Genomic DNA, 72,089 nt, shown 5'->3' with positions numbered 1-72,089 from the left:
TATGTTCTTGGATGGAGTTTCTCTATCCAAGAACACAGGGAGTCCTGTGTTCTTGGATATAGAAACTCTATCCAGGAACACACACTACAGGGCTGCAGCAACGATCCTTATTGCTGTTGCTACACTGTACTAGTAGTATGTGAGTCTATGAGTCTCTCTATCCAAGAACACAGGGCACTAGATGTTATGAATGGGTAAACTTGTCCCCATTCAACCTGTGTCATGAGACCGTGGGGACTGAACTGCAGATGAACTCTGCAGTTCTACTACGATCCTCAGGGCACTACAGGTTTTTTAACCTGTAGTGCCCTGGGGATCGCACACTCTTCTCAATGATTGCAGACTGTGCTGCAATCATTGAGAAGATTCCGGCCCAAGTATCTGTTACTCTGTAACATGCACAGTAATATGATACATTTGTTACATTTTTCTCACAGTGGGTAAAATAAAAATGTAACAAATGTATCATAATATTTCTGTGCTGCAAAGTGTGTTAAAGAGTAAGAGATTTCATGTTATTGTAGGATAACCTGTAAAAAAAAAAAATAAATAAACACAAACACTCAATAAATTAATTTAACACTTTTTTTTTAACACATTTCTTTACCTTTTTTTCATCCGAATTTTTACTGTCAAATTTCGTTTTTTTTGGGTCAGGTCTACCCGAATTTCAACAGTCATTTTCGGGTTGAATACTTTTGACACCTGTGTATTACCTATTAGGATTTAAAGTGTTCTCCTGTTATATTAGGATATGGTATACACGTAGATATGGTATTCCAGCAATATGGGCTTGTTTATACATGTAATAATATTCATTCTTGAATTTGGTCTGTTGATAACCATATTGAGCTACTTCTAAGTTGTGCGCTGTTGTTGGACGTCATTCCATTTATCATGTGTCCCCTTCCTAAAAGAGTGCTCAAACCCCATCTTTTCAAGCTTGCCTTGTCTTTTTCTGTCTCCTAAACCCTTCCTAAGTACCCACCATTCCATATCCCCCACTTATTGTGTGTTACTTCCCCCACCTCTTAGATTGTAAGCTGTTCTGGGCAGGGTCGTCCCCTCCTCCTGTGTCATTGTTTGCATCTGTCTGTCATTTACAACCTCCATTTAATGTACAGTGCTGCGTAATATGTTGGTGCTATATATATACGGTTTATTATTATTATTATTAATATTACTAATAATAATATTGTTATAATAATAATTATTAATAATAATAATAATAATAATAATGATAATAATAAAAAAATGTGCTTTGGTAATCACTAATTGATTATACTATTTGAATTTGTTTAAATTCTTTCTATTGGTACTCTGTGTTTGACAATGAGCTTTGTAAAGCTTGAAAGCTTTGATACACTGCATTTGGAAACACGTGCAAAAAAGAGATATATATTTTTTATACCTGAATTTAGAAGTTTTTTGGATATCTATAGGATATATATTTGGATATCTATAGGTTACCAAAACATATATTCTTTCTTGTCACCAAACTACCTGCCTCAGTCCACACAACATTTTTTGGGTTAATCTGGTTTGTCCTTTGATAGCATCTGGGAACTGCCACAAGAGGCACATATTAACACAAAAAAATTGAAAATACCGTTTGGTGTGATAGGGTCTTTTATAGGGATTTTTGGGCAACATAAATATAAAAACAGAAAATCCATAAAAATAAATTACATATAAATTGCAATGCCTCCTGTAAAAGTCAAGCTTGACCCTGCTCCTTCCCATTTACTTAGCCGCCCTTTTGGTTAGTGATAGTGCCTATAATTTTAAAGAGATTCAGGAAAATTAAAGGGTGTGGGACCAGCTAATTTGTGTCATAGATATTTGCAAATAACAACAGCTGGTTATATCTGTAGTTATCCAGTTTTGTAATAATTTCTCAGTTTAAACATCCCACATTTGTGACTGGTTTACTTCTGCAATTACTTGTATAAACCTACTTTAGACACACATCAACAGCAACCAAAACAGACAAATTACTTATTTAAATATGTTTACACATGTGACTTATAAATACACTCACAGCACTGGCAGCTACATTGCAAAGCCTATAGTTATTTACCATCCTTAAAGGTTCGTCTTTTTATAAAATACATTGAGAATGGCTGACAGTGATTGCTCAGTGTCTTATGAATTCTGTTTGCCATAAGCTTTATTTTTGTGTACTTCATAACACTGCTCCCTGCAGAGGGAGGCTATTATTAAATGCCTAAAGTTAAAATCTCTCACTTTACAAAATTTGCTGTCCCTAAGTTGTTTCTAATAAAATCGTGATTTATTTCTGTTGAATCACAAAAGCATCTGAAAAAAGTAGGATTCCATAAACTTTTTAGATGCATTCTACGAGGAACCATAATGTTTCCTAAATCTGTGCTACTGTGCAAGTACCCCATCATACAAACGGACAGCAGTCAAGTGGCCTTTTGGGAGTACAGGTGAAGCCTTGTGTTGTCCTAGGTGTTGTCTATTTTTTATTCCTCTAGAGCAGTGTTTCTCGACAATTTTTAACATGGGCTAACCCAATTTTCAAGTCTTTAGCAAACCTGTGCTGTAATTGTTATATGCACAGCTCACATTATATTAGTGTGGTAGTCAGTAGGAAGAATGCCTTTTACATTGTTGGCTAGTGGGAAGAATGTCACCCTTACACCCAACAAAATCATTGGTATATATTAAACTAACCTAAGAGTCACAAGCCGCTCATTGCTCAAGGAACTCTCAGCAACCTCTGGAGAAAACAAGCAAAAAAGACAAACAGAACATCAAACTGGAGTAGTTATCCCCAGATAATGGCCACAAATCTGGTGGAAATCTTATGAAAGGTGTCATCCTGATAGGACTTTTCAATCTAGTAGACTATGTGCCTGACTAAATAAAGCTCTCCAAGGCTGAAGAGGATACATTTTATTCAGTAAAGCTGGGTGATCCAGCAAACCTGAAATGGATCTGGTCCAGGATTCAAAACATTTGCTAGCAATAGCAAATGACTTTGAAGAAATCAATTCCAGGTGTGCTGGATCACCCAGCTTCACTGATAAAAGTGTATTCTCTCCAGCTTCAATAAATCAGGCCCTATAAATCACAGATGCTGTGTTTATGAGGGTAATAATTAGCATACAAACCATATAGCTTTTACCAAGCTATTTTCCACCTAGATTGTAAGTTCTTCGGAGCAGGGTCCTCTCCTCCTGTGTCACTGTCTGTATTCGTGTGTCATTTGTGACCCCTATTTAATGTACAGCGCTGCGTAATATGATGGCGCTATATAAATCCTATTTATTATTATTATTATTATTATTATTATTATTATTATTAATAATAATAATAATAATATAATAATAATAATATTAATAATATTTTCAAATGGAAGAAGTTCACTTTACCATTATGTAAAACTGGTAAAAACAAACCAAAGAAACAGGCAGTAACAAGGGTAGGTAGCTAGTAGCAATACTAGACAGTTTGTAGCAAAGGAGAGACTACTTAATAGCAATTATAAATTTCTCCTTATAGATGGCTGGATTATTAAAACTATTTTTACTATGTGTACTATATACAAATACAATGTACATTATGTATATATGTATATGAAGGCATTTTTGACTAAATAAGATAGAAGTAGAGAAGGGTTATACTAAGCCTGTTTTTTTAAATAATATTTGTGTTTCTTCTGGGGAGATTCACCTGCTTTGTTTGTCCTGCTGACCATTGTCACTAAAACAGAAAGTTAGGGGAAAGTAAACATGTTGACCAATAGGAGAGGACAAAATCTTTCATTGTGGTCACTTGTTCTGGAACCAACTTGATGGCGGTTTTAATTCTTTCCTACACTAAACAAAAATGTGGCTAAATATTTAAACTAGTTAAAAAAATTAAACCAGTTAAAACTAGCTATGGAATTCAAAGCGTTAACTATTTTGTCTTACAGAAAAACAAATGTTGAAGCAATGCTTAGCTTTAAATAAATCTTTTAGAGTAAAACTACTGCAAGAATACAAATATGGATGTCACAGAACAGCTCAGCCATATTTTTTGTAGCATTTACCAGCTCACACAGTGTGCTAGGAGGAAAGCTTGTAAGTGTTGTACTTACAGTAACCTTCCCACTGAGAATAGAGGAATCTAAGATTGAGACCTTTTGCAGCCCATCATCTATGATCAGTTCAGAAAACATTATTTTTGTTTATTGTTTAACTGTGTGTGTTATTTAACTGGTACTGTGTAAAGAAACGTAGATCATATATAAGAACTTGAGATAAGGAGTGACCCTCTCTGATATTTCTGACATCAGAACCTTACGTTCGCAGATCAAGAGTCCTAACAATGATATCAAAAGTGGGGTTGCGTTGGTTCTAATTGGAACCAAGCAAAAGGATGTAACTCTAATAATGACTGAATAAATACATGATAATATGTGTAGGTTTTGTTCAAAGGGCAAGGTTCATATTCTGCTGTAAAATAGTAAGGTGATGCTTCAAAAGCTTCATATTGGGAATTTAATGTGTAGACATTTTTCTAAGCCTATAGCATTTTACATGGGGGACATCACAAAGTCATAAACTCTATGTTTGGGAGTTAGGTGTGTATAAGCCAAACTCATAAAAAGTTTAAATAACCATGTCTTCATATAAGGAAACTAGGCCTGCAGCTATAAGCTGAATGATATAGGTGACTGAGAGATCAATGTTAAACTTGTTATAATTGTATAAATGTATTTTTATAATATGAAATGTTTGGAATAACAGAGCCACCTTGTATGGATGACACGCAAATTTGTGAAGCGTTACATATTTTTAAACATCACTACTTCCCACCACTACATATCTCTCATCCTATTGTGTGTAAATTCCCCCACCTACTAGATTGTAAGCTCTTCGGGGCAGGGTCCTGTCCTCCTATATCACTGTCTGTATTCGTCTGTCATTTGCAAACCCTATTTAATGTACAGCGCTGTTGTTGGCTCTATATAAATCCTGTTTATTATAAATAGTATTAATAATAATAAAAAAGATGTGGCTGTAAATCAACATTTTAGCTACATAATTGATAGTGTGTGTGTATATATATAGTTAGGAGTAACAGATTACATAGAAATAGACAGTAGTAGGTTAATTCCTGGGAATTTCAAGAAAAGAAACTAGGAATTTGAAATTCTAATGAGAATCTAATTCATTATTGGTAATCAAAACAGCAGTGGTAGGATCAACTAAATACGTTTGGGGACATTTATAGTCTGCAGTTGGTGATTTGAGTGATTGATAAAGATGACATGTGAGAATAATGTGAAAACAATGGTATAGTTAAAGAGAAATCTGTCAACCATGGGTGAATGTGATTGTAATAAAGTGTGTTTAAAGGGACGCTACCTGATATTCTACTAAAATGTGTCTTTCTGTTATTAGAGCTTGGAGAGATGAAAACCTTTCCCCATGATACCTGTCAGAGAATTCAGATGTCATGTATCACTATTTGTCATCAAATGACAAAAAATAAACATCTCTATGTAGGTGTCATTCCTAACATTGGACTTTAAATAATACTCACTGTGATATATGTTTAACTGACTAATATTATATAAGGAGTTCATTTGAATAGATATTGATTATTGTGAATTGCTCACAATAATAGACAACAATGCTAAGCCATCACTATTTGCTGTCTATTTAAGTATTGTTATTGAAAAAAGAAGGGGTTTAAATCCTAAAGAGATCTTGCAATTGTTGCTTTAAAGGATTTACCAAGCACTAATTAGAATACTATGTACAAATAGAAACGTAAATCGAAAGAGGTCAAAATGTTATTGTGGCTTGTTTTTTCAGCAATTGAGAGAGTTGTACAACTTCAGTAAGGTGATTAAAAAGAAGAGCTGCTTAAAGGTTTTAGAGTGGCATATTGCATTTTTATAGTATGGGACAATGGTAGTTAGTATATGGAACTGTACTTCAGAGGAGATGGTATTACAATGAAATATATTTAATAATGTATTAAAAAACCTTTGGAAGTGTCATGTAAAGTATAGTGTGCTGTATATACCACGATATTGAAAGGGTTATTGTTTCTACCACTGTACTGTGAAAAAAGAGCATGTGCAAAGAAATATTAGGTTTTATAGGATACTGTACCACTTATAAATACATGAAGTAGTCCTTTTTCAAATTAAGAGATATAAATAAACAAACAAAATAGCACTTTGGCATACATACTGCATAGGGGACTGCATAAACGATTGTGACTCATGAAGAATGGTGGTGATGTCCACCCTCCCGTTTGGAGTGAATTGTGTTCAGCTGTTCAATGCCACATATACTGGAGGACCACGAGAATGCACTGCCAGAGATCCATATGGGCCTGCCGGTATCAAGGTTATCCTTATACATTTTGCTTGCTTTTCTTCAAAACATTCTTAGCCACAAATCCAATTATAAAAGCAAATAGGCTTTTCATTGACTGGTCCTGGATTCTGTTATCTGTGTCAACTTACCTTGCAAGGTAGCTGGATGAATGTTACATTACTAACTGAAGCTGTTTCTTGTGTATTGGCTTAACAAAGACATGACTATTGACTTTGTAAAGCGTGTGTAAAATGCTCTATATAAATACTGGTTAATAATCATTAACAATAATACAAGATCTCTTTATACACAATTTCCTCAGGGCTCATTCTTGGGACATCTATAGGGTCTACCCATTCATTTATGCATTTTTCTCTGAGTTATAAACACATATTTAATAAAGCTCTCCAAGGCTGAAGAGGATACACTTTCATTAGTGAAGCTGGGTGACACAGCAAACCTGGAATGTATCTGGTCCAGGACTGATAACATTTTCTAACAAAGAAATCCAATCCCGGTTTCCTGGATCACCCAGCTTCCTCACTGACAGTGTATACTCTCCAGTCTTGGAAAGCTTTAATAAATCAGGCCCAATGTTTACTTATAACTTTGGAACAGGACCTTTGCATATGTTTGAGTGATACAACATCCAATGGAGCTTGACAATTTTTTGCATTAAGGTTGTATGGTGTTACCTACAGAAAGTTTGGTGTTTCAATGGTTGAAGTATTGTGGCTGCATTATATTCATCCTTGGTGGGGAGTTATAATTTATAGTGAAAAAATTCATAAAAGCACCTGGGAACAGAGTAAAACTTAGTTGAATACAGGAGTGGACATTACACCTAAATATTTTACTATAGGACATTTTGAAAACGCACCAACTATTACAAAATGATTTTTTTTACATTCTTTGAGAGTCCATTTGACATCCAAATGGTTGTTGTTTAATGAACATTTTGTTCTGAGAAGGTATACATCGATGATGCATGAGACCCCTTTCTTGTTAAACCTTTTAATTGTATAATTTCTATATGGAGTAGATGCACCACATGAAGTATGGTGACACACTAAACATCGTATATAAATTCCTGTTTTGAAAGGCCTACATAGCCAAGTCTCCAAGTTATATACCACGTCACACACGGAGGGACAGGACCACTGGGGGTACGGCGTGCACAGAAGTAGTGTGAGCCCTGAGAAGAGCCGAGGCGCAGAATCTAAGCAGTAACCAGGTCTTCTACAGAGCCTCTGATGGAGAGGATGTTGCGCTGCTGGTTACGGCCAGGTTGCGGTCCTTGGGCACACCAAAGTGGGCAAAACACAGTACCAAATCACAAAGCAAAAGGATAGTCGAGGAAAGCCGGGGTTGAGAAAGGCAGCAAGCAAGAGAGGTCAGGTCACATGTCAGGGGTCAATTGCCAGGGATCAAGGAGACAGACACCAGTGACACAGGGGCCATTGTGGACACAGGGAACACAGGAGACACTGGAAGGAACAGAAGGCACAGGTGATGCAGGGATAGCCACAGACAGACAGGAACAGCTCAGGGAAGTTGGCTGGGAACCAACAGACTGGATAACGTGGGGTTAACACAGGAGCTGGAAAGAGGAAACACTGAATTAGCCAACAGGTGTACAGGATCTAGCACACAGAACTAGGGGCTAGCACAATGGAGACACGTTGCGCGTGGAGTATCTTTTAAATTAAATGCTGCTATGCACCAAAAAAACCCCAAGATACTGCATAAATACTTTCCTAACTACCGGTTGATATTTTTATCCCTGACACACACACATAACCAAAAGCATCTATACATTCAAACAAAAGACATACATATATTCTTTACTAATTGCATTTATATTTCTAAACTATTTCCCTTTTGTAAATAGATATATATCTGCATGTATTGTACTCATATCCCATCAGTAAGAAAAGTTTAATGGTCTACCCCTGTATGACGTTATTTAATTAAATATTACTTGTGCAGATATCTCTGGGTAGTTGTAAAATGGTTGTAAAAAATCAAAATAATATTCAAACATGCTCAAGCCATTTATTATTTAAATGAAGATTTTCACTAGGAGAATGTAAATCACAATTTAAACTGCAATAAGAAGTATATTAATTGGGTTTAAACGTGAACACAGGCTTTGGAATGTTTATAAGACCAATAGTTTTATGGAAGATCAAAGTGTCTAATAATCTTCTTGTGACTTTTATGTTCTTTTCAAAGTCAAAACATTTTAAAGCTTCTCTACTGTCTAGTCTTGCCTGTCAAGATAGAAATGTGCACAATTTAAAAAAAAGTGTGTGATTAGAAAGTATTTAAAAGTATAATGAGTGAGGATTTTCTTTTTTAAAACTTGACTTTTAAGATATAAATATATATTATTTTCATTATTAATGTCTGTCAAAAGTGGTTCTCCTGGCTTCTGATTCTTTATTTTAGCTTAAAGGCTGTGCCGTTTTTACCGTAAAGTAGTACATGGTTAACATACAATGCACAGAAATGGCTATATAAAGAAAACCTAACATACATACCTTGTGAAATAATGTATTACCATACTGGAATTCCAAGCAGGAAGATTTGGGGAAAAAAGAATAATGAACAAACTAATCCATTCCAGGTTTGCTGGATCTCCCATGTTCTCTTATGATAGTCTATCTTTTGCATTCTTGGAGAGCTTTATTAAATCAGGCCCTTTGTATTCATGACCCGGTAAGTGAAACAGTTAGGCTTTCAATAACATTAGGCAAACTAACATTAGTACAAACAACAAATTAGATACAACACAAATGAGAATAGCTTCTATCTACAGATATTCTATATTCTATCTATGCCTTCTAAAGATCATTAGCACAGAGTAGGTTGGAGAAAAAATATTGGAAGAATTATAGAAGAACTGACCATGTAACATAAGTGCAATGCAATTTTAGAAAAAAACAATACCTGCTTTTATGAAAAAAAAATATTGGTAGTTACAGAATTCAACAAATTAGGGAGTGTCTGACAACTTTTTTTTTCAGCTGGGAGTGCTGGGATAAGTGAGGAAGATACACAACTATCCCCATCTCTCAGTGATTAGGATGGCCATGGTCAATAAAGTAATTTGTAGATAAGATACTTGTTTAATTGTTAAGTAAAGTTAGGGTAAACCAATTAAAAATTGGATGTGAATTATTTGGTTTGTTACGATTCAATTATTACATGATCGGTACCTTTCCTCATGTCATGCCATCAACACGCATTAGGTTCACAAACAAAGGGCTTGTGTGGTAATTTGCGATAGTATGGAGGCAACTAAAATGGCTCTTTGGTAGGAAGACATTTTCCAAAACTCTAAATGTGTTTTGACTTGTTGACCAGGGCAACAGTAGGTCAAATGCACCTGATGCAAATGATTTAGATGATTTTAGAAGCATCTCTTTCATACATTTCTATCAACATCATCAATGTGTTGATATCAAATTGATGCCATCAACCCAAGCCAAAATCAACAGGGGACTATTTCATGGTTGGCAGTTTAGAAAATTTCCCAAACTCTTTGCAAAAAGTCAAATAGAGTAGTAGCTATCTGTCATTATGCATTTGTTGATTATCTTGCTTGTGAAGTTAATGCCAAGCTATTTGAACAACATTTTAATATATAGCTGCCCTGTGACATTGAGATATTGACCTTGGGAAACTGAGGTGCTATTTCTAGTGGGTTGTTTTTTTTGCCACACCAAGTAAATGGTCCCCTGAAAATGCATATTAATTTTATAGTTGCTACATTAGATCCAGTGACCCAAGAACCAGTAGTGTACAGATGCTCAATGATTTCATTTTATCTTTGTCAATGCTTTAAAAGTAATGTCCCCTGTTACTGTGAAATTGAAATAGGAAAGACTATATAAACTTCCAGGGTATGTAGACAGTTTAATAGGCTATTGTTTCCCTATTGCTCAAACGATTGTTGAAGACATTTAGAAAGGGCATGATTTCCGACTGGCTTTGAACATAAAGTGATATGCTGCACTAATAACTAAAACATTTAGCCTTGTTCAACTATAATAGAGGGATACATTTTAAGAACAAAAGCCCTACATTATGGTGTCAGATAACTAGTTTATACAAGTACACAGTCAAGCAAATGCTGTGACTGAAGGATAATTTTACACCCAAAAGATTTCATGAATTAAGCAGGTGGCAGCTAACTGCCTACTCGTTTCTTCCCATACTTGAATGTATACCTGTTAAGATTTCACTCCCTCACAGGTGACACAGAATTACAGGAGGTGCAAAATCAGTAACATGTAGTCTTTACCAGAGCAGACAAGTAACCCTAGAGCTTATCAGACTACATTGCTGCAGGATGCCACCAGGTTCCAACCTCCATATTTTCCCCACCAGAGTCGAACAGGATCAGGTTATTCCAGTGCAGCAACGGCAGACAGTGCAAGTTCGGGCTATGGTCAGGACAAGAGACAGATGTGGTCAGAGACAAGCTAAGGTCAGGGCAGGCGGAAGACATAGTCGGGGACAATCTGATGTCGGAGCAGGTGGCAGACAAGAAGCAAGCATGGAAAATCAGGCAAAGAATGCTGGACAAAATGGCGCATAAAACACGTTGAGGATCCAGCAGTGTCTGCCAGGACTGAGGAGACTTTAATAAAGCCCTGCTCGTGAACATAGGCACATGCTTGGTGTGCACATGTTTGCATGTTCATAGCATCCTGTGTGCAAAATGTCAAGCACATAGTCATATGCACACACTTGCACATCCAAAAGAGCACTGGAAACTGCGGCAGATGGGCATGCAATAGGCATATAATCCATAGGGAAATATTACCTCTACTATGCTCCCACACTGCTATGTTCATCCATTAAAGCTATGGGTCCCAACCTTGTGCTCTCCATTCATCCATATAGGCTAGGGAACTTAGTGCACATCAGGATGATGTTAGGATTACTTCCTCAAACCCTTTATGTGTCATTGTTTGAACTGCACCATTGGCCAGTTGGGCATGAGCCCCATACTGAAGAAAGTGAAGAGGTCACATAGGCCCGCATATTTAAAAGCACTGAGTGTTTCCCAAGGGCTTTGATAGAGAAACATAAACTGGAAGAAGCCTGTTTCTGTTTTTTAACTGCTTAATTCACCTGGAACAGGTATCCTAAAATATTTTCATGCTTGTTTAAGGTCACCAACCAGTGAGTGATAAATGTCTTTGACCCTGCACCTTCAAAAGCAAGTCAGCAGTACAGTTCCCATATTCTTCTCCTGACAAGTCCATTCCAACACAAATCAATTGTTTTTTAACCATGTCTCAGTCTTTTTCTTCATGCTAATATAATTGTATGTGCTGTGTCTTATATTTTTAATATTACCTGAATTTGAGAAGTACTTCAAATATATTTATAAAACATCTTCCTGAGCAGAAAATCATTGCTTTTATTTACTGTTGATAAGCTGAATTGGCAAAACACCATAGAAATGCATGTTCATATTCTGCGTTGTGAGCCGTTCCAAAGCAGTATCAGCCAAGCTCTTTAGTGTAATACAACAAATGTGTTTTGTGTTAATATGAAGCTTTTATTTGGTGCTGTATTGCAGCTTCTAGCAAGGGATACTGATATAACACCCTCCTGTGCCATGTCTTCCTTTGCCTTGCGTGCAGAACAAAGGCTGTTTCATTCGCTACAGCCATCTCCAGTAGTTTAGTGCATTGTGGATCTGTACACCCTGTTACTAAATGTGAGCTTATCCCTAACAAGTTTTTACCTCCTCCGCATGACCACTCCACAAATTGCACAATGCCATCCGCAGAACAAAAGGCACTTTAAAATGTTATACTGTCACAAACCGTGCTGTACACTGCTGTGATTACTGGACAAAATGCTATAGCTCTTTATTAAAGAGTGGGAAGACATACCGAACAAAATGAATATGTGTGATGAAACAGAAGTGAGGTGCAACCATGGCATACTATTATTCTTCTTCAAACTTCACAACAGACATTAAACAAATGATGAAACACTGGCAAGGAACATAGATATAGGTGGGATTTGGCCCTGTTCTGTGCTGTCTCTAAACAGCTGAGCTTTAAAGATCCAACAAAGCTTCACCTATTTCAACATACATTTTTATTGCCTGTATTCATCAGAAATAAGGCTAGTGTGTAGCCAATAATATATGAATTTAAACCAAAATGTTTTGTATGGCTTGAAAGTAGAAATAGCATGAAACCTGCATAGACGTTTTGAAGATTTACAAAAGAGATACATGGTAGGGTTAAAGCAAAGCTCCAAAACCCAAACTGTCATTTTAGTTTGTGCTAAAAGCCTAAACCTTTGCAGGTTTCTACTAAAATCTCTTAACAGTGCCCGAGAAGGGGCATAGTACAAACTATCTTGTTTCTATAAGTGTTGATCACGAGCCAGCAATGGTGCCCCTTATCTCCACCTTTATTTAGGGCATTGGGTACATTTTGGTGTTATAAAAATTGTGTGTTAATCAATGCTGGGTCATACAATCGAGCCTACTTCACAATGTGGGGGATTTTGGCGACCAGTAAAGGACACCCTTATGCCATCTTTTGTTTTATAGCAGTACCTCCAATAAATGCTTTGAAATACATTTTATACTGAGTTTAAAAACATCTTTTTAGTATTGAAGAAATAGAACTCCGTTTTAAGTTTACATTGATGTCTGTATTTCCATTAAGTAGCATCAACCTCTTTATTTCACCTGTTGGCCATTTATGCCAAGAAAGAAATTAATAGGAAATCAAACATTTTGAGCCATCACCTGAACATAAAAATAAAAGAAATATTGAACACTTGTCCCTGTAACAGCTGTCTAGGAGGCAATATCACACAACTCAAAATGTAATCTGTATAATTTAATTTCCTGCGTTCCAATATTATTAAAAAAAATGTATTTTACTTACAGGATGAACAGGATTCAGACAGACAATTTTTCATATCCTTATAGATTATAAGTAGAGTAATAAATCCATATTCTGCTAATTTGTAAAATAAGGCAAGATAATGACCTCTAGCTGTAGCATGATAAAATATTGGCCTCGTGCTTTAACTTAGCACCTTAATCACCCTAACTGAAATTGAAGCAATATAATGTTTTTGTATGCCATATGTTTACAATAAGTCATTCTTCATTAGTGAACTTTATATATACTTTATAAAAACATATATTATCCTTCAACATAATGCATTTTGAACAGGTCTCTCATTTTGATTTGTCTTTATTGATGGGTCCATACTAAAATTGTCATGCACGACACAGGACCACTGGTGAGCGCTACGGCTTGCACAGAGGTGGTGTGAGCCCTGAGAAGGGCCAAGGCCCAGACTCTAAGCAGTAACCGGGTCTTCTCCAGAGCTTCTGATGGTGAGGATGTTGCGCCGCTGGTTACTGCCAGGTTGCGGTTTTTGGGCACACCAAGGTGGACAAAATATGGTACCAAATCACAAAGCAGAAGGATGGTTGAGGCAGGTCACATGCCAGGGGTCAATTGTCAGGGATCCAGGAGACAGACACCAGTGACACAGGGCACAGGGGCCACTGCGGGCACAGGGAATACAGGAGACACTGAAAGAACTGAACACTGAATCAGCGAACAGGTGTACATGAACTAGTTCAACAGAACTAGGGTTTCGCCACACTGGAGACATGTTGCATGAACACAGAGTGCAGTGTGTGAGCTAGCTAAATAACCAGGTTGTCACAGATCAGCATCACTGCTGATCTGGTTCTTGTTGTCCTCCTGATAGTGTCTGATTTGCAGCAGCTGTTCCCACCTTGCTCTAGCTGCTCTGTACTTAGGGGCGTTGAGGAGCCATTTCTACCATTTGATTCTCACCTGTCCTCCTAGTCCCCGCCCAGCTAACCTGTCATTCTTCCTATATATGCTGGGCTCAGTCAGACACCTATTGCCTCAGCAATAGGTATTACTACTTGAGGTTCCTGCGAGTATTCAGTTTCTAGTCCTGGTTTCCGGTTCCTGACCTTGGCTTGTCCTGACCGTGCTTGTTCTCTGCCTGCCCTCTGACCAGGTCCTGTTTTCGGTTTTTGAATTTGCCTGTCGACTTTGTACTGCGCCTTGGTTATCTTCAACTGTCAGCTGCTACCTGCACGGGTGAGTCTGAGGGCCGCAACCTGGGTGCCGTTCGCAGCAAAGCCCAACATCCCTTGCGGGGTGCTCTGTTGAACACTGGGCGGTGCCTTAGACTCTGCGCCTCTGATATCACCTCGGCTAACGTGCTGGTAGCACAGAGGGTCCACCTCCTGTCTAGTGTCTTGTTCGTGACACAGGGCTGGTCAAGAGGCTTTATTTCTGATTGGACAGAGTTGGAAAGGCTTGGAGGCATGCCCAGCGTCAGAACTGCCCGCATGCACAGGAGAGAGGCGCCTGCGTTTTAGTGAGGGAGGGGTAAGTGTGACAAAAATAAATGTATTTTTTCAAGGAATTAATTGCTCACAACTATGGACATGCCAAAATAAGAAAAAAAAGTGCAATATTTTTTAAGAACTAATTTTTTTTTGTATAAATTGTAATTGCTTCTTTTCACAGGGAAACAGAATTCTGAAAATTAAAATAGAACTACAGGAAAGGAATCATATGCTTAACAGTAAAAAAGAAACTGACAAAAAGTCAGAAGGTAAATCTGAATTTTTAATGTCATTGCATTGGAAGTCAGTAGGCTACCCATCCCGTAAAGGGGGTAACAGCCTAATTTGATGACACCAATGATGCCAAATGGTAGCACCAAAACTGACATATGTTCTGTCACCCCCTTCTGTACAAATCTTTGGAATCTTAATTTACATGTAATCCCATTTACACTACATTAGATAGTAGTAGGTTGAATATTTTATACTGATTCACTCAGCACAACCATCCATATTCACACAAGGCTTGAAAAGGTAGTAGGCATGGAAGCACCACTACAGGGGACAATGCAACACTGATAAGAAGGAGTTCATTGTTATGCTAAATTATTCTATTTAAACAAATGAATATGTCCTTTTAGAATTTGCAGTAGTATGTAGCATTGTGAATTGTCAATCAAGACCATATTCCCTTATTGGGGATCATAAAACAAATGTTTTACTATAAGAACAAATTTAGACTAAGCTAATATAAGGTGTTTTTGCCTTCCTCTGTATCAACTACATCCAGAAACTCAGCATTTTTCTTTAATTTTTCACTAGCAACTGTATAAAATTAACATTAATATAATAGTAAAGATAGAGAGGATGTAAAAAGTGAATAAGCAGCTTTCATCTAAGAGAGGTATGAAGAAGGAGAAGATGGATCACTGATATATTTTTCTTTTCCATTCAGCAGAACTTTTATTAAATGCATTGCTTTCTGTAATTTTTCGAAATGCAAGCATACATTTAGGTGTTTTATAGATGCACCAATAAAGGGCAGGAAGATTACTAAATCTATTGGCTTTGCGGGTCATTTCTTCAAGGTTTATTAGTGTTTTGTCTCTATTTTTTATTAGGATAATTATATTGTTGTTGTGCTGGATGATTTTTTAGCTATAGCATATATACTACAGAACATAGCAATTAAGACACTTTTACTGTGTTTTTTATTCTACCATAATGAAATTACAAAATTAAAGTCCTAAGCATAATAAAAAAATTATAGTTTAACTCATTTTATTGGTAGTGTTGTACACCTGTTTTTTGTCAATTGTTAGATAAAGATTAATGCTTGATAAATAAGGTTTCCAAGCTTGACAAATGTAAAAGTTTTCACTCAACCTATGTTTTTTGCTCAGTTAATTGTGTGTGTGTGTGTTTTTTTATAGTTGTGCAATCTATTATTTCTGAAAGAGCTTTTATATACTTAACTTTTATATACACTTATTGGCCACTTTATTATGTACACATATTCAACTACTTGTTAATATTTAATCAGCCAATCACATCAAAGCAACCTAATGCATTTAGGCATGTAGACATTGTAAAGGGAATCTGCTAAAGTTCAAACCCAGCATTAGAATGGGGAGGGAAGATAATTTAACATAAGTGGAAATAGTTGTTGGTTCCAGGTGGACTGGTCTAAGACTGCATTCCTACCAGCTAGAACAGGCACCTAAGGCTTTAGTTCACCAACAACCATCTCTAGGGTTTACATAAAATAGTCCAAAAAAGAGAAAATACCCAGGGAGTGGACGTTCTCTGGGTGAAAATGTCTTTTTGATGCCAATGGTCAGAGGAGCATGGGCAGACTGGTTTGAAATGATAGAAAGGTAACAATAACTCAAATAACTTGTTGTTACAACTAAGGTATTCAGAAGACCATCTCTGAACCTACAACATGTTGAATATTGAAGCAGATGGGCTACAACAGCAGGAGACCACACTGTGTGTCAACTAAAACAGGCACCTGAGGCTACAATTTTTACAGGCTCACTGATATTGGAAAGAGAAGAATGGAAAAATGTTGCCTGGTTTCATGAGTCTTGATTTCTACTATGTAACATGGATAATAGGGTCAGAATTTATCATCAACAACATGAAAGCATAGATCCATCCTACCTTTTGTAGGTTGTTGTTGGTGCTGTATTGGTGTTGGGGATATTTTCCTGGCACACATAGGGACCTTTAGTACCAAATAGGTATTGTTTAAATGCCACATCCTACCTTAGTATTAGTTGCTGACCATGATGGGTACACCAGAGTGTGTAGACTTCAAAAAGCTCAAATCATCTCAGTTGGTCTCTTAAATATGACAATGAGTTTACTGTACTTAGATGGTCTCCATTCACTAAATGTCATTCCAAAAGAGCATCCATGGAATGGGAGATTCACATGGATGTACAGATAAAAAATGTTCAGCAACTGTGCAATGCTATCATGTTAATATGGACCATAATTTCTGCGGAAAGTTTCCAACAAATCTAAAGATAGAAAAATAAGGTCATGCATGTATTTAATTTTAGCACTGCATACATAGAACTTATTATTTAATCAATCATACAATAGAAGACAAAAATGTTGTATTTGTGTACAGAACAATCTGTGTGTAATAATTTTGTTCTCTTTTTTGCTCATTTATTTTATATATTTATTTTACAGGTCAAACGAATAACAATGATTATCTTGTTAAAATGCACTATGATGACACAAGTCAGTTTCTTAAAGTGATGTGATAAAATAAATAAAAGTAGGCAAGCATAAAGATCCTGTAAGGCACTTACCTGTCCAGTGAGCCCGCGGCATCCTTGGGGATCACTGCTTTGCTCCCAGCGTGTCTCTCCCTGCCGATGGAGGGATCTGTTCTGGCCGAATTACGATTCGGCCAGGCGGCATCCCTATGGACGTGTACAGAGATGTTCTTGCTCTCAGCACTCCTTCGGACGTGCAAAGTAGGGCACGTCCCAGGGGTGCTGTGGAAAGAGGTGCGCGCGCTACCACGCGTGCCTCTTCTCCCCCCTGGGGGCGAGGTACTCGACTACCTCGACGCGGGGCGGGACATAGTTAGTTTGAATTCCCTGCAGCTGATTGGCCCCCCAATGTCATTCAGTCATCTTCCAATCAAGTGGCGCAAGGTCATTGGGCACTCTAGCCATTTAAGGAGAACCTGTATGAGAACCTGAACACCATTGCCTGCAATAAGCCTCTGTATGTACAGTGTGCTTGGGTGCGTTCTCTGTGTGTTGGTTCATATTAACCTGTTGTGTCATTACCAATAGCGACCCGGTCTGATATCTGATTCTGCCTGAACTCCACCTGCCCTGACCTTGGATTGTTTCTGACTATTCTTGCTTGCTGCCTGCCCTGACCTCGGATTGTCCCTGACCTGCCTTTGCCTTATTCATATGTACCACACTTATCGGACCGATCTTCTGTGAATAACCTTTGCCTTGTTTTATGACGACACAATAAAGCTTGATAAAAGGATTCTTGGAGTCTGCTTTGGTTTGTGTGCCCAGGCGCATTACAGATACAGGTTACTTTGACATGGGACAATTTGATGGCTAGATGAATAGGTCAGGATGTCTCCAATTTTGGGTCTGTGAACATGAATATGCATTTGTTAGTACCTAATAAAAGAGTTTCACAGAACAGTTGGTAAACTGCTATCATGGTCACTGGAGACCTAAACTAATTGATATGGATGGGACAAGAAGGCTAGAACACCTCATTCCACAGAAGAACTACTACAGAAAAAAATAACAATCTTAAGATGAGAGAAAGTGTCAGAATAGACAATTCATTGCAGCTTGCTGTGTAGTCAAAGAGAAGTTAGAATGCTCATGTGTAACCCCTGTCCACCTACCTATAGTAACGGAAGTAAACAATATTAGACAGGTGGTTTTATTGTTTGACTGGTCATTGTGTAACTTGACTTGGTTCAAGGCATTGATTGCTTTTAATTACCTGTTGTTGATCTTGTTTGCATATAACTATGGCTGCTCTCTCTACTAAGAATTCTCAGTAGCCAGTGACTTTGTGCTCCTCATTGCTAAACTTTTGCTTCCAACCAGCCAACATTTTACTTTTCTGTAAGTTCCAAATCTTTTCCAGCTGTGGACTTTTTTTGCAACTCCCCCCATCCTGTCCTCTGTATTGGCACCATGCTATGTCATCTACTGTGTACAATTTGTGTCGTAAACACCAAAAAATGCCTATGGCCTGTCTATCATCCCCATCACTTCAACCTGACAGCCAGCTATGTGACTATATCTATAACCAAATCACATATCAGCCCTGATGGTGTTTTTTAAGGACACCAGAAATATTTCCTGTAATTTAGTACCAAAACTCACAGAGGCTGTCCTCCTTTATGAAAAGTTGCTCCTTACCAGAATGTTGTACTTTCCATTTAACTACTTGCAGAACCCTTCTAAATCTCCAGAGCTGCCATGTATATACATTTATCTGCATAGGCCTCATATGTATTATTAATGTAGCATCTCTTTGATTACTGATCTGCTACAGTCACCGACTCTGCTGGCTTAATTATACAAATTCCAGTGTGATCATTCCTTGCTGATTTCTAATAAAGATACTCACACAATTAATACTAAGCACAACAGGTATTACAAACAAATCAATTAGATCCTAAAATAACTAGCATTTCACATTTGCATAATCTTCTTATAGTTATATTTGAATTCCCTTTATGAATAGTCACAGTATGATGTTTTCCTGTGAACTTGTTACTATATTATGGAAAGAATTACTAATACTCTGTTGCTGCTTCACAAATGACTGTGTTTTTCAGGTTTGCGTACTGAATTCTGTATGGTGTAACAATAAGAAAACAATTTAAAAAATAATTTCCTTCTTCCTTGCAGTTCAATTATTTCCTCTTAAATTAGTAATACAAAAAATATTTCTAAGAATAAGAAACACAGCAGGCAAGTTCCCACTAACAGTTGATAGACACAGTGTAAAAGCAAATCTATAAAATCATATGAAAGAACAAAATCAAGTAAACAAATGTCAACAAAAAAAGAAAAATATTGTATTGTCTTTCTTTTTTGTACAAGAATAATAGTTTTACAGTGCTTAATTAATGAAAAAAAAATTAGAGAATATTTAGAGAATATTCTATTTGCTATATGATAGTAAATGTCTAGCAAGAATTATTATTTCTAGTTCCTCTTCAGTTCATATATTATTTAATAACTCACCAGCCCAGGTATTCTGCCATAGCTTCAACTTTCAAAAGTCATGTGTTGCATTTTCAATAAATGCAAATAAACATCAGAACATTTATTGCTATACCATGTTGTTCAGGTGTTGTGAGTAAAGAGGGAAGGTGGCTACCTCCTGAAGGAACTGGGAAGCTTGACTCTATAAGTCACTCTAATAATTTTTTCCGATATTGGGAACGGACAGATAAACTTGGATCCTAACTTGGCTGAGGGGTTGGCGGAGGGGAATATTGTGGGTAGAAACCCAAACCAGATTGCTGGGTTGGAACTGGGACTCTCTAATCTGCAAACCTCTTTCTGCTGGGCTACTGCCTCTCCAAGATTACTTTGGACCTGGTTCGGGAACGTTCTACCTAATCGTTAAGGATGGGAAGATCAGAGGGTGGAATCAGCTGTGGAGATCACATATTATCCAAAAGAATGCTGTCTGTCATCACGGATATGTAGACGCTGTCATTTCTGACTTAGCTCCAAGGAGCTCACAATAATCTTTACTTCACAATTTCGGGAGACACGGATTGGGGTCAAGCACGTATGTTTGAGGTGTCCCAACATCTAATACAGATGTGTTTGTTCTAAATGTAATAGATGTCTACAAATTGAGGGAAAAATATAGTTTTTGTCACACCAGTGATACTTGATCACTAAGGGATATGTTTATAAAGCAAAACATTATGACATGCACCCAACATTCTCTGATGGAGAGTCAATACCTACCAAAGAAAACACATTGACTTGGAAGATTCCTAATCAGAAAATATTGTCTGAATGTCAAATTCCTTTTTTTTTATAAAGAGACCAATAGGTCAAACTAAAAAAACAACTCTCCAGAATAATTTAGAGGTACCAAAGCAAACAAAAAGCCACCCTTGTTTCATAAAGCTCAGATCTGTGTATCAGCAAATTAATTGAAACACACAACAAGCATAATAAGCCTAATGAACTTCTGTTCATATAGGTTAATGTAAAGGGTGGTAGACATAATAAACTCTATGAAGTCAATAGGGTCATAGACATTAGCAAGAAAATTTTAGTATTTATGCACTAAAAAGCACCATTTTCAGTGTGCCTCATTAATGAATGTGGTAATTGTCACATTGCCCATATTTATATTTTATAAAGAGTTGATTGGCCTAATTGCTACTATATATTTTTAGATTGCGGAAGTAGAGTTTCTTACAAACACTATAATTGCCACTTTGGAAGTAACCACTTCTTTTAAAATTGGAGATTAGCAACTGCAACATATGTATATGGGCTTCTTATTATTTTTTTTAAGTGGTCATCATGGGTAGAAAAAAGTGGCAAATAAGTTCCTCCATTCAGGTGGAAATAGCTTTTCCTCTCCAATTTATAGATACAATATTAACGCATCAATTGCCACCATATAAAGTCTGAGTGTCTTTTTTTATAAATATGACATTTCGTAAGAAGCAATCAAATTTGCAGATATGAAGAGCATAAAAAGTGGCAATCTTTCATATGACTGCTGCTTATGTATATATAGCTCATAACACCTCCCTTTGTTTGCAAGCACCTGACAATGTGTATTAACACAAAAAGTAAGGAACAACATTTTTTATATCTTGTGTGTCCAGATAACTTGAGTTTGAATGCAGAAGATGACTTGAATGGATCTGTTCTAACATTTCTGACTTCAAGTGGCTTAAATAGGGAACTGATCAATTTTGCCAGCAGTTTATTGTCACTTGATAATTGACCATAGAATTACAAATGTACCTGATTATCACTTTAAAGTGGTAAAAATCACCTTGAAGTATGTATAATTATCAATTTAAAGTATGTTAAAACATAAATAATGGGGAGTAGGCAGGTTATTTACTGCATAAAATATAGGTGATGTCCCTTCTGCAATGAAAGAGTCGTACCTGCCTTTTTTGCAATGTTTTCTTTGCATGTGCAAAGTTTGATGCAAGTGTCATCTGTCTACCAGAAAATGTCATTCCTGTCTTGCCAGTCGAAATGTCTGTAGATCCTGAACACAAAATAGGACCGGGTGAAGATGGTGGTGCCTAAGAGAGAGCTAGAATAGGTAAGTGTATTTTAATAAATGTGATCAGGCATGTAAGTGTATTTTAAAGGACCTGTCTTGTGGCAATTTTTTTTTTTTTAATTGCCTTTAGTTTTGCTTTAAAGAATAGTGATAACTTGCAAATATGTCAAAAGTGTTTGAAACAAACACCCTTGATCCCAATTTACGTTAGGGTGATGTAATTTGATAACTAGTCGCCTCATATCACAATCTAGTTGTCATAGATCAGGGCCATCATGTTATAAGAGGAATCAAGTTAAAATACAATATATTTACTGTTTTTAAAACGATCAAAGGATTAGTAAACTGATTTTATAATTACACACTTTTCTGCACTGCATGACTAGGCAGGTGTCATGCATAGTTTGTAATTAAACAATCCATCTTCCCAGTATAGCAGCTCAGCATCCTATGCCACCTCTCCACCTCAGTGGTCAGTGATTCACCTTCATTACCTCATTCATACCTTTATTCCAAAAAACAAGAATTATAGCCACAAAGCACTGATCTTTATTAGTATAGGTGTGTATGACAAGTATGACTGGCCAAACATTAAAAATAAATTGCCAGGTAAAAACACTATATTATATATTTCACATCTTTAGCAATGCATTTAACTGTTTGCTTACAATCTCCACTTTCAAATGCACCTGTGTGTTGTCCCTTTATATCTGTGGCTCTGTAAAGCCTCAGTGCCTATACACAGTATATGAAGCAAGGTTATGTGCACAGTCATTCTCCTTACCTGTCTAATACAAACAGGTGTCAGCAATACAGAAACTATGCAAAGATAAAGGGCAACGGAAAACGAAGGTAAATGCTGGATTTACTTTTCCTAAATGTATTTGCTTCATGCGATGTTTCTTTTCAATTTGGATACATTTAAATAATATTTGTTCCTTATGTAAAGTCTTGTAAAAATTAGATTCCAAAATCACATGTATTGCATTACAGGGTCAAGCTGTCTAGCTGCATAATAGTGATCCGTCTTGAATATGTTTATAATGACTCTGCCTTTTTTTGCATGTGTTTACCCACTTACAAATATTCATCCCAATTCAGCTAGTGGTGAGGAACAGCATTAAATGCATCTGCACAATAAAATATTTGACAGACTTTTTAAAAATGCATTTGCAAAATCCAAATGTACCACATCAACAGCATTTGCAACATTCAGAATTGACCTCCCTAATGACCGTTAGTAAAGAAAAAACATCCCACATTAAAGGGGTTGTAATGAAAGGAGATATGATGAACTGTCAATAACTAAAATCCTTGCTCACCTGAATTTTTTTCAGGTGTAGGTAAGTTTAGCAGTGTCAGTTATATATGCTGGCCTATACCAAACCCCCAAAAATATATACAATATATATGTGCCCATACTGGCACATACTATGTGAATATCTGCAATTCAACATCTGCACTTCTAGTTTTCCCTTCCAGTCCCCCCTGCAAAAATTCCACAGATACCTGCTGAGCCTGCCAGTGAAGTTTCTTGTGATGGTGTGGTAACAATGCTGCAGTGCTCCTAAGTTCAGAACAGAGTTGCCACTCTGATGTAGGATAGTGGTGATCAAGTAAGTTTGATCTAGGCTTTTAGCTAGATTACCTTGGACCAGAAATTTGAGCAATCCAATTGGATATTGTACTTGTGGAAATCTTGCCTGGAATCATCCAGTAAGGGCTACCACAATGAAACAACAGAAAATAGATTCAGACTCCCTTCATACCACCTGGGGTACCAAAAACTGGCTATGCTAACCACTACTTGTCATTTTAAATATTGATTTGAACCGCTTTTGTGAATCTGAATGCTTACGCAGAATTCCCAAATCTAGTTGGATTTTTTAACTGATCGGACACATTTTAGCAGGGGACTCTGGGACCTGAAAATTATTTGAGGCTGGGACCACCTATATTAGATTTAACCTGAGAAGGCGCTCATCTCACATACTTATCCTGAACCTGATTTGCACTAAATACAACTATGTAATTTACTTTAGTAAAAGTGAAATTGACCCTTTACTATTTGACTTCTCTGTCTGAAGAAACTGTACCATTCCTTGATGATCAAATCCATCTATAAAGCAGTTCACCACATCCTAAAAAGAGGATGCTGGGTAAATAATTTTCACTCTAATCCCAGGCCACAAAATGATAGAGATACAAGATTCAGAATTCCAAAAAAAAGGATCACCAGTAGCATTTTAAAACTGGCAGGTTGTCTCAATTATTCCTTTACCAATTCAGTAACTAGTAGATTAATTGGGCAGGCGGATAACAAAATATCCAAACTCCACCTTTTCAGAATGTGCCTGGTAAAATATAAATTGTGGTTTAGTTGGAAAAGTTTTGTGATGTCTTTTTGCCAAGAGGATGTCCAAATCATATCTTCCAAATAAAAAGTTAAAGCAACTAAACGGAAACATTTCTATGCTGAAAAATAACAATACATTTTACCATATACACCAAATACCAAACAGGCCAAATCATCACCTAAATTGAGTTAAAAGTTGTAAGTAAGTTTGGTTTCGTTATTGCTGTGATGAGGACAGACAAGTATTATTGTTCTCTGGAATCAATGACAGGTCTCCTTATCTATGGCCAATATAAAACCGCTTTTGTATATGTCTCAAAAAATACACCATTTGCAATCTTACACAGAAATACATTCTTCATGTACATCTGATCACTTTTTCCACTCTTACTAAGGGTGAGTTGTTTTAAGACTGTCAGGTAAAAGAAAAATAATGTGAATACTTTTTTCCTGCCTGTTTCCATTTTTGAAGGTCAATTACACAGCATGTAGACACACTAAATACCCTGATGTAAATCAGCTTTAAGAGTGGTTGAATAGATCCTTAGGACATTCAGAAACGACAGGAAGGAAATGTGGCTTATGGCAATTATTCCAAGAAAAGGCAAAATTACAAAGAAGGTACAAGTGGCTGCAGCCTTTTTTTATGATGTACATGAGCCATGAAGTTGAAGCAAAAGGCATACACTAATACAAATACCTTATATATGTGCATACTATTAAAATTAACCCTTTATCAAGATTTACTTTGTTTATGCCTTCATGATATTTTCTGTAATGGGTTTCTGGGGTATTGCATATAGGGCTTTGTGTACTGCTTACATAGTACTGTAATTTTATTCCATCTCAGGAATATTACCGGCTTATTTATTAGCTCGTACCAAAAGTACAGAAGTGCAATAACCCCTATTTATTATTATCTTGCCATGTCCTTTTACTATTCTTTATTTCAACATAGAAAAAGAAAATACAATAAGAAATACAATTAGCCAATACAAAGATATCATCATATTATAAAAGAAAAACAAATAAAACAGCAACAAAATGCAAAAAGACAGTGGAACAAATAACTGGTAAGGGTATGAAACCTAAGAAAAAAACTTAATATTCTTTCAGAATGATGGCATGCATGGGGTGGGCCCAGTTTCTCTTCCTCTTTAGACTGCCTGAGAAGTGCTCAGGATCCTCTTAGCTTCTCAGGTAGCTTCTTAAATCTGGTGAATCCATAAAATGACGCCATGTGGAACAAGTCCTATAGAGTTCCGTGCCTATACATTAGCATACCTTAGTATACTAGATATACGTTCCTCCATGTGCATCTCATTATTGTGGCACAACCACAGATGAACCTTGGGGGGGTGATGGGATCAGCTGTCTCCAAAATTGAGAAATGCACAATCTGGTTGCCATGACCAGGTGTCTAACAGACTTTAGGGAGTCTTGTCAACTTCTAATTGCTGAATTTTGGTTGGTGTGTTACTGTCTTAAATGTATCTTAGCAGAAAATTTTAAACCACTATATGCAAAGCACTTCTGTAAAATTCCCAGTGTAATAATTCACAGGCTAGAACCAACATTCATGTTTCCTTAACAGTTCTCTGTTTGCAGAGAAAAAGAAAGAGAAAAAGAAAATACAACTTGTACAATAACACTGGACCTTTTTTAAATTAGCTCCCAAGAAATTCTAACCAATAGTGTAAAATTCATGACAACTTGATTAATTAATTCTCTCATCGCTTTTATTAGTGGGAAAGCATAGTAGGATCTTTTTTGTGTATTAGATTTAATCAAAGAAAGTTTCCTATTGCTTCAGGTGGGAAAAGGCTGCGTAGTAAATCTAATATTATAGTTTTATTTCCACAAAGATTAAAGCTTGGAAACTTTCACTGTTTATCCCAAAATCAGACAGTATGAAAAATTTGTGACAGTTAGAAGATGAATTAATATGATTAAATAATGATATTCTGCTCAGTGATACAAAGGACTCAGTAATATACCGACAGAAGCAAGGATTACAAAATAGATTCAAATAGATGGGTGTTTAATATATTTTGGTGTGCATAGCCCAAAAAATGAAGGTTTTTACCTACAGAAAGCTGATTATTAATAAATGATATCTGACTATCAACAGTATATTTAACCAACAAAACCTACATATTGTCATTATGATATAATAATTGAACTCCTATGTCTGATTAACAGATACTACTTTATCATCAATAGCTTTAGGCAAACATTTTGGGATACATTTATAAAGTGAATTTGACATCACCAACCAGCCACTGCAGGTCATTATTCATATTTAGTGAATGCTAAGATGTAGTATTTGCAATCAAGCAGTTTGTATATCGCAGAACAGACAGACCGGTTTCCTTCTGCAGTAAAGCATACCTGCCTGTTTGATACCTTTTTTAAAAAACACTGCATATGTGAGCTCAGTGGATGATGCTGGGATATGCATACCCCAGGGTTGCCAAATTCTAATGAACTACCACATGCATGCTTGGGAGTTACATTATCCTGGCCCGGCCAAAAGATCAGGAACCTGGTGAGTGTATTTAAAAAATTGCAATGAGGCAAGTAGGGTTTTTTTTATTGCAGAAAGCCTGCCTGATTGTAGTTTTTTATTGTTAGGGTTTATGTGGAATTTTTAATGAAAAGTTTACTTTCAAAGAGAAGGTAAGAAGGAAAGAGTTTCACAATGGTATTTTGTGCATTGGATGTACCTTCAGATCCCAGATTAGATCATTACCCTTACCTCTCCCTGATGTAAAAAATCTTTTTATTTCAGAGTTCTCCTTTAATATTGGATTAGAATTAGGTTTAGTCTGAGGCTATGCAGAACAGAGCCACCTCCCCTTCCCTAAGCTAATAACATTAGAAGTCAACTATGCCTACATTTTTTTTTGTATCCACCGATTTTTCTTCCAGCATATTGGAAAATGCATGGCAACAATTTATATATTGACAGAACTATTGGTTTTAATAAGACAAGCCTGAACTGAACATGGAGGTAAAATTCACGTTATAATTGAGTAAAACCATATAAAATGTATTAAGCTACAACTTGCATTACTTCTAAAACATAAAATTCAGCTTGCAACAACTCAGTATCACTTAATGTCACACAGATCAAAACAATGTCACTTTAGTAACTTTATGAACAGATGCTTTCAGATTTGTGTGAAGACACAAAATTATTCAGTAGGCTGCAATACTTAAAAAACAGAAATATGATTTTGCAGCAACTGTCAGCTAATGTTTCATAATAACACCCACTGTGTCTCTTTATGTTGATTTACTAAAAGAGTATAATGTTCATTTAGAGCAATGAACATATGTCCCCTTAAAATAGCCAGTCATGTACAGAGGATTCATTTTAACAGGCTTAGTCTTGTATATGGTGTTGAAAGCAAAATCAATTTTACAGGGTAACCATTCTGCTTTACAGTAAATTAGGCCATAACCATAACATGAAAACAATTTAAATGGAACCAGACAATAATTTTACTTCATATCTGTTAAAATTAAACTTTTAAATCTTTTAAACTGTTGCGTGATAAAAGATCACAACCATGTAGTTCCAATTTGTTACAAGCTACCACTTTGTGGGTAGCTCCATAAGTCTCTAAGTGGGCAGACTTTTGGCAGAGACACAGATGATGAAATGTGCATCATCCAAAAGCACGCTTATATTAATAAATAGGAAAATACATAATAAACAGTGAGATGTGATCTACTAGAATATCATTTATTCAGCTAAACAATAAATACGAATAATGGTGTTTTCTGTGTTGTTTTAGCAGCGAGCACTCTGGAAAGCAGGAACTTCTGTACAGTAAACTCATGATTTATATGGCTGTAGGGTGAATTTCATAGTAACTTTATGGGCTTTCCTCTGTTCATGAATTAAACAATTTTGTATCTGTGGGGAAGAATAAAGAACATAGATATAACATTTATGCCACTCTTTTCCTGTACATGACTTTATCTATCAATATATAAGCTTAGTGCTATCACATTGGAGAGGATTCCCGTCCGGTAAGATAAACACACTCCATGTGATTTGCAATGCTGTTATCCACCAGTGTAAAGTATTGCAGCAATAGCATACAACCATATTTTCAATGATTCTCTTTTCATTTTGGAGTAAAGTAAAAGAAGAAACACAAAATGAAAAATCTTTACTAATGACAAGGAAAATACAGACCAGACACACATAACATCAAAATCAGAAAGTTTATTTTATTGCTTCAATTGTCTTAATTAAATGTGAAATCTGATTGGCTAATGTAGGTTACTGGACATGCCTACTTTTTCTATTGCCATATTTACATCCAAATTTCTCAATCTAGAATATACTTGATGAACAAGGCTCATGTGAGATGACATATTCTATAAGAGCTTCATAGCATCTTAAGGTATTATCTTATTTTAATGTCACGATAAAAAAAGTCACGATTAAAAAGGAAATGTGTTCTTCTGTTAGCAGACACAGCAGCATCCAGGGTTATGGCAGATAAAGATCTTGATGCTGTCCAGCTGTAGAGTGGAACTGAGTAAAGATCCAGGGATGGAAGGCATGTGTCTCTTAGACATAGAAGAAGCCAGAGAGGACCTGGACAAGTTGGCACATATGAGGATCTTAATTTAGGCTTTTGCACGGGAGATGGTTTTATCTCAGTCTCAAAGAGGTGAATGGCACTCTTGCTTCTTCCAGATCAACGGTCACCAACTGGTGTTCCGCAAGAAAATTTTAGTGGTGTGCGGCTCTGGCCGGTGCGCCCCCAGCGGGGTCAGTAGAAGGATTCCGCTGGGGGGTCGCCCCAGCCAGAGCTTCGGACCATATCTCCCTTTTGGATTGCAGGCTCAGGGCGGTGGGCGGGATGTGTCTCTGGATTAAGATCTGCGATGGGAGAGTTAGCGGGTTCTGGCATCATGATGTCACTGTGGGGGAAGTGTATTCCCCTTTAAGTGACACACGGCTCCCCCGCGCATGCGCAGTCCGGAGTCCGTGAAATTAGTCATTCTTGACGTCCAAAAGGTTGGCGTTCACTGTTCCAGATGGTGGATGCAGTGGTAATTGTGCTTGTTTGAAATTTTATGTGGCAAAAGGAGAAGGACAACATCTAGTCGGAGACGTTCAAACAGTACTGTCTTCCGGATTTACTTCAATGCAGTCTATTGCAGATGAATGGGTAGAGAATCACAATATTTTTTAAAATAAGGTCTGATAGTAGAGATTATTGTTCCACACTTTCCATGCTATATTGATAGCAGTATCATAAGTTCTTGACATATAAATAGGCTTGTACAATTTTGGATCAATGCAAGGTGGTGGGGCATCCAAAAGGCTGGGTTTACAGGCTATCCTAGATAAGCTAAAGTAGTTTATGTAACAGTTAGAGAGCAGTACAAGGGGCACCATGTTACGTCCCACTGCAGCATGGGGAAATCACAATGATTTCCTTAAAGAAATCAGGAACCAACTGTGTTTGTTCTGAAACCAGGATTTATGTTACACATAACAGATGTTTACAGTTAAAGTCTTGGCACAGAAACACATTCAAAGGTACTAGATATGGTTAAAAATAAGCACTTAGATCTGCTTTGAAGTCCCATTAAAGTCTTTATGTAAAACTTGCAGTGAAACAAAGAGTGTGGAGAAGGAATATTTTGACATTAATTTCTTGTAATCACCTTTAGAGCATTTTCCTATTGAAAAACAAGAAAGGGGACAGAAAACATGGTGAAAAGGGTAAAGAATCGAACATAGGCTTTGGTATAGGCTCATACCTTGTTTTTTCAACAAATGATTGCAAGCATTTGTAATCATGGGTAGCATTTTAGGTGAGAAAGATCCAGAACAGTGTTTTATTTTAATTCTTCAGGTTTATAAAACCTATAGTGATAAATCCTGATTATGTTATTAGAAGCAATTTAGGCATTGTATGACAGTTCCTCCATCTCTCAGCTGTAATATGTATAGCAGTGTTAAAAACAACAAGAGAGTAAATAGGAAACTATCTGTAGGTATATAATAAGCATACAATAGTTCATTTGAAAGCCTGGGAGGCTTGTGTTTTGATAGTGGGACGTTCAGTTTTGTAGTAACAACAGGTGCTGTAGAAAGCTGTTTGACAATGCCAAATAAGCAAGATGGTGAATATCTGAATCTAGATATTTAATAGAAAATAGAACGTTTTTGGCGATTAAGGATAGTGAAGTTGGGGTTTAGTGGCAAATATATATATTTTTTATACCAACCAAGCCGATAAAGTTTGTGGGAGGTGGTCAGTACAGATGGTAATAGTACAGATACCAGGAGGCACTGTCAAGAGCCTAATTTGTTTGATTGTAATTGTACTTGATAACTATACTTTCAGCCCAGCCTCGTCAAAGTCAAAAGTAATCCAACACACCGACCATTGATTTAAACTATAGTATACAATCCCTACTAAAAAAGACTATTGATTTTCAAACTCAACAATAGGGAATTTTTACTTTTTTATGGTGTTGGTGTATATTTTCCAAAATTTAACATATAACTCTTGCAGCACTGATTTGTTTCTACTTCAACTGTCTTACCACATTGAAGATTTTAGGAGGTTAAGGAAAGGGTGCTAGCAGCAATGAATAGTATAAGGTTACACAATTCCTGGCTATTTAGTCACAGTGTGCAGTGTTGTTGTCATGACAACCTCACAAAAACATGCTGTTATCACCTTGGATCTCTGCTTAGGGAAGGTAACTGCCTTTTAAGTTTAGACATCTCATCATTCTCAATGCCAACGAACATTGACTTATTCTTTACCTATAGAACTAATGTATTAACAAACTAATAAAATATACAGTATGTCATTTCTGTAAATCACTTCCTATGAAAGAATATTTGTGTATGGAGGACAGACAATATTACGCAAGATTTTCCATAGGCATTAGGTATTTTTTCTGGTAAACCTTAAAATTTTCCTGCCACTTGATGTTCATTCAAGCTGCAAAAGGCTTTACAAAAGATGTTATTAATATTAGACATATTATGAAAACAAAAACTGCCTATAGTTTTGCTTCTTGGTGCAAAGTGGATGAATTATAAAATAGCTTAAAAGCAATGAGCAAACCAGGATACCCTAAATAGTGTAAATAGATTCATCCCACTTCCATAAAGTGGAGTGAATAGGGGACTGCCTTTTTCTATCTGCTAGCTGAGTTGTAACTTTGAAAAATGTAAATAAAGTTGTTGAAGTAAACAGACACCTCTTCATTAGGAAGTGCTTCCTGCCCCTGATAGTGACCTTGGAAACCCTAGCGGAGGCACAGATGAGAACATGTGCTCAGCTTCTTCTGAATAAGTCCACTCCTTCAAGCAGGTGCCTGCATTCCTTCCAGAACACACTGACTACTGTGTCTGTATGTAGTGCAGTATTATGTTATTTCTCTCTGTAGTAATGGGGTATATGTGATTCTGTTATCAGAGATCACTTTGGGAAATTCCTACTGTTAGTAAATCAGCTATATACACAATTATATATTTGCTCTGTCTTTCAGTTATCTTTGCTGCGGATGCCTCCAACTCATCCTGACAAATACCTCCACATCTGGAGGTATTTGTGGTTATAGACTGAATATATACACAGGTATATCTGTGCACAATTCTCCTCAGGACTCTGCTATGTGTACTCATTGATGTACTCATTGATGATTATTGATTGTACATTATTATTACTATTTTTAAATATAAAGCTTACAAATACTCCAACCTGTGTGTTCATTTAGCTGCAATGGTTAATGTTGTTTGCTGGGTGTAGTGGTTCCTCAGGTTCTGTTTTATATTATTGTTATTAATTCTGGGTAATGTCCCAGGAAGAGAGACCCTCTGCTAACAGAGACCCTGTCCTGGGTGGAGGCACTGCCAACTTTATTAGTATCCTCACTCTTCCACATAGCGAAGGCCCAGGAGCGAAGGCCCAGGAGGCACTGCCAACTTTATTAGTATCCTCACTCTTCCACATAGCGAAGGACCAGGATCCTCTCTGTTACCTACAGGTCAGCGCCATAGCCTGGTTTGTGAGGGTCATTTACATGACCCCCCCCCCCCATAACAGGGATTTATTTGGAGGAACTGTTGAGATTGTAGTGGGATACAGCCATGGAAGGGAAACACAATGCACAGTGGCACCCTCAATCTGCACCTAGGCAAAGGTACTTACCTTCTTACCGTAGGACAAACCAGAGGGAAGAGGAAGATATTTCCTGTTTTATTATTAGACTACAGTTACTTATGTCCCGACTTGTATATCATACCGCTATATGGCCCTCTGAAGTGGATTCCATGAGAACCAGTCAGCCAGTGAGAGGTTGCTACCTCATCATCCTCTTGCACAAGTTCTCAAGATAGCGTTATCTGACAACATCATGCCTCTTCATGAGTTAAAGTGAAGCAACTTGGTGAAGCAACAGGAGGCAGATATTCTGTTTAGTACCCCTAAGAAAGCAAAGAGTGTCCTCAAAGAGGATGTATCCCCTGGTTTTAATAAAGTAGAACAAACTGTACCACGCTTCAAACATTGTGGTGGCCATTCTAGTTGTCAGTGTCATGAGAACAATGGAGGGACAATTCAGAGTGTAGCTTTCCCTGTTCAGAAACACAAACGCAAATGGAAAAGATTTAAACTAAAGTTAAGAGGGTCTGTCATAGGAGCTAAATCCATTGTTGAAGTCAATGTTAATGGGCATGCTACCCCAACTTTGTTTGACCCCGAATCTCAAGTCACACCTATTTACTGCTCCTTTTATGAAAAATATTTGAGCAGCGTTCCCCTTCAGTCTACAGGACAGGTGGAAATGTGGGCCTTGAACTCTGAGTCTTATCCTGTTGATGGAAGGTTACAGGTGATTGTGACTGTCCCTAGCTTACAGGATAGGGGTGTCACTTCTGTGGAAATCATGGCCTTGGTCTGTCCAGACACTGGAGATGCCTGTGCAGCACCCGTGATATTGGGCACCACCTTTAGGCAGTACATGGTGCTTTTCAGATGTTTCTTGAAGGAGATAGAGCTGTTTCCTCTGGTCAAGGTGACATGCCCTCAGACCTTCAAGAGCTCTGTGGTGTCCTCTCGATTAGCTATGGGCATGGTGTGGTGTGCCACATCAGTGAACACCCAGTTCAGATACCACCGGGGGGAGAAAGAGCCTTGAGGGTAGCTTCCAGCATTGCCCCTGAACTGCTTGGGGATGGGAGTTACGTCCTCATGGAATCACCTGAAGAAATAACAACCCAAGAAGGAATGGATGGTGATCACTGAGAGAAAGGATTGGGTATCCCGAGTGGAGTTATCCATAGTTGTGACTGTGAGAAATTGTTCCCCCCATCCTGTTGTGATTGGTCCCCACCAGGATGTGGCGAACTGCTATCCGGTGTTTGACGTAAACACAGATGTTGAAGTCTACAGATCTCAAGTCAGAGACACACCCTCTTCCCTCAAGTTTGATTTAAGTGATCCTAACTTGTCAGAGACCTGGAACAAGAAACTGACAGAGCGGCTGTCTGATTTGCTAGAAGTGTTCTCTACAGATAAAATTGATGTGGGCTGTGCTAAGAGTGCTCAACACACTTTTCGACTTACAGATGCTACTCCTTTCCGAGAGAGACCTCGGAAGGTAGCACTGAAGGATGTTGATGAACTAAGACACACCTTACTCCAGATGAAATCCCAAGGATCATACCAGTCTGTAAAAGTCCTTGTGCCTCTCCCATTGTGGTGGTAAGAAAAAATTGTGGATCAATCCGCCTATGTGTAGATTACCGCACCCTGAATCAGAGAACCATGCCAGATCAGTATACCGTGCCTAGAATTGAGGAGGCTCTAAAGACCCTGAATGGAAACCGTTGGTTCACTGTGCTGGATTTACGGTCAGGGTACTATCAAGTTCCCATGGCACTTGAAGACCAAGCGAAGACGGCCTTCATATCTCCCTTGGGCTTCTATCAATGTACTTGCATGCCATAAGGAATGAAGTGCCCCCGCCACTTTCCAAAGGTTGATGGAGAAAGTTCTGGGTGATCATGTGCTTAGGAAATGTTTGGTGTACCTCGATGACATGATTGTATTTGGGGCTACTTTGGAAGAGCACGAGGAACGGCTCATTGGAGTGCTACAACGCCTGAAAGAAGAGGGTCTGAAGCTGTCAGCTGACAAGTGCAAGTTCTGTAGGTCATCAATCACCTATGTAGGCCACATTGTTTCAGCTGAAGAAGTAGCTACTGACCTAGCTAAGGTGATACGGTGGTAAACTGACCTTGACCTCAGAATATTACAGAGCTAGGTTCTTTTCTTGGATTTTGTGGCTACCACCGTCTATTTGTACAGGGATATTCCAAAACAGCCATAGTGCTACATGTTCTACATGACCTGTTGAAAAATGATGTGGATGGTCAAGAGAAACAAAAAAGGTCCTCCGAACGTCCCTTTGGAGATAGCTGGACACCTGCATGTGAAGTGGCCTTTACTCAACTGAAGAAGAAGTTTACCAAAGCACAGTATTGGCGTACGCTGATGCTCAGAAGCCCTATGTGCTTCATGTTGATGCTAGCTTTGGAGGACTGGGTGGTGTGTTGCACCAAGAATATCCAACTGGACTACAGCCTATTGCCTACATTAGTAGGGCCCCCCCCCTTAGTTAACGTAATTATCCAGTACACAAGTTGGAATTTTTGGCGCTCATGTGGGCCATTGTGGATAAGCCACATGATTATTTGTACAGAGCTACATTTGAAGTGATGACAGATATTAAACCTTTGATGCATGTCCTAACTACAGCAAAATTGGATGCTACAGGGCATAGGTGGTTGTCAGCCTTATCCAACTATCAATTTATTCTGAAGTATAAACCAGGTCCAAAGAACATTGGGGCTGATGCTCTATCTAGACGACCATGTCTAACTCCTAACACAGAAGACATTCAATGGGAGGAAGTCCCTAGTCCTGGTGTGGGAGCCTTGTGTGCTATGGCAGCACTTATTGAAGATCAGGTAGCTTCCTCTGAGATGAGGCTCATAGATTCGATAGGAAGTGGGCCAGAAGCAGTGTCGGATATATTTGCCTATCCTGCTGCACTGATATCATTCGAGAAAAGATCTTTATCTCCACAACGAATGAGCAAGAGTCAAAAGACTGATCCTATAATTGGACCTCTTTATCAGGCAGTAAGTGCCAATGATCCAGGAATGTTAAAGAAGTCTTTATCTACTAGATGTAGACCACTCTTGAGAGACTGGGAGAAGTTTAAGATAGACAAGGGTCTGCTCTATCGTGTGGTTCTGTATCATGACCATCCTATAAGACGTCAACTGGTTCTCCCCTATTGTTTACGGAAGATGGTCTTTGAAGTCTACATGATCATTATGTCACTTTAGTCCTGAGAAGACTTATGGCTCGGTGCAAGACCGGTTCTACTGGCCCAGGATGAGAGAAACCGTGACAAGTCTTTGCAGACGCTGCATTAGATGAGGATTATTACAGAGGCTGCATTAGATGAGGATTATTACAGAGGAAAGCACTGCCAACTAGTGCTGCTACAATGGGGCATTCACGAGTTCAGGTCCCGTGGATTTAGTCTGCATAGATTTTCTTTGCATTGACAATGATTCAAGAGGAATTGAAAATGTACTGGTGGTGACTGACCACTTTACTCGTTATGCCCAAGCCTTTCCTACTAAGGATCAAAAGGCAGTTACAGTTATGAGAGTACTTTGGGAAAAGTATTTAATCCAATATGGCCTACCCCATCGGGTGCATTCCGATCAAGGGAGAGACTTTGAAAGCAAGTTGAATAAGGAGTTACTTCAGCTGCTGAACATCTAAAGGAGCCAAACCACACCTTATCACCCTGAAGGTGTTGCTGTTCCTGAAAGTTTCAACAGAACATTGCTGGAGATGTAAGGTACAGTGCAGGATGATGATAAGCTTGCCTGGAGCCGTAAGGTTAAAGCCATGGTCCATGCTTACAACAGTACAAGACATGGAAGTACAGGATTTTCCCCTTACATTTTGATGTGTGGAAGAGAACCCGGATTACCTATTGATCTTTTGTTAGTGGTTTCTACTGACGGGGTGAGCAACAACAGCCATTATCAGTATGTGGCTCGTCTGAAAGATACCCTTAAGTCTGCTTACCGTTTAGCTGATAAGAATGCAGCCGGGGTAACTGAGGGAAACAAAAGACGATATGATATTTTTGTCAGATTCAGGGACTTGAACCCATAGTTCTTCTATGAAATCTTGGAGCCTCTGGAAAGCATAAACTGGCTGACAGATCGTGAAAGGAGATGTAAGAGACCAGAAGCCTGGCACCGAAATCACCTGTTGCCTATTCCCCAAGTCATAGATGAAGATGTTTAACCTGACCTTCCTGATACTCATAAGAGTGATTGGACTGTAGTTCCTGAAATTTCTGGCCCAACCACTATGTCTTCCCCAAGGGACCAATTGAATCCTAGATCTCCAGAGTTTGTGCCTACATCAGTAACCTGAAAACGTGGGATTACCTCAGAGAGATGCGCAGGGGGGAGAGAGTTAGGCATCCCCCACCTATTCTAACGTATGATACTTTGGGTGATCGCAGGTTAATCACTCAGCCCCAATTATACCATGCTTGGGTAGGGGCAGTCCCTAGTTTGGTTATTATGCTACCGGTCTTTGCTTATCCTGGCACAAATTGTTACTAATGCATTATTCTTTCACAGCAAGCTATTGTAACGGAGGCAGAGGATGATGTTGTAACTTTGAACTAAAGTTGATTATAAATATTATGTATTTTTGCCAGGACGTAAAGATTTCACCAGGGGGAATGTGTAGGGGACTGCCTTTTTCTATCTGCTAGCTGAGTTATAACTTGGAAAAATGTAAATAAAGTTGTTGAGGTAAACAGACACCTCTTCATTAACAAGTGCTTCCTGCCCCTGATAGTGGCCTTGGAAACCCTAGCAGGTTATATAAGTAAAATGCAGGAAGTGAAGGAGCAGAGATGAGAACATGTGCTCAGCCAGGGTAGGTGCCTGCATTCCTTCCAGAACACACTTACTACTGTGTCTGTGTGTATTGCAGCATTATATTATCTCCCTTTGTATTAAGGAGATTTTGTTATCAGAGATCACTTTGGGAAATCCCTACTGTTAGTGTAGTGTATCAGCTACATACCAAAAATATAAATTTGCTCTGTCTTTCAGTTATCTTTGCTGATCTGCACCCTCTGTCTAGTTACAGCTAGCATAGGTTAGGCATCCGACAGCCCATAGGTAGCAGAGGTCTGGTTGCATTGGCAGATTAGTGTGATTGCTGGAGTCTAAGTGGTAGTGCAAATAGGTTGTTCCTGGACTCCAGAGACTTTGCCTGTATCCCTGCAATCCAGGATTACAGCATACACAGCCCAATTGCCAGTTGGAGGATCTCCTTGCCGCTGTCTTTAGGATCATCTCATCAGGACATCTTTGCTACAGTCAACTCCAGAGGCCTCTGCAACTCATCTTGACACTGATCATAACTGCAGGTATTTGTGGTTATAGACTGTATATATACCCGGGTATACAGCATCTGTGCACAATTTTATTCAGGACTCTTGCTATGTGTACTCATTGATGTTTATTGATTGTGCATATTGTTATTACTATTTTAAGACATAAAGCTTACAAATACTCCAAACTGTAGATTTATTCAGCCTCAATGGTTATTATGTATTGTATGCTGGGTGTAGTGGTTCCTCGGGTCCTTTTTTTTTTATTACTGGTATTAATTTGGGTAATGTCCCAGGAAGGGAGCCTCTCTGCTAATAGAGACCCCGTCCTGGGTGGAGGCACTGCCAACTTTATTAGTATCCTCACTCTTCCACTAACGAAGGCCCGGGATCCTCTCTGTTATCCATGGGTTGGAACCAAAGCCTGGTTTGTGAGGGCCATTTACACGACCCCCTCCCCCCATAACAGGGCTACAAGTGTATACTGTATATATTTACCCCTCATGTTCAGAAGATTTCCAGGTCCTGTCACTTTCACCAATGAAACATCTCCAAAATCCGCCCCTACCTGTCCCCAGAGACCACCAAACACCTTGTACACGCTCTTATCATCTATCCTCTGGACTACTGTAACATTCTCCTCTCTGGTACTCCACTAACCCGACTCTCCCCTCTACAATCTATTATGAACGCTGCACCCAGACTTATCCATCCTTCCCACTGCTCCTCTTCTGCTGCATCTCTTTGTAGTTCTCTTCATTGGCTTCCATTGCACCTTAAAATCAAATTAAAGCTCCTGTGCTTTGCCTTCAAATCCATCCAGTTCTTGTCCCACTTATCTTTCTGACCTTATAAAAAATACTCCCCTAGCCGCTCTCTTCGCTCCTCAATGACCTACTACTGACTTCCTCATCACATGCATGGCTTTTCTAGAGCTTCCCTGACTCTCTGGAATGAACTTCCACATCGTAATTGGCTTGCTCCTACTTTCTGCCCATTTATAAGAGCACTCAAAACCCATCTTCTCAAACTTGCCTACTGTCTCTTAAAACCCTCACTACTTACCCACCATTCTATTTCCCCCTCCTATTGTGTGCTACTTCCCCCACCTATTAGATTGTTAGCTTTTCTGGGCAGGGTCCTCTCTTACCTCTATATCTCTGTATCTGTCTGTCATTTGCAACCTCTATTTAATGTACAGCGCTGCGTCATATGTTGGCACTATATAAAAAGTTTAATATTAATAAAAATTATATTTAAAAAAAAAAAAATATATATATATAGTTATATATATATATATATAATTATAGTATATTATAGTATAGAGTAGGGGTGACTGTTACTTAAAATCCTAAATAATTCAAGCTGGAGATGTTAGGTTGTGGACTTGTTTTCCTTATTTGGGTGGCACATAGCCCCATACTCAGTGTGGACAGTGGCTATTTTTGTGAACTGAGTCTATATAAAGGATGAGTGGTGAACATATGGACAGTTCGTGTGACACACACAAGAAGAGGCTCTTGCATTGTTACATTATTATGAGATAGACACATGTTTGGGATGTATGTGGCCTAATTAAAAACATGGGAACTTTCCATACCATTTCTTCATTGTTCTTCCTTTAGTGAGCATGCAAGAGCGCCATTAAGTTTGAATTAAGGGGGGGGGTTGATCTTAGGGTTGACTTCAGAAGAAGTAGTGTGAGGGAATAGGTTTGGGTTACAGGGTGTGTTAGACTGATGGAAAGTGTAATGTATGGTACTGCAAGTTATCAGTACCAAGCCCTTTGCATTAACCTCCCTAGCGGTAACCCCGAGTGTGACTCGGGGTAGAAAAAAGTTGCTGAAAGCGGTAACCCCGAGTCACACTCGGGGTAGGTAAACCTATTGGAAGGTAAGTAAATACAGCGCTTACCTGACCTGCCGGCAACCCGCGTCGTCGCATCATCCAATCCCTGTCTTCTTTCTTTTTCCTCTGGCGTCTTCTGCACACGATGAGTCACCAGGCAGTTCCCGGTGACGTCGGTGCGTGTGTACCTTGCCGGCGGGACAGGGCAGGAAATTCAAAATCCATTTGTATTGCATTCAATACAAAATAACTGTATTGAATGCAATACATTTCATTTTAATGTGTAAAGGCAGTATATATATATATGTATATATATATATTTTATATATTTTTATTTAATTTCATATATTTACAGGATTTTGTGTTTCAAACTTTATTATATTATACTGTAAAATAAATTTTCATGAAAAACAATGTACCGCTTTTAGACATATAAAACTGGAAAGAAATGTACCGCTAGGGAGGTAAAAAGCTTATGTGCTGCTTGATGAGAGTATCTTGAGCATATTATGACAAAATTGTTGGCATTCACGCATCACGGTGTTCTGACAAAAAAAATTCTGAGTAATGTACTATTTAGGGGGTTCGTGGAGTTTGTAGAATAGTTAGATAATTATAGTTTTATCCGTGGCAGTGACTTTTAACATCTCAAGCTCCTGGGTGATCTAGATTTAGGTATTAAAGGTGCACCAATATACTGAAAATTACAAAGGTATTTCATAAATATATATGTTTATTTATGATGAACACAGGAAATCAATTTTCAATAGCTGATATTTTCTTAATTAAAATAAGCTTACAATTATTCATATGTAAAATTACATTTCATTACCTCCTTATGTGGATGCATTGTTATGTATTATTTTCTGGCAGCACATAGCAATGCTAATGTATCCCTGGTGTGCAGTTCTGATTATATTTCAGTATAGTGTCACTTAATTAACAATATATACTACATATTACATTGTGATGGTGCCAGTACTCTTGTATTGCTAAAAAAAACAATTGTGGTTCAGGCATTTGGAGTATCTCTTTTATTGTGATAGCTAAATAGCTGGTGCTTCACAATCCAAGCTTCATGGTGACTTCCTGGTAGGCAAGAGGTCTTTTTTTAAGTGAAAGGGAAACAAACCATTTGTTTAAGTTCTTTATCCTTTAAATGGAAAGCAGTTATTACCTTTCCTTGTACAAGAAGAATGTAATTTTGATGCCAATACTACTTAAAGCTGACCCAACACTAGGTATATTACATAAATTAGTTGGTTGGAGTTAAATCTGTACTCCAATCTTACCATATTTTCACTCATATATGAGAGTCCTCTCCTGTGCTAATTAATGTTCTGAAGTTAGGTGGTTGTTTTCTTATGAGCACTGCTTGATCTGCAGATTAAGCCTTGGAAGGTTTAGTGTTTGCCTTGGGAATCATTAGGATTTGGGAAACATGGGGGTTTCCTAGTCAATGGCATCAATGCCTTCGTCATCCAGGAGCTACCTTCACACTCTGGCCACATGAGGCCAGGCATTGTCCGGCATCAAGAAAAACTCTAGCTTTACTGCAGTAGTATTAGGTCTGACAATGGTTCTGAGGATTTCACCCAACTCCTAACAGCAGTCAGGGTACTAAGCTTAGTTAGCACATGGATGTCTATGTGGCCCTCTAAGAATATACCTTTCCAGACCATCACTGGCCGAATGCCAAACTAGTTATGCTGGATCATGTTGCAGGCCACATTGCATGCCCTATGGCGTCTCCGGACTCTGTCATATCAGACTAATGTGCTCAGTGTAAGCTTGTTCTCATCAGTGAAGAGAACAGGACACCAATGTTGCCATGTTTGGTATTCTCTTTCAAATACCAGTTGAGCTGCACAGTATGGGACTGTGAGTACAGGTCCCAATACTAGATGTTTGGCACACGTACCACCCTAGTGGATTCTGACAGTTTACTCCTCCTTTTCTTCTTTGCACAAAGGCACAGATAAAGGTCCTGCTGCTGCATTGTTGCCCTTCTATGGCCTTGCCCAGCTCTCCATGTGCAAAGGGTCATCTCCTAATATCTCTTCCATGCTCTTGAGACTGTGCTGGGAGACACAACCGTCTTGCAGTGTTGGGTATAGTATGGATGTATCTTCCTGGAGGAACAGGGCTATCCGTGCAAGAGAGTTGTACTACTGTATCAGTAGTGACAAGGATACTAGCTAAATGTAAGTCACTTATGCTTCCTAACTGGATAGATAGGTTATATCAGAAGTTTCTTGACTTGGTGTTATACTGTATTGATTGTCGTTCCTTTATTTTTTGTACTGAGCACAATTATTATACAACTTTTTTTAATAATATATTTTATTTATTTCATTCATTGTTAGGTAGATAATTTTTTTTGTGCTATATATTATTATTATTTGGGTGTTGTTTTGAGATATTGTTTAGGCATTTTCTGTATCATGTAGTTAGTTTCACTTCGAGCGTAACATTTTTTGGATATTTAGATAGTAATGTGTGCTGCTCTTGACATCACAATTGGCAACATAGTACAAGGTGTGTTATTTTAGAAAATTGAATATCATTGATTTTTTTAAATAAAAAAGAATTCAAGTTTTAATTATAATGTTATTTTCCACCCTAACTTAAACCTAAAATTAAGTTTCTTTTGGCTGGTATATAGTTTATAAATACCCTTCCAGTGGTAAAATGTTTATTGGTAACCTATTTACTGTATATTTGTTGTGATATTCCCTTGTTTGTTAAATAATTCCTTCTTGTGCTGTTTTTTCCCCTTATTTTGATACTAGTAGCTGCTGTTCCTTCCGGCTTTTTCTTTCTGTTGCCTTTTTTCCTTTCTTGTCCATATCTGACAAAGAAATAGTTACATTAACAGGACCCAGTGGGCTTTTTCTCTTCAGGCTCCTGGCAAAGAATTTTTCGAATAGAGCGCCGATCACTCAACTTTCTTTCCTGCTAGACAATCTATCACAAAGAATGTGTGGGGAGTGTGTGTTTTTGACTTTCTGTCTTGTGTTTTTTTTCAGCTTAAAGAAACTGCTATCATCATTTTCCAGGGTGGCATCAGAAAAGAGACTCTTGCTGTAGCACTGTGTCTCCCTGTCAGGTTACAAGATGACAATTCTGTACAAAAAAAGCATCCTTTTATGATTCACTTTTTAAAAGCCATTATCTGCTTTTATTTGCTATGTTTGTAACTGAATGTCATAAAGTAACAATAACTTGAAAATAAATCTTGTCAGAGAATAATTTTGTAAACTCCAGTACTACGTTTTTCACATTTTTTTGAAGGAACTTTGAGTATAAAGGACACTTGCTCACCATCTCCAGTTTTCATGTCTAAAATAACCTAGAAAACCCCAACCCATTTGCTTTTTTTCTTCTGTATGTTATCGGGTGTTATTTTTCCCAGTCTTGGATAACAGTTCCAATCAAACCTATGGTTGCTCACCATGCAGATGGGGCCAGTGCTGCTCAGATGATGTAAACAGTAGATGAGACCGAAAGAATCAGCAGGATTTCTACCCTGATCCTTTAGGTATTATGATATCTTTTTGTACTGAATTGTAAGTTTTGCAAATACTTTGAAAATTTTGAGAACACTTGGGAATTTAAAATGGAACTAAACCAAAAATTCACACTTACCTTTATTCCCGCAGATCCCTTGTTTGCACTGGACCTTCCTTTAAATCCATTGACCATTCCCTTAGATCCATGACCTGACCCTGCATCCTGTTTTGTTAGGCCTTATGATAGTTTAGCAGTCAGAACAGATTTGTTTTCAATTAGCCTGCTGATTGTATCCTAAACTTTTGATTTAGGCCTGTGCAATGTTTATTCGGACTATTACTGTATAAGATCTTACTTTTTTCTTTCTGCGATTTACTTTCCTAGGAGTAACACAAAGAAAAATTGTTATTTGTCATTACTCCCCTGCAGTCTTGCCAACCTACTGTGACACCTTGTCATTTTTTTTTCTTTTCATTTAGTTCAAATATATATTTGGCTTTGTTTTTCAGTTTATATCAGTTATTCATGTTTTTTTTTTTTTTTTTTACAATATCAACAGGTTAAAGAAAAACGTGTGGTTTATTTAAAAAGTCACAGAACAGGTTCAATAACTCTCCAATAGTATCCAATTAGGTCTACAAAACATAAACTCTGATTAGTTTGCTGTAAACTATGTTTGTCCTGTTTTTTATATTACTGTATTAAATAATCCTGAATATTTCATGTACATGCACACTTCTGTATATAGTTTTACGTTAAATGCACATAATTTTCCATAAAATTACTTTATGTTTTCATAGTAACTAAAACAAAGTACAACAAAAATATATCATCTTAAAAACTTGTAATAATGTAATAATTTGCAACACTTCTGCAATTATAATGCATTGTTTTTGGGGGGGTTTTTTTGCAAGTACAATGTTAATATCCTAAACAATGTTATCATCCATTCCAGTTGGTTTATGGGAGGTACAGACCACCTTAATGTATTAGAGATAAGGGGATGGTAGATGGTGAAGTGTTTGTAGTCTATATTATGAGGACAGCCTTTCATACAAACTCCACTCGTCAATAGATACAGTACGAACAGTTGGAGTGTTGTAACCCTAAAACTGAGATGTGTTATTAATAGAAACAGTAGGTGGAAAAGAAAAAAACACTAGAAAACTAATGCAGTCATCACAACAAAATAAGTGGTATTTTGCATTTCATTACATATTAATTTTTGTAGTTTGAGTGCTAAGAATGTTAAGATAAACCATGAACAAATAATCATTTGTATATTTTTATGCTCAGTCAAAAGCATTGTGCTGCCAGATATAGTAAATGCGCCTCTGTTGTGTGTGCTTGTATTTCAATCTTTTTGTTAATTTTTTTGAAATAGAAAAATTACAAACAGATGGAAAATTACATAAAATAATATACATTCTGAAGTTTTTGAACATTGAAATATGTACCTGGAAGCAAGTTCCGTCATTGAATAGGGCAATATGCTCTGTAATAGGTAAAGAACAATACCACACATAGTAAAAGGTAACCAAACAATGTCATACGAAATTAAAATAAAAAAAAAACAACATTTTACTATCTAAGCAAAACAGTAGTGAGACATCCAGGAATCAAGCACCTATTACACTTAAAATGAACAGAGGAAAAGTGGATATCTCTTACACGTGTGTTGTGAAAAACAAGAGAAAAAAGGGGAAGTAAATAAGTGGATCAGAGAATACCAAATTTTGTGTGTGTTTGGTATGCTAAGCAGCCAGTTCAAATAAACTGGCTGATCAATGCAATGTGTGGTATTGCAAGACATAATACATGTATGCTATTACACCTCAACAGTATTGAATGGACCCTAAAAAATAAAATAATATACCATATAAGGGAAAATTTTTGGTCTAGTTGTGCACCTTAATGACAGAACATAAATAGTATACACAGGTAGTAAACAAAAGAAATATTAAAAGTCTAAGCAGAACACAATAGAAAGGAACATCGAAGCAGGCTTGGGCTGAAAATGGTATTTATTCATACAGCACAATACAAAATCCATTAAATTAGGTCAATGTGCTTTAAAACTGAAGTGTAGCTCAGAATTATTTCTGTACAACTGACAATGACATCAGTATAAGGCAGAAAAAGAACTTTATTTGTCTTACTTAAAATGATATATGGAGCACTTGTCTGTTTATTCCACAGCAAACAGCTCTGCAAAAACAGCATCAATACCCCAGAGAGCTGCAAGTGATAGCAATAAGTTTCTTAAGTAGATCTCTCAAGTGAGTTAATGCCTACCAGGTATCCATTATTCTAAATTCAAAGAGCTTTCCTTAAATAATGTTACACAGAGTAGTGCTCATTCTAACATAAATTGTGTCACAATAATGGCATTTTTGAAATAGGTAAGCATGTATTTCTTATACAAAAGGAAACTTTGTGAAGGAAGGGACGATGGCTAAATTGGCTTCATAATCAAATTGGCCCCAGTTAAGAGGAACTTTGATAGATTCAGCAGAGATCAAGCAAATCCCATTGTTAAGAGTAACCTGGATAATAATGCTGGACTGGAATCACTATCCCTAAAGTAGCAATTACCTTGGCTTCTAAGAGAAATTTGGCTTATGTAGTGTCATGTTATGTATTACACTGTGATACTCTAAAAAAAATTGAGGGTTTTAAAGTATCATGATATTTCTTTTTTTTTTATATTATGATAAAGTCTAAATATGTGAGACCTAAAGTACCAATGAAATGGACTGAATTATATAATATAAATCACTTCTTCTGGTATATAAAAGTACTATGCAGTTTTATGGTGTCAAAAGAAAGTTGAAAAAAATGATGAAGGAATCTTTGACAGAGATATATGAATTCATATGATGAGTAATAATAACTATATCCGATTAAATATGTTTTCTGTCTTTTATCATTTTCTTCCCACAGGCAACCACGTAAGTGCCTTGACATTCAGAATAAAGATTATATGTTATATTCACTCCACAGACAATACATTTTAAATTGTATCTCCACACTGATAAAATATAACAACTCTCTGTGTTTACAATGCATTTCTGAATAACTGTTTGTTGCCTTTGCAAAATGATTTCTTAATGGGGGTGTCTGGTACATTTTAATCGGCTGATGTACTTCACCTGGACCAGCCCACATTAGACCAGTGGAAAGATGTAGTGTTTGCATCCCTTTGGAAGTATTTACCATTTAGGGAGTTTTTCATAAAAAAATGTTTTTTTGCAGGGTATAACAAAAATATGACATGTGTCTCAGGGAAAATTAGTGGACTTGTCACACAAATAGAAATTTACATAGAGGGGATTTCGATACACCAGCTATGTACAGAATACCTCCAGGTCATACTGGATTCATTTTATACAGGGTTTTAGACCATTACACTGGCTACAGACTGTTCGTAAACATAATGTTTAATTACAAAATATTTTGTGTAGCTATTGTATATGCAAAATTATTTTTTTGGATATATATATTGTGATAGAGTGTTAGATAGAGTTGGCTGGGAAGGTCCTAGATGGTATATAAATAGCACCCAAGCTAGTGTTGTATTTATTAAATGGCTACAGGAAATGTGTATTTGTCTGTTAGTAAGCTTGTGTGAATAAGCCTGTTCTAAGGGTCCTAGAGCCGGCCAAGGCCAGGTTTCCCTAGCCACCCGGCCGGGTCTTTTCCGGGAATTGTAGAGCTTTATTTAGTGTTGCAGCAGCAGACTGCTGGGAGCTTAGCCGTTTCCATGAACCTGAAAGAAAACGAGCTCAGGAGGAAAAACACCCTAAAATAGGGCGGTAAAATAGAATAAGCAAAATTACTTTTTTTTGTATACTGTATGATTTGCCAGAGAGGGTACTACTAGAGATAGTTAATGTCCCAGCTGGGCTAGGATTTGTTCTGTGTTTTTTTTTTTTTGTACATGTTGTGATGCCATAAAGCACTTGCGCAGGAGATTGAAGTTTATTTCAGAAACCTGACCTTGTGCTGCCTCATTTTGAACTGCTGTCCAGTTGCTACTAGCAATCCCCCAGCAAGCTCACAATCAATATAAAGTTTTGGAAACGATTGCATAAATGTGCTAATTTGGAGGTATCTCAAGAAGTCAGTAATTTTTCTGCCATTTTTCTATATGTCTTATATGGATTTAGTAGGGATTTTTAGTCCCATTTGTAATTTGATAAGAGTCTCAGTGGGACAGGATATAGGAGGTGAATGGAGAGATATGCAGGCATAGTTCTTTAATATGTGTTTCTAAATCATTACTCATTTTATAACTATATATATTAATAGGTGCTATAGTAAAGCACAGCATAGGCATTACTATTGCTACCAATCTCAAACTCAAACTTCTGATTTTGTCTATATCTGGATTAAGACGAGTCTAAAATAATATTTTTACCTTACATGAAAGGGTTGATAACGTTTTATATAAAGTAAAAATTTTTCTTTTTTTTTTACTACAACACCTTTTTTTAATAAAAAAAAAAGAGTGAAGCCCCTCCTAATTCTGTCTCGATTGCAGCGGCAATACTGAATGGTAGCATACAGGCTCCCAGGATACATATGTCATGGATCGCAGGAGGCTTCTGGCAGGCTCTTGAGATCGGGCATGTGTAGAAAGGACATTTTCCTACATTGATGGGAAAGAAATGCTGATCTCACGCATGCGCAGTGAGATTGGCAATTTTTTTTCCTTTACAGCAGGTTACATCACCTGATATGGCACCTGCACAGGTTGACGTAGCCAGAAGAAGGAAGAAAATTGAGGAAGATGGAGGCACCCGGTGCTTCCTTCTTGCATGGATGAAGGAGAATTTGGGGGGGTACACTGGACCCAATTGAGGACTACTCCAGCGCAACCTAGGGATCGGCGGAATTAAAGGTTAAGGTGTTTTTTTTTTCAGTTTAGTTCTTCTTTAAAATGTTTTATGCCATTCTTTCCATACACTAAAGATACCTCTCAAATGATACATGTAAACTTACAGGGGTAGCACTGTGTAAGCTGGCTTTCTAATTTAATATAACTAACAACACACTTAGCATAAGGTGCATCTGAACAGAAAAAATTTAGTTCACAGTTTCACTATATAATATTACATTGACTTAGTTAAGCTGCAGTGTTATCACCCCGTCATAATTACTACAGTAGGAGCACGTGGACATCCACAGAAATTCCTGATTTATTAAAGCTCTCCAAAACTGAAGAAGATAAACTATCATCAGAGAACCTGGGTGATCCTGCAAATCTGGAACTGATCTAGTCCAGGATTTAAAACATTTTCCAACTAAGAGTAAATGATTTTTAAGAAATCCTTTCCAGGTTTATCGGATCACCCAGGTTCTCCCATGATAGTCTATCTTCTCCAGTTTGGGCGGGCTTTCATAAATCAGGCCATATATATATACTAGCTGATTACCCAGTGTTGCCTGGGTATTTATTTATTGCAATATTATAGTCCAAAAAAATATGTAAAATATAAGCAAAAGGCACACTGCTGAGCAATACATACACACATACATAAATACATAGTTGCAAATATACCTCTGACATATAGAAAAAAAGCTGTACAAAGATCAGCGGTGCACTCACATGAGTTTCAGTCATATGTCTAGCAAGTTTGGTGATGTTTCCTAGTAATGGTATAACATAGCAATATTGGTTAAAAAAGTTTCCATGCGTTTCATCTAAATATAGCTCTGACATATAGAAAAGCGCTGTACAAAGATGTCTGGTGCACTCACATGAGTCTCAGTCATATGTATGGCAAGTTTGGTTGAAATGTCTCCATGCGTTTTCGAGTGATGGTGGAACATACACACATACATACATCCAATTTTTTTTATATATAGATATAATGTGTGTGTTTGTCTATATATATATATATATATATATATATATATATATATATATACACACACACACACTTCACATCAACAGTTATTTTGCATTACTTGAATCATTTTAAAGGATATATCATGGGTAATGTATTCCAAAGATGTACTAAAAGTTTGTGTGTCTTTCTTTTTTTTTTATTTTGTCTTGACATTCTCTTTAACATTCAGTCCCTGTAAATATATAAGTTATATAATAAAGGTCTGGTGTAAATCAAATGACATTCTCTCTAAAGCCTATCCATTACTGCTAGACCCAAAGTAGTCATCAATATTGAATGTGCAATTTCAAAATACGTTGGATTTTGAATTTCTGAAGACGCATGTGTGATGAGAATTGTAAAGATACAAAATCTCAGTCAGATAAATATGATTAGTAAACTGCTTGTTTAAAAAACAGAATGTGTGATGTCTATACAAATAAGAATGTAGAAAAGGTAGATGTGTACAGAAACTAAAAACTTTGATTTAATAAATGCTGTTGTGTTTTTTTATACAGTACATTGTGCATATCACTGGGCTTTTATACTTTCCTATTAAATGAGCATTGCCACATTCATACAATTTTGGCATGTTTTGGTAATTTTCATTGGACAACACTTATTATTTTTGTAGCATAGGAATATTAAAGAGAAGCAATGAGAAAAAAAAAGCATGGAACAAATTTACTGCATGTGGGATAGACAACCCAAAGGCTAGCTTAGAAGGGGATCTTCATGTAAGATACCTTAAAACAGATTAAAAAAAAAAATACCATAAAACTGAATAGATTGATGACGAACCTACTGAAAAAAAATTAATTTAGGGAAGACATATACTTTAATTTAGGCAAACACCTAAATCAGAACTTTCTCAGGAAAACTTGATTTTTCTTCCAGTGCAAAATTTCTTGCTAGAGATTATTGTTTTGACTAAAATGCTGATTTAAATATTTCCTTGTAGCTTTTTAGTTTTATTAAAAGATAGCTCTAAGATAGCTCATATACATTAGACTTTAGTCTGAAGAAAATAACTAGTTTAATTTAAACATTTATGAAGGAATAGAATGAAATATTTTTTTCTGAATAAATTGATAGCATAAACAATTGCTTTAAAATACACAGAGTATATATTTGTCGTGCAACACATAAACAATTATATAAACTGCACCCTAGTTGCCCCACCAATTATACAGTGGCCATCTTTTTTTTTAATTTTAAAATTCAGTATTGAATAATTTTACTAAAGTAATTTCCTAATAAACACTAATTCCCTGTTTAGTAAATAGCTTTTATTTTTTTAAGTGCCACTAAAGTCAAAAACAAAAAAAAAATTGTTATATGTTTTATTTTTTATTGCTTACTCCTGTTCTACAAATATGTGTTCAGTTGGTCCCCCTACATATGTTTATCTTTTTTTTTTTAGAAAACTGCATATCGTTAAAGCATATGGCTACAACAATTAATGCCCCGTCCTGAATGAAAAGTCTTTCTTTGTAGCCCCCCCTTGTGCTGTAGAAAGCACCCACATCCTAATACACAATGCAAGGGATTATGGGACATGTTAATTTATAGGCGGAAATCTCACATTGCTGCTGCTCTGCTGCCTTCTAGTGTTTACCTCTAAATAGTAAAAATCTCATGCAGCCCCTACACAGTCTGACTGCTTGATCCAGCACTTACACACATGCACATACTGTGCATGGACTGCTACTTTAGATGGCACTTTAAACTCTAATTTGTAAATGTAGACACCCAATGGGCACAACCAATGAAATTATAAATTTTGTTTGATTTCTACAGGTTACTAAAACTAAGGATTAACACAAAAATAAACATTTTGTTGAATAAAAGCAGTAGTGGCAATGTGGAACTGGTCGATAGCAGTATACATTTAAATCAGAAGGTAGCTACATAGCATTTAGAGGGTTAATTAAAATAATCCATAAGTGGCTCCCAACAGCGGGATTTCTTTCTCTTCCTATTGTATTGTATTCTCAAAAGTGTTGTTCTCTTTTTCTTTTTGTTAACCTAACGTGGTATTGTCAAAGGATTCTTATTGAACATTATCCTTTGTGCAATACAAGGCAGAGATTACCAAAAGAGCAAGAAAAGCCCTTTCAACAGCAGTCTAACAGCAAAGCGCAGCTTAAACTGAAATGATTTATTTTGCAGTAAATATGTTACATACAGTGCTTAAAGAAATATTGACTTTTTGATATACATGTCAATCTAAATGGCTGTGGTTTAAGGGGAAAACCAAATCTATATGAAGCATAGACTTGGTCAGGTCGATAAGGATCAGATTACATTTGCCAAATGAAGGACCTCATTGGTATCTATTGCTTTCAGTGGTCCATGGTGCACCTATATTCACTTGATGCATTTTGTGCAGCAGCACTTCCTCAGGAGTGTAGGGTGATACCATAGCAGGCTGGAGTAAAATATATATGTTATCATAGTGAGTTATGAAAAGCCTCAATGACTTCTTCTAGCTGAGTGGATGGTAGGGTCTCACACATGAATAACATTCAGGTGCAGAATGAGTATGGGGGGTATATCTGAATAAGTTGCATCTTTATGCAAAATTTGAAGTGGTCAATCGAAAACGTCCTGTGACCCATGACACAAAGGTGAGAGCTAAAATCCAGAATCTATGTATCCATGGGCATGTTCACAGAGTATACCGCAGTGAGCAAAATGGTAGGTTACATTTCGGGCAAGAATAAATACATCTAGTGGAACTGGAGGGTCTAAATTTAAGTTTAAAAGCATAATATGGATGTGGATAATTTTAAATTACATCCGACCCAGCTCTGCTCCAGAAGATCTAGTGTGTCTTCGTAAAATTGATAGGCTCGCCCAGTCAGATTTTGTAATGGGTAGATCCACTACTTATAACATTTGCAAGTTAATACTAGTAATTGAAAATGCTAGGCTTTCACATTCCTTTTCCTTGTCTTTGACACTTTTGACGCTGGATGGGGAGAAGGTCTTTAACAACATTGAGTTGGAATGGGCTCATCTGGTAACATAGAGATTTGTCTTCCAAGGTTACTTTGTATCTTTTCTCAAATCCATGTACTCCTGTCCGAGGGCACTAAACCATGTTACAGGAATACTTTCCTCTACAAAGTGGCACAAGGCAGAGATTCCCTTTATCCCTCTTATTGTTCAATTTAGCTATTGAACACTTAGCCAGATCTTTTTTACAACAGGGTCTATACAAAGGTGTCACCATCAATCAAGCAGAAGGTAAATCTGCACTTTATTATTTCTAAACAACCAGCAGAGAGACCTACCTGGATTACTTAGTCATATCCAAAACTTTGCACAACTTTCAGGTTTTGTCTAAATTATTCCAAAAGTATTTTGTTATTCCAAATTCATACATGCCCTGCTAGCTTAAAATCCAAAGGAACGTTTTGAGAAGAACCTTGGTGTAAGCTGTGAGACCAGATAGGAGGTAATAGTGATAAAGGAATAATGAACAGTATACATTTGTCAAAGTTTCAGGCAAATTGTCTGAGAAAAGTTTATAGAAACAAGACAAAAGTTGTAACTTACACACAACAACCCATCCAACTCTAGCTTGGACTTTTCTAACACATAATTGCCATTTCACCCTTACATGTTCTGCTGTCATAACACTGTCCAGCTACAACATCTGCATAATACAAGATTTATAATCCCTTATCTCACTCCAATTACTATATTTATATTTGAGACAAGTCCCTTTTTTACAAGCCAAGCAGCAACCCTAATTACCAGACAGCATATACAAAATATTATCAATGCAATAGGGTGGTACCTTGGAAAAAATGTGTCCCCAAAGAATGTTCTTTGGTTTTTTTAGTACTTCTGGAAAAGAAAAATTAGATTCTTCTGATTTGTCTGCCACCTTTCTCAACTTTTTCCCATTTCATTGTTGATCAACCTACTTCTTTGTGTTATAACTCAGCATGATTGTTGCCTACACTGACTTTTTTGTTGTATGGGTTGTACTTTTGCCCCATCAACTCTCTACATCCATAAGTTTTTCTGTCTGTATTTCAAAAGCTGTCACTAAACCAAACCACCAAAGCTGCAAACTATGAGTACAATGCAGCAATATATATCTCCTCTCAAAGTAAGAAGCAGCACTGGGGAACTCACCATACATCACAGCTATAAAGAAGCCAGTGTAGACATAACAGTTTCATTCAAGTTGACCTTTATATGACCAAACACTACCATGCTAAACCCCTTACATGAAATAGTTACTGTATGTACAAACCTACAATGAATAAATAGTATTTACCCAATACTACTTCATGCCATGGAGGTATATATGGAGGAGTATTAAACTGTAAGGAGTTTGGAGCCTTCTAGAAAGTGAAAATAATGTTTGTAAAAGCACTATTTGAAACATCATCTCTGCTTTAATGCATAAGGCTGGGTCTACACGGACGTTTTTTAAAATGCATGTAAACGTTCCTATTGCGTTTATATTCATTGATTGGGGTTATTCAGAAGTTAATAAAGGGTTACGTAAGAATAAATAGGAATACATTTTATGTAACCTAAAGTTTTTTTTTGTGGATCAGAGGCCATGACTTTAATCCAATTTTGAATAAAATAGTAAATACAATAAATTACAGATTCATTGGGCTTGATTTATTAAAGCTCTCCAAGACTGGAGAAGGTAGACTATCATGGGTGAACTTGGGTGATCCAACAAACCAGGAATTGACTTCCTAAAAATTTTTTGCTATTAGTTGGTAAGCGTATGAGATCCATTCCAGGTTGCCCCATAATTGTCAATCTTCTATGATCTTGGAGAGCTTTAATAAAACCAGCCCATTTTATAGTTAGCATATACAGACTAATCCATTTTACAAAGAATTGGCTACACTTTGACAACAGCTCCTGTAATGTAATAAGCAGCACTTTCTATCTCTCATTTTGCTGGTAATAGCAAAAATAATATTATAAATAGTGTCCAATAATTGTAGCATTGGGAGCAGTGGCTAGCAGGGAGGAGCTGAGTGTAAGTGATAAAGTAAAAAAATAAATTTAAATAAAAGTAAGATTGCAGAAAACAACTTTCTGGCTTTGGATATAGAAGGAAGGGGTCAGAGCTTCTGTTGGGTTGTCATTGCTGTGTGATCTCCATTGGTGGGACTACCCTCAGCATTTGTCATTGTGACTACTGTTACTTGAGAAGTTTTAATTCTTTCCTACAATGTGTCCTACTACACAAAAAAAGCAAAAGGAAAAAAACCATTACAGTTTAAATGAACATGAATGTAGCAACAACACACTGAAATGTGCTGAAAATACAAATATTTCTATTCAAATGCAATTATGATGCTTGATGATTTATGGAAAGCTATTCTTAAAAAAAAAAAATAATTCAAAAAAGCAAATGTGAATATGGCTTGCATACTCTGGATAAAATTCACCCTTCCCCAATAATAGCAACAATTCAAATCACACCAGAGTTGTTTTCTGATGTATGCAAATATTTTCGAAGTACAACATATTGCTACTCTCAAGATCTTTATTGCATAACACTAATTTAATGTAAATGCATTTTGCTATACTTGTTTTAATGAATGTGAGAAGTGTCACTGTGAAATTGCACCATTAATTTGATAAATAGGACTGGAAGGTATAATTTTTTCCAGTATTGTAGACTAATGAAGCTAAAAACATATATAATAAGAAGTGTAAATAATAAATTATTCTTAGGAGCAAAAATGTAATTAGATTATTCCACTGATTACTACTCTGTTTCAAAGACACGGTACTACCCCCACTTTTGACTTTCAAACTTGCTGAAAAAAATCTGAACACATAGGGAAATGTTTATTGCCTTAGTTTACAAATTCTTTTAATTCTCCTGAGACAAAATTGAATAAATGTACATTAGTTACATAAAAAGATAGGAAGAGGAAAAAAGACGATATGAAAAAATTATCTTAACCCCTTTAAAATTTTAAAAGCCAAACCTTTAGAGAGTAGTGAAAACCCCCATCAATTATTTTACCATATGTCTCCTATTGGAGAGATTTTTGCTTCCTTCCTTTCCTAAAGGCAAAAAAATGTAGGAGGTAATCTCTTAAATGAAGGGAATTACCCTACTGGACCTGGTTTAAATGGATGCTGTTATAAAATTCTTGGTAATACATTCGTAATACTGGTAAAGCATACAGTGTATATATACATTTATCCCCAAATTTTGAAAACCAGGCCAATTTCTAGAGCAAAGGACTAACCGGTTTGGTTTGCATGACTTGCAGAATAAATCTTTTGCTAAACACAGCTGAGGTTGTGGGTGATCTTAAGGACTGAGCTCTTCTGCAAACTTTTGTAACCCTTTAATGACCAAGACAAACTCTGCAGTTGTCTTTTTGCATATCAAAGCACAGCTTGCTCCAGAAGTTAATGAATGTCTAGGCTCCATAAAGTTTTTTTTTTTGTTTTGTTTTTTTGCTTTGTTTGTGATTAACTCACAGTAAGGATTTTTTACAGTAACTGACACCACACTGCCTAATAATATGTTGTGACAAACATCAGTCCTAATTGTGGGCAGTATCCGGAATGAACAAATGATTTCCTATAGCAACCTATGGGAAATTTTGTTTCAGCTAACAAACATTTCGGTTAACAAATGTGATTCCGGAACAAATTATATTTGTTAGCGGAGGTATCACTGTAATTATACCAACCAAGTTTAAAACCTTGTTTGGTTGTATTTGTTCTGACTTTGATGCATATATATATATATATATATTTACATAAATCCAAAACTGCTGTTATTTTAAAACCCAATGTGCAATAAATGCTCGATATCTCACAATTCCTCAGACATTCTCTTATAGGAATCAATTACTGCCATGGAAACACATAGACCTGAGAGATTCCCATGAGGAAATGTTTAATTCTTTCTGTTATAAATAATGCCCAAAGTGTAAATAATGTAAACTAGGTGCCCAAAGTAAGTAATGTAAAGAATATACAATTTAGACCAAAAAACTTAAAGTAATTTTTATTCTTCTGTCAGGACAGGTTAATGTTTTGTAGAAGCCAAAGGCTACCCCCAACCCTCAAAGGCTAGTGGCAACTGTTAAATATTGGACAGGATTACAATACCCCATGTATAATGTTAAATAAGTACTTGTTTCATTAAAAATAAAATGTATCAAGAACCTTCCATGGATTCACCAGTTACCTGACATGAATGCCACTTTAATAGAAGGTTCTGAAACACAAAAAAAAAAACAATAAAAATATATTGTCTTCTCTTTCATACCTCTTTATTTTGAGACCAGAAGACTTTGCTTCTTGAATAATGCAAAAGTTTTAAATACATGATCTAGGAATTGTATAGTGTCACTGCAAGAGGGTCTGTACCTGTTAGGAAGGCAAAAAATGGTGTTACTCTACAGATTCTTTCCTGTCTATTTATTTACCCCTATATTATCCAATAATAGTATAAACTACAAAACTAAAAAAAAAAAAAGTTTAGAAAACTGTTCCTAATTATTTGCCTCACATTTTTGCATTTGAAGATAAAAGATCTAATGATACGTTTTTTTACAAATGGCTCAAGGTATATGACGTATAATAAGTATCAGGATTTTTTAAAAACCCTGCTTATTTCTTATCAGAGATAGTAGTAAACCTTTATAATTAATGTCAGATATAACAGGGTTAGCTTAAGGAGACCTTGCTCTTTAAAAGTTTACTAGGGCCTTAACATGACATACTGACCTCTAAAGACATATCAAGGATTCCATATTTTATGTAACAAGTTATATTTAGAAAAAAATGACCCAGGGCTGAAGTGTGAGCTTTCTACAAAATTCTGGCTACAAAACAGAAGCCTAACACATTTTATTTTGTTTGGCAATGGCCCATAACAATATTATATTACAAAACAGCTTTTATGGCACCAATATGCTAGTAGTTTCACCATTCATTACTGTCCTAGTATTTATATAATATATACTCATGTATATATGGGTTGAAATATCAGTTTTACTACAAGTAAATAATCTGTATTTTTTTATTTATTGAATACCCTGCTCTGTTGCACAGTAACACACCTTTTCTTTGCCTCTTCTACACGCAATTCAACATCGGGGAAAGAACGTCCAGGTTTGGAGGATTTTGTGGTGTAATCTCTATGACAGCTTTTGGCCAATTAGGACTGGCGCATGAAGAATACATAGCGTTATGTTTAGCACTAGTTTACATGGGACTTTCCTTTACTCTGAATGTCCGAAAAAGCATGACAAGTAAGCAAAAGTAAATGTCATTATTACTAATGAGGATGGCTAAAGTATTCTGAAACTTTTTGCGTTGCCCTAAGCACAAGGTTCAAGACTTTTCTGTTTCAAAGTACAAAAAAACAAAAACAAATTGCATGCAAGAACATTTTAGCATTGGCACTTTAAAATAAAAATACCCTAAAAGATAATAATTTCATTGGATGAATCAATAAAATGAGAGTTTAGTTCTGAATACTGTGCAAGATTGCTACCTACAGTAATGTCAGTCTGGCAAGATATAAAAAGTCCAATTTATAACTTAGATATTAGTGAATTGACAGTAAATCAGAAAAGAAATTGCCTCTGTTTTTTACATTTTTATTTTTTTTACCTTCCCAGCGGGCAATTTTATACAACTGTTTTGTTTGAGTAGCTTGGTCTGCAGCCAAGGTTCTGATGTGAGATCCGATTTTGGTTGCCAGGTAATGCATTAACCCTGACTGAGGGGTAAAACTTAATGACCTTCATTAAACTCTACAAATGAAACCTCCTCCTGCTTCTGCAGGTAGACTGCAGCATTAAGATTAAATTCTATGGAAAGTCTCACTGTTGTTCCATCTCAATGTCAGAAGGAGGGAGAGCTGAGTGGCAGCTTTTTAAGAAGAAACACATAAGCACATACAGTAAAAAGGCAAAAGGCATTCTAAGATGTCCACATCTAATGGCAGACTTTTATAGCAATAAATAACAATTCAGTAAATGCCATTAGTTTTTGGGGCATTCCATCCCCTCATTACTGTGCATAAACAATTATATTTATTGAAGGTAATGTGCTGTGTAGTACATTATAACGATGCTCATTAACATGTGTAATCATCATTTAAATAGGCTTTACTACATTGTAACCTGATAATAGCATGAATACCCACTGTGCTATTAGCTTTTCAGATCTCAAATAATACAGAGGGGTATTCATGAAATATAGAAAGAAGCATATGTATGTTTTCTGAGCAAGTGAATCAGCAAGAACTACTCAAATCTCCAAGAGTTTCCTTTGTGAGTACATTGCCTATTGTGCAGAGTGATAAAATACATGGATCTAGAGAGAGAGAGAGGAAGCAATTGGAATCAAATACCATTCACCTGTTACTGGTGTGCTTTCATGAGATTTAAGTGGTGGGAACATCTATCATCCACATAAAAAGAGATATAGATAGCATTGCAAACCAGGTGATATTCTTTCTACAGTAACACATTAAGGGCCCTTATTTATCAGAAAGGGAATCAGACATTATTCAAACATTCTCTGGTGGAAATCTTCTAGGTTCATGTGTTTCAATGGCAATAATTGATTACCACCAGGGAATGTTTGAGGGAATGTCAGATTCCTTTTTTTTAAGTGTAATAGTAAACTAAAAACTTTTTTAGGATTAATTTATCACAAGTACTTTCCAGCCCAAAGCAATATGTAAAATATGTTATATTGTAAACATGCAACTTACCCCATGTGTGTAGAGCACCCCCAGAATCACAAGGACATATACAAGGTGGTCATAATAAGAACATTTTCACCACACCTTCCACAGGTGCAGAGAATGTAAGAATGCATTTGGCATTTGGGTAAAAAATTCTTAAAGTGGTTTGCTAAAACAGAATTAAACTCAAATAAAAGAATATTTTGTTTTGCAGAGAATTAGGAAGAAAGTGATAGGAGAAAAAAGGCTTATAGGCAACTGAAATTTTTTATTTCGTATAAATCATGTTAATAGACTGAACTTAACATGCTTATATGCTCAACTGCTCAACTGTGCTAATAGTAAATAAAACTCTTAATTAGAAAAACATACATCGTAACATCTGAAAGATTGCCAAAAGTTGTAGGAATATATAGTTGTCTCATTTCTGATGCGTTTTGCTGCATGGCTTTCTCAGGAGAGGGTAGAGACTCAAATTGGTATCCTGTGAGTAGGGATGGTACATAAAATAGTTTTTGGTTTGAGAGGGGGTTCCTAAAAGTAGCAATATATCCAGGAAGCTTACATATGTAATCCCAGAGGTATTTTAAGGTCATGTCAAAGGTTGCTGTGGGCTTGATTCACCAAAGTGCAAGCATGGCAATGAGAGAGAGGAACTACATGAAGGCAACCCCTTTATGAAATCAGTCCAGCCTGGTTCACTGATGAAAGTGTATCTTCTCCAGCCTTGGAGAGGTTTAATAAATCAGGCCAAATGTGTGAGTGCTTATGGTAAATCATGAACCAGTATATATATATTTTGGTATGAAATATTTAAAACAATAAAATAAAATAAAAATTGGCGCAGGGTATGCAGCCTGAGTGGCCAGGAAAGGAAGAACAGTAAGTGTGTGGCTCATTTCCTTTACTATACAAAGCCATGTGCTTTTCAATAAGCAACTTGCAAGGGGGTCAACCAGATATCACCCTCAGAGGCAAAAAGTACCGCTTACCTGTTCCTACATAGAGTTAAAAAAAAACTCCAAAACCAAATTAAAAATCCTTTGATTAAATAAAACACAAACACACGCATATCGGCTTTTAAAACTAATTTTAATCATGTTCCCAGAAGTAAATCATGCATTAATTACAGTTTCCATGTCAATATGTCAATGAAATCATCATATGATATCGAGCAACAACTCATTGTAAATTACATTGATTACCTTGCTGAGCACCATGATTAATGCTGGATTTACTTCTAAGGACATTTATAAATGTTATTTTATTAGCCAATGAGTGTGTATTGCACTTATTTAATGAATTTTTAATTTGGTGGATTTATTTTTTTACCTTTATGTGTTAATAGGTAAGGGGTAAAATGTATCCCTGAGCTCATTTTCCTGGAACAGAGTGGATGTTTGGACACTCCCTTATTGTAAGAGGGGATTCCAAATTCTACCATAAGCCCTCTATGTTAACCCCACCTCCTTTTTGAGGCACATGGAGGTGGGAATTTGTTTTTTAACATTTCGATGAGGTTTCTTTGGAAGGGGGAAGCAGCCCTTCCCCTTGATAAATAGTGTTTCCCTAAAAATAAAATACAGATGGCCTGTATGGTACATGAATGTGCTTGCTGCTATTCCTTTTCTGCACTTCATGTCCTTAGCTGATAGAAGTGGTGCCTATTGTGGTCTCCTGCTGCTGTATCCCAAAGTGTTGTGCGCTCAGAGATGATCTTCTGCACACTTCGGTTGTAACAAGTAGTTAAGTTGCTGTTGCCTTTCTTCAGCTTAAACCAGTCTGGCCAATCTTCACTAACCTCTTGCAAAAGGAAGGCATTTTCATCAAAGACCTGCTACTCACTGACGACCATGCTTTATTTAAAATTACTTAATCACATATTTACTGTAGATGTGTGCATCTAGAACAGACACACTGGACATTCAGAAAACAGATTTCAAATGAACAAAGAAACTTAAAGCTGAACTAAAGTGAAAATGAAAAAATGACACTTACCTTTACTTGCATAGATCTGCTGTTTCCCTTGGAGCTGTCTTCAATATGGTACCACATCGGCCCGGTTTCCTGCTTTATCCCGGCACTGAGGAAGCGTCAGGAGCCACTATCTTCATTGGTCTTCTTCCTTATTCTGCCTCACTGCGCATGCACGAGATTGGCATCTTCCTTTTTTTAATGACAAAAAAATGACAGAAAAGATAAGTATGTCACAAATTCCAGGAAGCTTAGACTGCTCCTTGGGCTGCCTGAGATCAGCTATGTGCAGAAGCAGTGCAAGCCTCCTGCGATTAGCGATGTACATATCCCAGGAGGCCCGGTGCTCCCATTCTGTCCAAAGGGGCTTTGCCTTTTTTTTTTTTCTTTAAAGGCATTTAATGAACAAAAAAAAACAAAGCAAAAAAAACATTTTTTACTCCTCTATATAAAGTATAAATTGTGGTGATATAGCTGCTTTAAAGGTACTAAAAAAAAAAAACTGATTTTTATTTTTATTTTACCAACATTTGTAAGCCGATCGATTGACTATAGGGTCCCAGCTGAACACGTAAAACTTTGAGTGAATTTTTTTTCCAAGACAAATCAGGGTTTGCTTTCAACACATTATATCTATTACATAGATGAGTCTATAACAAGGAAATATTTGATTATACTCAGGAAGTTCACTTTACATATCACCTCCTGTCATGTTATATTTTAAATCTCAGGTTTGATGTCACTAGCTAGCATATTATTTATGCACAGAATTCTATGAGCCATTGACATGTGAAGATAAAGACATTTTCTCATTAGTTATTTTGATCAAATAAAAAAATTGGAATGTATCAGTGCTGTTTCCTGCTTGATAATTAGACTAATATGGGTGCCATTCTGTAGGAAGAAAGATTGTGGAAAATAAGAAGTTTGGATAAGGGAGGCATTCTTGACGCAGTTCTTTGTTCTGTGAATAATGCTTAGCTTGATGAAAATAAACAAGAAAATTGTATTTACTTTAGGCTTTAAAGTGTACAAAAGGAAGCAACGTTTACTTAACACTGAATGAAGGACAAAAATGTTCTATGACAAAGTGATGGAAGATAGCTCATCATTATTAGCTTCATAGCTGCTAAGGCAATGTAGCCCTCAATTTCATAATAAACAATCTCCTTATTTCAGCTCACCTACGTCCCTTAGTACAGCACCTGGATTTCACAGAAACCAGAGAAAATCACATTCCTTCTTATTCTTGAACAGATGGCTAATGAGGAACAAGCACATAAAAATCTGGGTACAGGATTAGACTTTGCAAGAAGTGCTGTTTAACTGAATGGAATCACCTGTGAGCAATTTACTGCCTGATTAACATGCCACATTTTGTAAAGAAAACCTAACAAGAAATATACAACATCAAATGTGTATTTGACTGTCCAACTTCCACAATATTTCAAACCCTGGAAGCATAACAGATTATACTTGAGCTGATTTTGTTTCTAAAGATGTTTTTATGAATATGCATGCATCCACATTTTTTTTTTTACAATTAGTTAATAGGTATGGAGTAAGCATTAGATAATGATCTGCACATGAAGAGTATTTACTCCACCAAGCCCTGGATCATATTATGAAGGAAATATAAGTTTGTATAAATCATAAAACTCAAACAGAAAACTAAGTCAGAATTTTTGTTCATCAGTAAATGTATCATTACACTTTTTATACCCTATTGAATTTTGCACATATTAATGCCAAAATGTTCTATGTATGGTGGAATTACCATTAGGAGAAATAGCTATTTAAACTAGCTAATGAGTTCCCTGTTTTAAAAGGGTAATTCAGATAGGTAACATTAAATTGATTTGGCTCTAGCAATAAATTTGGATGTTTAAGATTACATTTATGAATTTTCAGTAAAAAAAAAATCATATGCATTGATCAAATACGCATGAAGAACAGCATGGTACATCAAGGACTAAGGCAAATGTATTACAGAAGGTTGTTGTGGTTGTACTGAAAATCCAATTGGGGTTTGGATACTTTTAGAGTGAGTTGTGTGTTCTGGGTTGCAGAGTTTAGAAGTATCATGGACAGTGGGTAGTGTGTTTTTAGGACAGGTCTCCTGTAGTTTATTGCCTATCCTATTTGTGGTTTCAATTCTTTTTATCTATGTGCATTTTGTTTTTTTTTTTGATTCTCCCATTCTATATGTGCAAGAAATCATACTATTTGCATATAAATACCATATTGTAACAACCTTTAGTAGAACAATTTGGTATTGTGTGGAAATAAGGGAAATGACTCATATACAAACAATAAATGTGCCTAATATGTGTATGTGACAGAATTACCTTTAACAAACCTTTGAAAAAAAATTAAATAGTTACAAAAATAGTCACCTTTCTGCAGGTTTAGCTTAGATTTTCAGGTTTCCAATTATATGACTTTACGTACTGCCTTTCCCATTCCCAGACAATAACATGAGTTTTAAACGCTTCATATATTTATGTAATAGGAATACAAGGTAATACAAGTTAGGAGTAAAAACCTGTTAAATTCACTTTGATAAAAATACCTTTGTCCCAAAGTTTAATCTTTTATTAGAATGGTATAATAATTTCAAAGGTACAAATTTTAACAGAACAATCAGGCTCCAGGGAAATAAGTAATGACACATTGTGATTATACCACATACACCGGAATGATAATAAAAATGCATTTGCTGCATCATGAAAGACATAATGAATGTGATTTCCAGCCACAAGAAGACATTGCTCATTGTACATGATTGAGTATATCTATTTGCCTTCTTTTTTTAGAAACTTAAACGCCAGTCCTTGGTGATCACCACATTATAGGTACAACAACAACCAAAATAGTATTTGGGATCCTAACTTGACACCAAAATGATTTGCATTACATGAACCTTTCTGCCAGGCTTTATTCACATTCTTAACACATAATCTGTTAATGTTTTTAAAATATTTTTTCCATTACAATATTCCAACAATATTTGCTCAAATCTAACCTTTTACTTATAACATTGCTGTATGTGCTTCCTTTTTAGAATAAGTGTTAAGGGCATTGCTTTCCTGTGTTTGCCATGTGTTTGAAACACACCTCAAATGTAAGTAATCAAAACTCCCATTGCCTTCCAATGAGCAAAGCTCAAAGCAGTTCAAAGGTTATGTCTGGCTTGCTTAGCAATGCTCTAGATTTCTTTAGACTCAGCATGTCCTATTGAGGTGCGTTTGAACTGCAGGCAAAGCAGGTCAAATGCAGTCTTTCCTTGTCAAATGTTGTTTGCATTCAAGCCCAATAGTTATCCAAACGCAAAATTGTTTTCTATTTAAACGCAAATGTGGCTGTTATTCAGATGTAAATGTGATTGAAGAGCAAACACAGCTTTTACAAAGAACGCCAAGGGAAGCTTACCCTTAGCATCTCCCTCAATTCTGTTTATAGTGTTTTCAGAGATTCCATTAGCAAAGAAATTCAAATTGTCTTTGTTACAGTAGGGGAGACCTTTTTTTAAAGAGACATGATAGTCTATAGTCTCCAGTCTTGGAAAGCTTTGATAAATCAGACCCATTTTTTCTTTTTCCTTGCATATGATAGTCTTACAATATGCAGCTCTGAATCTTTCCTTACTGGTGTGCTTTTTTAATGTCATTCTGCAGCTACCATGGCCATAGGTTGCCATCAGAACAGAGATAGAGAAGGAATCCAATATGGGCACTTGTTTCTGTGATAACTGTTTAAGCAGAGATTTTATTGTAAAGGTATTGTCCACAAAAGTAGTCCCAAAAGTTTGGGCCGTCACAGACCACTACATTTAAAGACTCCAGGCCAAGCATGGGTGGGGAGCTGTGTGTCACTCAAGACGAAGAACCTTCCCCCAGAGTGACTTCATGATGCCAAAACCTGCCCACTCCAGAGACAACCCACCCACCGCCCTGCGATGCATATGGGAGCCGTGGGCTGAGGCTCTAGCTGGTGCGCCCCTCCTCCCCAAGCAGGGTCCTTCTCCTAACCACGCTGAGGGGTGCACCGGCCAGAGCCGTAGACCACCATTTTTGGAATTGCCTTTATTCTCCCATTAGATGGGCTTCTCAAAACCCACTTCTTAAAACTTGCCCCCCCCCCTTCTTACTTTTTCCCCTACTATTAATAATTATCCACCATTTAATTTCCCCTATCCATTGTATACTATAAGCTCAATTGTGTAGGTTCCTTTTCTATCCCTCTGCCATTTTACTTGTAATGTAAGCAATTTCAATCAGGGCCCTGGAGAAGGTGGGGGTCCTGGGCAATAATTCAATTTGCCCCTACCCCCTTGCCTTGCCCCTACTGGCCTGAATGTAAAAACAATGCAGGCCTTTTGGATTAATATGCAGTACACACAAATGTAAATTACAAGTATTGCAGTAAAACATAATACTATACTAAAAACTAAATAAACTAAATAAACTAAAAAAACAAAATAAAATGTGAGAAAATTATTATACTGGATAATTTTGGAAGTCTTGAATATAGTGGTCTTTTATTTAAATTTAGCCCACAAAGTTACAGGGTTTGATCTTGCTTTCTGCTGTCAGGCTTAAATTACTCCTGGAAATCATCCTTTACCGTGTCTCTTTAAATAACACAGTGAGCACTAAATCCATTTGGTCTGCCATGCATTTTTTATTGGCTGTAGAAAACAAAAATAAAGTGACAATAATATGCATAGAGTGAAGGTTAGGGAAAAGAGAAATTGAAGACCTAAATCATATGCATTTCTTTTGTACTTATTTTTTATTAAACGTCAACTGAGCACAAACCTGTTTAATAATCAACCTTGCATTAATTTGACATGCTGATCATCACTCTTTCTAATATGGCAAGAGAATATTTCCCTGGAGCCCCTCCGGCATCCCTCAGGCTATAACATCTACTCTTTGTGATGCATCACACTTCCCAAAAATGTTTGCATATCACAACTTATTTCTACACCTTCACGCACAGGCCAAGAATATAATGACATTTTATACCATTAACATATTAGTAAACTAGCCTGTTGCATAATAAAAATGGTGGAAAGATTTTCTTTTACCCTAATATATTCTCTATATATTCACCTTAATGTACAATGAGCAGTGTGTCTTGACAGATATGAAAGCCAATAGAATTGTGGAGTGCATCGCTTGAGGAATCACTAGCAGCTGGAAGGAGATCCTGGTTCCCCTATATAGATCTTCAGTTAGACCTCATTTAGAATATTGTCTCCAGTCAAAGCAAACATACGTAGATCAAACAAAAAAGTTAAAAAGAAAAAAAAATAGGTGGAAATAACTTAATGAACTTTAAAGGCACCCAATAGAAAATTTTTGAAAAACTAAGAAAAAATTCAAGAATCATAAAATAATTAATAAAACAATTAAAAAGTATAGTACAATACAAAATTCTGATGCATTTCCAAGTATCTGGTTCTTCAGGAATAACGAGACCAGTGCATCCTTATTCAGATTGTATACAGAACATATGTAAAATTATTACCATCTTTGGCTATTGAGTGAGCTCTCGTGAAGGGAACCAAAATGGATGGAAGTAGATGGTGCTGATGTCCACATACAACACTGAGGGGATGTACCAAGTACATAGAGGAGCTGGATGTTTTATGGATAGATTTCAGTAAACTGGTTCTTCTGTGTGACTGTGCGGTCTTTTTCTGCTGTCACTCTTTAATGTTCTATACAATCATTTATAATTTTACCTTTGTCCTTACTGAAAGGAAGTATGTAAAGTCTATACAATATGTCCTACTTTCCTATTGTTGTGACACTGAACCTTCTACACACAAAAATGCTGTGTGTGTGGGGAGGGGGAATTTATAAATGTTTTTACCAAGATTCTTCTAATGTTTACCCACAACTCTCAGATTTTTTACATAGGATTCAGTTAGAAAAAAAGTGCTATTGTTTTTTGTTAATCCCTAGGTTGTTACAAAACACAAGGGACCTATGTTTTCTGATTGATTTAAACATGCTGTATTGAATATTGAGATTCTGTATTTCTTCCTGTTGTAACTATTGTATTGCTAACAAATTGATAGACATTCATATATGTTTTCTCTTGTACTTTCCTAATAAAAGCTTAAATTGAAAAAAAAAGTGCTGATTCAACTGTGGATGCGTGAGATCTGCATGCATTAGAGGAAAGCCCTGGGCATGTGGCAGATTGGGCATACTCAGAAGGAGCAACCCACAGCCTCCTGAGATACGTGATGTGTGTATGCCACGGCAGGAATACCAGGATGGCCCTGATTTATTAAAGCTCTCCAAGGCTGGAGAGGATACACTTTCATCAGTGAAGCTGGGTGATCCAGCCAACCTAGAAATGAATTTAGGTTTTTCTAATAGCTATGCAAATGTTTTGAATCCATGACCAGATCCATTTCAGGTTTGCTGGATCACCCAGCTTCACTGATGAAAATATATCCTCTCCAGCCTTGGAGAGCTTCAGTAAATCAGAGCCAATGGGAGGGGTGTCCCCTTCAAATGTAGAAAATAGGTTAAATAAAACACATTTTTTCCCGTATATGAAAGGGTTATATACTCGTTTATATGAAGTAAAAAATGCTTTAATGTTATGTGACACAAAGTAAATCTTTAATGAAAATACAAGGTTTGCTTATTGTTTAGACCCTCAACCTTATGTAAAAGTTCAGTGAGAAAAAAAACCTAGACAAATATTTCAGGAACAAATCTAAAGCCAAACTTGAACCCGCAGAGTAATCCTTACATGGGGGTAATGCCATTCTTACAAGATGCTGGTCATGATGAAGATCCCGCATTTTACAAGAAAGCATTGCAGCGAGCATGTCGAGTTTTAAAACTTTTTGTGCTTCTAACTCAGATCAAACATGCAGCACAGAAGTCAGAGAAAATTCAGAATTTCCAATCTGTATTTTCATTTGCTTACAGTTTACAATTTACAATATTAAAACCATTAGATTAGCATGATAGTCAAACAATGTTTTCAGTATAGGTTTCTCTAAACTATTTTAGGACCTTGGTGGGTATGTCATTTGCCGTTTTGTTAGTATTAGTATGAATAAGGTTGTTTGTGATACTCATTTGCATAACCATAGAAATTAGAAAATGTGGAAGAAAACATGACAAATGGAATTTTACAAAATGGCCAAATGAAATAAAAAGGAAGGAGGAATGATTGCAATATATTATGGCAAGTGAACAGAAGTTGATTTTTAAGGACTTAAACCATCTGGAAATCAATGGTGTCATGGAATTCCACTAAAGGAGACAAAGGGACTATTTAGTTTGATGTGAAATTCCAACATCAGCATATGATGGGCCAATAAAAATGGCAGTGTGGTGGTATTGGATATTTCAGATTAAAAAAGTGAAGCTTCAGTTATCTAATTGTTTTACATATAAAATTTTAGGGTCAGAGACCAACAATTTTTATTAAAAATAAATGAAGTAGGACAAGCAGTGTGAATTATTTACTATGCAGTGACAGCATATTTAGTACCCTCCTATCATCTTCCTAAAATACATAAAGCTAGTGGACCCATTGAAGGTCTTCCAGTTGTAGCTATAGCTGGATTTGGTCAATGAAAGAATGTTGGAATGGTTAGACTCATCAGCTGCTGGTGAAAGATAAGAAATGTGTGATGAATATTAATGCATGACATGCAATAGAGACAGAATTTTACATTAAATGTCAAATCTCTATATTTCTTAGTTTGGCATAGTATTGCTTTGATTGCCCTTCAGTTCAATTTGGATAGATAAGGTACATATGGTAAAGAAGTAAAGTCCTTTCTGATTCTTTTTTATATAAAAAAAATACTTCGTGTTTGGAGGAGTTTTGCCATAGTTGTGGCGTTTTTATAGAAGCATGGTTCTTGCCTTCTTTTTTGGGCGTTGGAGATATTGGTACCATTTAAGTCCCATGTTTTTTGCTAGCAGTTGTATATATCAAAAGGAATGTGGTACTCTGGACCCATGTATTAAATTTTTACTACTATCAGACGTATATTTTAAAAGACTTTACCTGGCTATAGGTCCAATCTTCTGGGTTGATTACCCTGCACCCTCAGAAAATAAATAGATTGCAGTTATCACTTTGATTATCTGTAGTATACATTAGAGAGGTGACCCCATAATTCTCAGAAAACAGGATTTCTACTAGATCACATTTGAGTAACATTTCAGAACCTCCTCAGCTGAAAATTGAAAAATCACAATTATTTAGATATATTGCATTTTTATGAGTAGCTTTATGTCTAAATAAATGGCCAGGATTTTTCATACACAGGGAATTTGTACCATTAATATCTGGCTTAATTAACAAGTCAAATATAATGTAAAATAATAGATTACAGGAATTTAGGTAAATTGCAATGCTACTCTGCTTTAGCTTTGTAATGCCTGGTTTCATGGTGCAGACCTAGATGATGGAGATCATGTAACTGCCATGCATGTGCAGGAGTTACACCATCAATGGCTGAAGAGGATTGCAGCAGACCTGGAAGAGTCGGTGGGAAAGATAGAGAATTTGAGGGATGCAATGGAGACTCTGTCATCGATGCATGGTGCTAAAAAGATAAATGTGTGCCAGAATATGACACAGCATTATGGCAAAAGCTCACCATCCACCAATAAACTTAGTTCAACTTTAAGTTATTAAAGATGTAAGATTTTCAGGATAATAGACAGGTTTTACATATCTGGTTCAGAAACTCAAACATTTATACAGTACATGACTTACAAGTAGGAGCAATTAAATTTTACAAAATTACAGCATCTGCAGATTAAAACAGAGAGGTAATATTTAATGCAATGAAAGTAGAAAATTACACGTGTAGCCACTGTATATGCTAAAATATTTTAATATTAATATTTATTTATTTTTTAAAAGTGGAGTTCTTTTAAAATTAATGACCAATAAACTATATTTTACCAAAAAATGTATCTGCCAGTGCATTTCTAACTGGATATAGTTCTTATAATCTAGAATGATAAATCTATCATTGTAATAATTACAATGTAATTATGTACAAATAATCTATTATTACAAATAACATAAATTGTTCAAAGGGGTTGGGAACATAGGTTCACTGACCCTTTTACCTGTCTGTCTGGGTTACTTTTTTTTTATTACTGCTATGAGAAGCATGAAAGAGGCTTCTTGCACATATTGTGATGGTGATACCAATTACCCAGACAGAAAGTATTGAAAAATCTCTTATTGCTGTATGTGTTGCTATTAGAAATTTTTCCTAAAGTTTCTTTCTGGTATGATCCCCAGGATGGTGAGGGAAAAACAAGGTTTGGGACAGACGCTTTTTAATACAGTAGTATGAAAGTAGTAGTATCAGTAAATATTTAAACCCAAATGAAAATGCTTATCACTGTCCCAGTTGTAATGTATTTTCCAAAAGCCACAACAAGATAGAAAAGATAATAACAGGTAACATCATATATAAACATTATGAAAACAAGTAATGCCATATACTGTATAATCATAATGATAAAAGTTAAAATCATTAAGATAAAAATGTTAACATGAAAATAATAGGTAACAGCATAAATAAACATTAACATGGGAATGGACATCTAAACATAATAATACCAGAGTCAGATAGATAGATAGATAGATAGATAGATAGATAGATAGATAGATAGATAGATGCATGTCTAACAGCAGGTAACAGTGTGTAAATATAACAGGTAACAGCATATATAAAGATATAAAGATAACAGGGATAGCATACATAAACTTTACAATGTAACTGCACTTGTAATGACAACATATAAAGCATATGTAGACAATATAATTATTACAGCACGTAACATATAAGACTACAGCATATATAAACATAATGATCACATTTTAAAAATAAAACTGATGAAAACAGCCTACTATCTTGATAACACATAAAGAGTATATAACCAATGTAAACATGTACCGGCATATACATATAATGATAACATGTAAGCATATACACACATAATGATAACACCACTCAACTGCATTTAATAACAAAATAGTGTTATGTGTCAAATTACTTGTCAAATATTATATAAAGGTGCATTGTTCTAGTTATTGCATTAAAAGATCAAATAATAATGAATGCAAATAAAAAAAAGAATTAGTGTCAGGTGGCAAACTGACTAGATTGGTCCCTTTAATTTTCAAAACAAAGCATTATATGAAAATGCCTAGATGTTCCAGTGTCTTTGTGGTGATAAAATAAAAATCCTAAAATTTTAGGTTGGCAAATTAAATAATATTCATGGTGCTTTTGGACAACATTACCATTTTAGTGTTTATGGAATAGCGAGTAATTATTAAAGCTGGGAAGGGTATGCAGCTGTTGTAAGCTATTCGTCCTATAAGATATCCCTTAAGACCCACTACAAATTTATAGTTTTGGCAAATTATTTCCTGATCATTCGAAAATTATTCATTCATGTTACTAGTTAAGCATTCATGCATATAAAATTTGAGTCAGTGATGCAGTGTGGCAGATAGCACTCGGATTTACTGACCATGGGAGCAATAAGTCTGGACCTCTGAAAAACAGCAACTGGAGTCAATAAAAAGCTGGCCCGACTACTACATTAGTGAATCTGCTGCTCACCACCCCTGTGAATCCCTTTATTTCTTTGCCCAGCCTGCTCCCTTTTATGTCCAGCAAGCTGGACAAGGATAGCACATTGTTTAGGCAAATTATATTCCAACTTTTGCAAATGTTTATTCTAACTTCATTCAGTTCTTTGTATTCGTTACATTTTACAATTTTGTATACAGTTGTTGTCAAGTAATTTTCCCTATCACTGACATAACGAAACTAATACAGCTAGCCACATTTAGCAGCCCTTGTAGAAAGAACCAGTAATGCCTCCATTACTAAGTATTTAAATGAAAACATGTGGTTTACCGGGTGTCATATGATGTTTTGTTCTTACAATGCCTATGTATCTCATGTATTTATATATATAGATATATTATATTTAAAGTAAAATGGACAACTTATTCTTAGCATTGTTTTTGCAAATTAGGGGAAACCTACGGAGTTGCTTTTTCTGGAAATGATTTACAAATCATATATATATGTATTGTAAAATATTCTGAATGTTTATACAGTCTATGCATATTTCCTTTCTTGATATGTATTTTGGTAAGCAGTTACATT

This window comes from Pyxicephalus adspersus, chromosome 5 (assembly GCF_032062135.1).
Source record: "Pyxicephalus adspersus chromosome 5, UCB_Pads_2.0, whole genome shotgun sequence".
NCBI lineage: Eukaryota > Metazoa > Chordata > Amphibia > Anura > Pyxicephalidae > Pyxicephalus > Pyxicephalus adspersus.
Note: the sequence above shows the minus strand (reverse complement) of the source record.